Raw genomic sequence first — 72089 nt, 5'->3', positions numbered from 1 at the left:
GAGGAAAACACCTAAAGCAATCTGGGACCCTAGTGCACAGGGGCCCCAGGAAAAGGCAGGGCAGCCCCCCCCAAGTTGCCGCAATCACTGAGAGCTCAAAAGCAGCCACCCGGGAGCCACTTCAGCCGCAGGACTACAGGTAAGACCAACTTTTCTGCTCCAAGTGACCTGCCTGGTGGACTCAGAACACACACCCCAGAATAATTGAAGACCAGTATACATGAAAAACTAAAAGCAGAACACTCTGTTCCCATAACTGGCAGAAAGAAAACAGGAAAACAGGTCTACAACACTCCTGACACATAGGCCTATAGGATGGTCTAACCGCTGTCAGAAATAACAGAACAAGGTAACACCAGAGACAACCTGATGGCCAGAAGCAAGCACAGGAACCCAAGTAACAGAAACCAAGACTACATGGCATCATCAGAGCTCAATTCTCCCACCAAAGGAAACACTGAATATCCAAACACACCAGAAAAGCAAGATCTTGATTTAAAATCACATTTGATCATGATAATGGAGGACTTCAAGAAAGACATAAAGAACTCCCGTAGAGAAATGTAGGAAAACATAAATAAACAAGTAAAAGCCTATAGATTGGAATCACAAAAATCCCTGAAAGAATTCCAGGAAAACACAATTAAACAGGTGAATGAAATAAAAATGGAAATAGAAGCAATAAAGTAGGCACAAAGGGAGACAACCCTGGATATAGAAAACCAAAGGAAGAGACAAGGAGCCACAGATACAAGCATCACCATCAGAATACAAGAGATAGAAGAGAGAATCTCAGGAGCAGAAGATTCCATAGAAATCATCGACACAACTATCAAAGATAATGTAAAATGGAAAAAGCTACTGGTTCAAAATATACAGGAAATCCAGGACTCAATGAGAAGATCAAACCGAAGGATAATAGATATAGAAGAGAGTGAAGACTCCCAGCTCAAAGGACCAGTAAATATCTTCAACAAAATCATAGAAGAAAACTTCCCTAACCTAAAAAAAGAGGTGCCCATAAGCATACAAGAAGCCTACAGAACTCAAAATAGATTGGCCCAGAAAAGAAACTCCTCCCGTCACATAATAGCCAAAACACCAAATGCACAAAACAAAGAAAGATTATTAAAATCAGTAAGGGAAAAATGGTCGAACAACATATAAAGGCAGACCTATCAGAATCACACCAGACTTCTCACTAGAGACTATGAAAGCCAGAAGATCCTGGACAGATGTCATATAGACCCTAAGAGAACACAAATGCCAGCCCAGGTTACTGTATCCAGCAAAACTCTCAATTAACATAGATGGAGAAACCAAGATATTCCATGACAAAACCAAATTTACACAATATCTTTCTACAAACCCAGCCCTACAATGGATAATGAATGGTAAAGCCCAACATAAGGAGGCAAGCTACACCCTAGAAAAAGCAAGAAACTAATCATCTTGGCAACAAAACAAAGAGAAGAAAAGCACATAAACATAATCTCACATCCAAATACGAATACAACTGGAAGCAACAATCGCTTTTCCTTAATATCTCTCAACATCAATGGACTGAACTCTCCAAAAGACACAGATTAACAAAGTGGATACACAATGAGAACCCTGCATTCTGTTGCCTATAAGAAAAACACCTCAGAGACAAAGACAGATACTACCTCAGAGTGAAAGGCTGGAAAATAACTTTCCAAGAAAATGTTGTGAGGAAGAAGCTGGAGTAACCATTCTAATATCGATTACTATCGATTTTCAACCAAAAGACATCCAAAAAGATAAGGAAGTATACTTCATATTCATCAAAGGAAAAATCCACCAACATGAACTCTCAAACCTATATATCTATGCTCCAAACACAAGGGCACCTACATACATAAAAGAAATGTTACTGAAGCTCAAAGCACACATTGCACCTCACACAATAATAGTAGGAGATTTCAACACCCCACTCTCATCAATGGACAGATCTTGGAAACTGAAATTAAGCAGAGACATAGACAGAATATGAGAAGTCATGAACCAAATGGACTTAACTGATATTTATGTAATATTCTATCGTAAAACAAAAGGATATACATTCTTTTCACCACCTCATGGTACTTTCTCCAAAATTGATCATATAGTTGGGCACGAAACAGGCCTCAATAGATATGGAAAGATAGAAAAAATCCCATGCATGCTATCAGACCACCACGGGCTAAAGCTGGTCTTCAATAACAGTAAGGGAAGAACGCCCACATATACATGGAAGTTGAACAATGCTCTATTCAATGATAACCTGGTCAAGGAAGAAATAAAGAAAGAAATTAAAGACTGCTTAGAATTTGATGAAAATGAAGGTACAACATAACCGAAACTATGGGACACAATGAAAGCTGTGCTAAGAGGAAAACTCATAGATCTGAGTGCCTGCAGAAAGAAATAGGAGAGAGCATATGTCACCAGCTTGACAGCACACCTAAAAGCTCTAGAACAATAAGAAGCAAATACACCCAGGAGGAGTAGAAGGCAGGAAATAATCAAACTCAGAGCTGAAATCAACCAAGTAGAAACAAAAGGACCATAGAAAGAATCAACAGAAACAAAAGTTGGTTCTTTGAGAAAATCAACAAGATCGATAAACCCTTAGCCAGACTAATGAGAGGACACAGCGAGTGTGTCCAAATTAACAAAATCAGAAATGAAAAGGGAAACATAACTACAGATTCAGAGGAAATTCAAAAAATCATCAGATCTTACTATAAAAACCTATATTCAACAAAACTTGAAAATCTGCAGTAAATGGACAATTTCCTAGACAGATACCAGGTACCAAAGTTAAATCAGGAACAGATAAACCAGTTAAACAACCCCATAACTCCTAAGGAAATAGAATCAGTCATTAAAGGTCTCCCAACCAAAAAGAGCCCAGGTCCAGACGGGTTTAGTGCAGAATTCTATCAGACCTTCATAGAAGACCTCATACCAATACTATCCAAACTATTTCACAAAATTGAAACAGATGGAGCACTACCGAATTCCTTCTATGAAGCCACAATTACTCTTATACCTAAACCACACAAAGACCCAACAAAGAAAGAGAACTTCAGAGCAATTTCCCTTATTAATATTGATGCAAAGATACTCAATAAAATTCTTGCAAACCGAAACCAAGAGCACATCAAAACAATCATCCATCATGATCAAGTAGGCTTCATCCCAGGCATGCAGGGATGATTTAATATACAGAAAACCATCAACGTAATCTACTATATGAACAAGCAAAGAGATAAAAACCACATGATCATTTCTTTAGACGCTGAGAAAGCATTTGACAAAATTCAACACCCCTTCATAATAAAAGTCATGGAAAGAATAGGAATTCAAGGCCCAAACCTAAACCTAGTAAAAGCCATATTCAGAAAAACAGTAGCTAACATTAAACTAAATGGAGAGAAACTTGAATCAATCCCACTAAAATCAGGCACTAGACAAGGCTGCCCCTTCTCTTCCTACTTATTCGATATAGTTCTGGAAGTTGTAGCCAGAACAATCAGACAACAAAAAGAGATCAAAGGGATATCACTATTTGCAGATGCTATGATAGTATATTTAAGTGATCCCAATAGTTCCACCAGAGAACTACTAAACCTGATAAACATCTTCAGCAAAGTGGCTGGGTATAAAATTAACTCAAATACATCCATACCCTTCCTCTACACAAAAGAGAAACAAGCCGAGAAAGAAATTAGGGAAATGCCACCCTTCATCATAGTCCCAAATAATATAAAATAACTCGGTGTGACTTTAACCAAGCAAGGGAAAGATCTGTATGATAAGAACTTCAAGCCTCTGAAGAAAGAAATTGAAGATCTCAGAACATGGAAATATCTCCCATGCTCATGGATTGGCAGGATTAAAATAGTAAAAATGGCCATTTTGCCAAAAGCAGTCTACAGATTCAATGCAATCCCCATCAAAATACCAATCCAATTCTTCAGAGAGTTAGACAGAAAAATTTGCAAATTCATCTGGAATAACAAAAAACCCAGGATAGCTACAACTATCCTCAACAATAAAACTTCCTGGGGAAGTTTTAGGACTTCCAGGGGAAATTACTATTCCTGAATTCAAGCAGTACTACAGAGCAATAGCGATAAAAACTGCATGGTATTGGTACAGAGACAGACAGATAGACCAGTGGAATAGAATTGAAGACCCAGAAATGAAACCACACATCTATGGTCACTTCATTTTTCACAAAGGATTCAAAACCACCGAATGGAAAAAAGATAGCATTTTCAGCAAATGGTGCTGGTCTAACTGGAGGTCAGCATGTAGAAGAATGCAGAACAATCCATGGTTATCACCCTGTATAAAGCTTAAGTCCAAGTGGACCAAGGACCTCCACATCAAATCAGATACACTCAAACTAATAGAAGTAAAAGTGGGGAAGAATCTTGAACACATTGGCACTGGAGAAAATTTCCTGAACAAAACACCAATGACTTATGCTCTAAGATCAAGAATCGACAAATGGGATCTCATAAAACTGCAAAGCTTCTGCAAGGCAAAGGACACTGTTGTTAGGATAAAATGGCCACCAACAGACTGGGAAAAGATCTTTACCAATCCTACAACTGATAGAGGCCTTATGTCCAAAATATACAAAGAACTCAAGAAGTTAGACCACAGGGAGACAAATAACCCTATTAAAAAATGGGGTTCAGAGCTAAACAAAGAATTCACAGCTGAGGAATGCCGAATGGCTGAGAAACACCTAAAGAAATGTTCAACATCTTTAGCCATAAGGGAAAGGCAAATCAAAAGAACTCTGAGATTTCAGCTCACACCAGTGAGAATGGCTAAGATCTAAAACTCCGGCGACAGCACATACTGGCGAGGATGTGGAGAAAGAGGAACACTCCTCCATTGTTGGTAGAGTTGCAGACTGGTACAACCATTCTGGAAATCAGACTGGGGTTCCTCAGAGATTGGACATTGAACTACCTGAGGAGCCAGCTATACCTCTCTTAGTCATATACCCAAAAGATGCCCCAACATATAACAAAGAGACATGTTCCACTATGATCATAGCAGCCTTATTTATAATAGACAGAAGCTGGAAAGAACCCAGATGCCCTTCAACAGTGGACTGGACACAGAATATGTGTTACATCTACACAATGGAATATTACTCAGCTATCAAAAACAATGACTTTATGAAATTCATAGGCAAATGGATGGAACTGGAAAATATCATCCTGAGTGAGGTAACCCAATCACAGAAAAACACACATGTCATGCACTCATTGATAAGTGACTATTAGCCCAAATTCTTGAATTATCCTAGGTGCACAGAATACACGAAACTCAAGAAGGACAACCAAAATGCGAATGCTTCACTTCTTCTTTAAAAGGGGAGCAAGAAACCCTTGGGAGGGAATAGGCAGGCAAAGTTTAGAACAGAGGCAGAAGGAACACCCATTCAGTGCCTGCCCTACATGTGTTCCATACATATACAGACACCCAATTAGATAAGATGGATAAGCAAAGAAGTGCAGGCCAACAGGAACCGGATGTAGATCTTTCCTGAGAGACACAGCCAGAATACCGCAAATACTTAGGCGAATGCCAGCCGCAAACCACTGAACTGAGAACGGGACCCCTGTTGAAGGAATCTTAGAAAGGACTGAAAGAGCTTGAAGGGGCTCGAGACCCCATACGAACAATAATGCCATCCAATCAGAGCTTCTAGGAACTAAGCCTACCCAAAGACTATACATGGACTGTCCCTGTGCTCCAACCTCATAGGTAGTCATGAATAGCCTAGTAGAGCACCAAGGAACGGGAAACTCTTGGTCCTGCCAAGACTGAACCCCCAGTGAACGTGATTGTTGGGGCGAGGGCGGTGATGGGGGGGAGTATGGGGAGGGGAATACCCATAGGGAAGGGAATAGGGAGGGGTTAGGGGGATGTTGTCCTGGAAACTGGGAAAGGGATTAACAATGGAAATGTAAATGAGAAATACCCAATCTAATAAAGATGGAGAAAAAAAAAAGAAAAACTAAGACATCTACATGACACATTATTCTAAAAATAAATGAATGAATAACCACTTAAAAAATATATATCCAATAAAGAAAGAAAAAATATATGAGCCTATGAGGAACATTCTCATTTAAATTACCACAGCCTGCTAGAAAAGAACTCAGGTAAATATTGGTTTCTGCAATCCTTTAAAATTGTGAAATGATGTATAAGAATATGCAGGAAATCAAAAGGTGAACTTCCCTTAGCTTTGAGACTTTATAGCCTGCCCCCCCCCATGACATATTTGCTCCAGCAAGGTTCTGATACAGCACTATCTAGTGGGCAGCAAATATTCAAATATTCAAGTGCCTGTTGTGCACATTCTCACTCACCAGGACACACCCTTCGGACAACCACAGTGAGGAGTTCCTTTGAATGATTTTCTAAGTTCCAAATAATCTCCAATACAAAGCAGTAATATGATGGGCCAAGAACAAAACAGTGAATAAAATTGTAGACAAGCTTAAAGCATGACAGAGTGTAGACTGAGTTGAAAGGTAATGAAAAATGACCTGTGGAGTTTGTAGGACAAAGAAAGGAAGTGTGATCACAGTATCACGGCATGAAGAGCATATCTTGAAGAAAGGCAAGTCAGTAGGAGCTAAGTGGAGTAGAAGGAGGACAAATTGTGGTCAGTATGTATCATTTAAACTAAAAATCATTTTATGTAAGAAAAAATTGGGCTTCTTTGTATAAAAAAGTAGTGTGACATGACTTATATTTGCAGGTGACCAGATAGTTTAACCCAATTGGCAATCAGTATAGTTTCTACAAGTGACTCAAGCCAGTCTTCTGAGTTGACATTCTGATAATCATTGTCTTAACTGAAGAAAACCAGCATTAACCACCAGGGAAGCATTGTGTCAATAAAAGTAAACCCTTAACCACAGATATGTTTGATAACTAAGACTTTTAAAAGATTGTAAAATTCAGAATTACAATTTAAACTAAATGAATTCATGTTTTTTCAGGTATATCTTTTTCAGAGGAACTTAACAGAATAAAAAAATTAAGCATAAGGGCCATTATTCCCTATGCCTAGAGGAAGCTAATGTCGAGTTGCAAATTAATGCATCATGATAGGGTGACTATGCAAAAACATGTTTTCTAGAAATGGTTTATCCATTTTACTCACAGAATTATACAGCTGTGATCATCAGCACAAGACATGCATAATACTATGCCCAACAATCTTTCATCACTGATGGGAGCGTTCATGAGCGTCTTCCTCTCTCTGTGCTGTTAATGGCATCTGGGGGGGATGGTGCCATGTAAACATGTAAGTTACCATTGCTCCAGTGAATGACTTCCTACCCATGCATAGACAAGAAAATCTAAACTCCATGAGTCATGCACAAAAAGGGGATGTGAATATAGTAGAGGGGCGTAATGAACAGAATTATTTCAAGGGAAAGATGATGAGATAAGAGAGAGGGGACTAGAAATGAAAATCACTAAAATGTATCATTCAGAAATGTATCAAAATGCCAACTTTTTAAAAATTGCATTTTCTTTGTATGTAGAGAATCTAGGTTATCTTGGGTTATGGCACACATGGAGGTCAAAGAACTAACTCCAAGAGTTGGTTGTCTCCTTGTGCAGTGTGGGTCTTTGGACTAAATTCAAGAGTCAAGCTTGGCATCAAGGGTGTTTGTTGGCTGAGCCATCTCCTTGGCCCAGTTTAAGAAAAGAAACAATTGAAAGAGAAATAATGAAAGGAAGAAACTATCAACTTTTAAAATGAGAGAATTTGCATGTTCACTTTCTGTTGGGCCTAACAAATTTTATAGGACATACTATTTATAAATTTGTAAAATTAGGAACTAAGCCCTACCTACACCTTAGCATTACATATACTTATTTTGCAAAGGCATTACTACAATGGTTAAGGAATACATTGAACAAATGTAGCCTGGCCTTGATTATTTGCTATTAATTAAGAACATAGGCTATGCTATGGATAGCATATTTGCTTAACATACTTGGTTTTCAGTCTATGTAATAATAGGAAGATGTGGAGAAACATGCTCTGAGATCCACTATTCACCCACAGAATAGTCGTCTTTTTTTCTGTCTAGAAAGCTCCCTCCACATATTCATTGTTTCATGACTTGAATCAAGAGTACTTCCTCTCTAAGACATGTATTTTTATTAATACACAAACTTTGTCATATTTTCTAAAAAGAACCATCAATTGCAAATATATCTATGTAAACTATTACATATTTCTAAGGTACCTTGTGTTTAGTGTATTGATAAAATATGAAGAGATATTTGTCCAGTTCTGAGATATTATTTTCTTATTACATGATAATACAGTATATATTCTACTTTCAAATCTGGTGAGTAAAGTACTTGCCACTACACCTTATATTTAGCTTAAAATATTTAACTTAAAAATTATTCATGAATAATAATCAATGTAAAATGACTGAAGTTCACAACATCGCTATTTAAAATGTTATGTTTGACTTTATTAAGCATTCCTCAGCTTATTTATATTTTTGCAAGATTAAAAATGTAAGTAATTTTATATGCTCTTAGATGTACTTGAAAAGATTTTTCTTGCACATTTTGAATTAAAAAGATGAGAAACTTCTCATGTAAATCTAATCAGAAAAAATATAGAATGAAGAGGACAGAATTCAATGACAAAATTGTTTCTCATTTTAATGTCCTTTATCTAGCACTTGGAAAGATAGGAGAATGCCCTTATTTGATAGCAATGATTAAATGAGAAATTAGAAGGGGGATTAAAAGAGACAATAATTAATTTGGTACAGTTAGGATAAAGACTTAGACAATGACCTTTATGACTCATAATGCAATTGGTAATAATTTTTACCTTAGTAGTGTACAGATTAAATGAGCAACTTTATCACAGGTAAATTAAAATCAGATAATAAATGAATAGGGAAGGAAATGTACATATATATATATATATATATATATATATATATATATATATATATATACTGTATTATGTCTTGTAACACACAAAAAGAGGAATTTCCTTGCCAGAAATTCAAGTTCATTGTGTGTTGCACAGTAAAGAAGCTGGTTTCATAAATTTTCATCTTTAAGGACCATAATGCTATTCACATTTTATCCAAGTCTTAGAGATAATGCATAGGAACTATTTCTCTATACATTATTTACCAGAATATAGATTTTCTTTATTTTGGAATTTGAAAGTGAAAGTTCTATAGCTATAAAATGAGTAAGGCCAACTTGTCCGATAGTTGTCATGACAAAGAGTGAGTCGTAGTGTAATGTACATACATCAATTTCACAAAAAGATGATGATACAGCTGTGAGATGACAAGGGAATTCATCATGGAGAATTGAGTAGATCCTTTTGTGAGAGCTTACTTACATATTGTAAGAAAGGAAGTGTCATTTACTGCTTCACCTCTCTAGGAGCTGTAGGCGAACTGATGAATAAATGTATTCATGCCCTTAATTGAATGTGACCCTCATCGTGGAAGGCTAGAGTAGTGCATTAATATTATTCACAATGGATTTAAACAGATTCAAATGTCTTGCATTTTAAACAGTTTATTCATTCTTATCTGACCATTTATATAACTGCAATATGATTACAGTTGTGCGAATTACTGTAAGAGTGCCTATATTCATCGGTAGTTATCTAAAGAGATAAAAGATATTTTAAAATTATAACTAAATCACTCATTGTAATAAACATGACAGAGAATACTTTCATTCAAAGAAAAGCAAAACACAAAGAAAATATTTTCATGTCTAAGGCAAGGCCAGTCCTCCTGCCTTAAAGTTTGCTGTTGAGGTTTCTGCCTCAAGAATTAAGATGCTTGACAACTCTGAAGAGATGAATTGTGGGTACAAAGAAAGGGCTAAAATCCTCAGAATTAAATGATCTCAGACTGTTCGGTATGTCTTAAAATCAGCTACATTATGAGAATCTAAATTTGCATCAATGTGCTGGACTGCATTGTTCTTCTACCCTGAGTTATTTGCTTCCTGAGAAAGGTGTGAGAAAATGTGGGGGAAATAATTACAGAAATGATAAATGGTCAATTAAATAATATCAAGACTTAGAGCTCGATTCAAAGTTTATAAACTTTCAGTTTAAATATAGTAGTTCAGAAACCATATAGGAACCTACCACAGGGACAATTATTTGCTGAGAGACAATTACTGACCATACTGATAAGTTTTCATATGTAAAAATCCAAGTTTAACCTATCATTAAATGCATTCACTTTCAAACTGTAAAACATTGCCAAGTTCTTTTATCAACAATTTACTTGAAAGAATGATCAAGATAACCATTTTAGTTTTTAGTCATTTTAACTATTGTGTGACTATCAATACTCATGTCTCTTACTTTCTGCCATGAATAAGCAACTCTGTATATGATGGGTTAATAATGCTGTGGTGGTGTAGTTTACAAAGTTATCTGATAAAAGCCTATTTGGAACATGGTCTATTTTTTCCTAAAAGTAGAAACAACTTAAAAGTTCTAAGCTTTATGTTAGGCACCATTTGCTTTTTAAGTTCTAATAGCCTAAAATATTCCACTAAGAAAGTCTAGATTCTATATGTAGACACAGATGTTTGCACTGCTGTCCATATACATGCTGAGGCAAACCAGAGTTTTTTTCTTTAGTCACAGTCTACCACATTTTCTGACACAGGTTATCTACTGAAACTGGGGGTCGGTGATAGGCTATACTGTAGCCAGCAATCACCAGAATTTGTCGGTCCCTGGCTCCCAATACAGGGATTATAAGCTTGTACCACTATTTTTACATAGGTGCTGAGACTCCAGTTCCCTAGTTTTCGTGACAAGCATGAAACTGAACTATCTCTCCAACCTATATGTGATATGTATTACATATATATTGAAGTATAAAGAATACTAAAACTGAGGTCATATTTACAGTTTAAAAGCACATTGTGGAGACCCGGTGAGAGAGAGACGCAACCGCCTGGTCAGGTGGGCACTCCTGAGGCTGCAGAGCGGAAGAGACCACCAACACTGCTCACCCCTGCCCACATCCCTGGCCCAAGAGGAAACTGTATAAGGCCTCTGGGCTCCCGTGGGGGAGGGCCCAGGAGCGGCAGGACACCTGCCTGAGACACCACCAGAACCTGAAAGAAACAGACCGGATAAACAGTTCTCTACACCCAAATCCCATGGGAGGGAGAGCTAAACCTTCAGAGAGGCAGACAAGCCTGGGAAACCAGAAGAGACTGCTCCCTGCACACACATCTCGGACGCCAGAGGAAAAAGCCAAAGACCATCTGGAACCCTGGTGCACTGAAGCTCCCGGAAGGGGCGGCACAGGTCTTCCTGGTTGCTGCCGCTGCAGAGAGCCCCTGGGCAGCACCCCACGAGCGAACTTGAGCCTCGGGACCACAGGTCAGACCAAATTTTCTGCTGCAAGAAAGCTGCCTGGTGAACTCAAGACACAGGCCCACAGGAACAGCTGAAGACCTGTAGAGAGGAAAAACTACACGCCCGAAAGCAGAACACTCTGTCCCCATAACTGACTGAAAGAGAGGAAAACAGGTCTACAGCACTCCTGACACAGGCTTATAGGACAGTCTAGCCACTGTCAGAAATAGCAGAACAAAGTAACACTAGAGATAATCTGATGGTGAGAGGCAAGCGCAGGAACCCAAGCAACAGAAACCAAGACTACATGCCATCATCGGAGCCCAATTCTCCCACCAAAACAAACATGGAATATCCAAACACACCAGAAAAGCAAGATCTAGTTTCAAAATCATATTTGATCATGATGCTGGAGGACTTCAAGAAAGACATGAACACACTTAGGGAAACACAGGAAAACATTAATAAACAAGTAGAAGCCTACAGAGAGGAATCGCAAAAATCCCTGAAAGAATTCCAGGAAAACACAATCAAACAGTTGAAGGAATAAAAAATGGAAATAGAAGCAATCAAGAAAGAACACATGGAAAACACCCCGGATATAGAAAACCAAAATAAGAGACAAGGAGCTGTAGATACAAGCTTCACCAACAGAATACAAGAGATGGAAGAGAGAATCTCAGGAGCAGAAGATTCCATAGAAATCATTGACTCAACTGTCAAAGATAATGTAAAGCGGAAAAAGCTACTGGTCCAAAACATACAGGAAATCCAGGACTCAACGAGAAGATCAAACCTAAGGATAATAGGTATAGAAGAGAGTGAAGACTCCCAGCTCAAAGGACCAGTAAATATCTTCAACAAAATCATAGAAGAAAACTTCCCTAACCTAAAAAAAGAGATACCCATAGACATACAAGAAGCCTACAGAACTCCAAATAGATTGGACCAGAAAAGAAACACCTCCCGTCACATAATTGTCAAAACACCAAACGCACAAAATAAAGAAAGAATATTAAAAGCAGTAAGGGAAAAAGGTCAAGTAACATATAAAGGCAGACCTATCAGAATCACACCAGACTTCTCGCCAGAAACTATGAAGGCCAGAAGATCCTGGACTGATGTCATACAGACCCTAAGAGAACACAAATGCCAGCCCAAGTTACTGTATCCAGCAAAACTCTCAATTAACATTGATGGAGAAACCAAGATATTCCATGACAAAACCAAATTTACACAATATCTTTCTACAAATCCAGCACTACAAAGGATAATAAATGGTAAAGCCCAACATAAGGAGGCAAGCTATACCCTAGAAGAAGCAAGAAACTAATCGTCTTGGCAACAAAACAAAGAGAATGAAAGCACACAAACATAACCTCACATCCAAATATGAATATAAAGGGAAACAATAATCACTATTCCTTAATATCTCTCAATATCAATGGCCTCAACTCCCCAATAAAAAGACATAGATTAACAAACTGGATACGCAACGAGGACCCTGCATTCTGCTGCCTACAGGAAACACACCTCAGAGACAAAGACAGACACTACCTCAGAGTGAAAGGCTGGAAAACAACTTTCCAAGCAAATGGTCAGAAGCAAGCTGGAGTAGCCATTCAAATATCAAATAAAATCAATTTCCAACTAAAAGTCATCAAAAAAGATAAGGAAAGACACTTCATATTCATCAAAGGAAAAATCCACCAAGATGAACTCTCAATCCTAAATATCTATGCCCCAAATACAAGGGCACCTACATACGTAAAAGAAACCTTACTAAAGCTCAAAACACACATTGCACCTCACACAATAATAGTGGGAGATTTCAACACCCCACTCTCATCAATGGACAGATCATGGAAACAGAAATTAAACAGTGATGTCGACAGACTAAGAGAAGTCATGAGCCAAATGGACTTAACGGATATTTATAGAACATTCTATCCTAAAGCAAAAGGATACACCTTCTTCTCAGCTCCTCATGGTACTTTCTCCAAAATTGACCATATACTTGGTCAAAAAATGGGCCTCAACAGGTACAGAAAGATAGAAATAATCCCATGCGTGCTATCGGACCACCACGGCCTAAAACTGGTCTTCAATAACAATAAGGGAAGAATGCCCACATATACGTGGAAATTGAACAATGCTCTACTCAATGATAACCTGGTCAAGGAAGAAATAAAGAAAGAAATTAAAAACTTTTTAGAATTTAATGAAAATGAAGATACAACATACTCAAACTTATGGGACAAAATGAAAGCTGTGCTAAGAGGAAAACTCATAGCGCTGAGTGCCTACAGAAAGAAACAGGAAAGAGCATATGTCAGCATCTTGACAGCACACCTAAAAGCTCTAGAACAAAAAGAAGCAAATACACCCAGGAGGAGTAGAAGGTAGGAAATAATCAAACTCAGAGCTGAAATCAACCAAGTAGAAACAAAAAGGACCATAGAAAGAATCAACAGAAGCAAATGTTGGTTCTTTGAGAAAATCAACAAGATAGATAAACCCTTAGCCAGACTAACGAGAGGACACAGAGAGTGCGTCCAAATTAACAAAATCAGAAATGAAAAGGGAGACATAACTACAGATTCAGAGGAAATTCAAAAAATCATCAGATCTTACTATAAAAACCTATATTCAACAAAATTTGAAAATCTTCAGGAAATGGACAATTTCCTAGACAGATACCAGGTATCGAAGTTAAATCAGGAACAGATTAACCAGTTAAACAACCCCATAACTCCTAAAGAAATAGAAGCAGTCATTAAAGGTCTCCCAACCAAAAAGAGCCCAGGTCCAACGGGTTTAGTGCAGAATTCTATCAAACCTTCATAGAAGACCTCATACCAATATTATCCAAACTATTCCACAAAATTAAAACAGATGGAGCCCTACCGAATTCCTTCTACGAAGCCACAATTACTCTTATACCTAAACCACACAAAGACACAACAAAGAAAGAGAACTTCAGACCAATTTCCCTTATGAATATCGACGCAAAAATACTGAATAAAATTCTGGCAAACCGAATTCAAGAGCACATCAAAACAATCATCCACCATGATCAAGTAGGCTTCATCCCAGGCATGCAGGGATGGTTTAATATACGGAAAACCATCAACGTGATCCATTATATAAACAAACTGAAAGAACAGAACCACATGATCATTTCATTAGATGCTGAGAAAGCATTTGACAAAATTCAACACCCCTTCATGATAAAAGTCCTGGAAAGAATAGGAATTCAAGGCCCATACCTAAACATAGTAAAAGCCATATACAGCAAACCAGTTGCTAACATTAAACTAAATGGAGAGAAACTTGAAGCAATCCCACTAAAATCAGGTACTAGACAAGGCTGCCCACTCTCTCCCTACTTATTCAATATAGTTCTTGAAGTTCTAGCCAGAGCAATCAGACAACAAAAGGAGATCAAAGGGATACAGATCGGAAAAGAAGAGGTCAAAATATCACTATTTGCAGATGACATGATAGTATATTTAAGTGATCCCAAAAGTTCCACCAGAGAACTACTAAAGCTGATAAATAACTTCAGCAAAGTGGCTGGGTATAAAATTAACTCAAATAAATCAGTTGCCTTCCTCTATACAAAAGAGAAACCAGCCGAGAAAGAAATTAGGGAAACGACACCCTTCATAATAGACCCAAATAATATAAAGTACCTCGGTGTGACTTTAACCAAGCAAGTAAAAGCCAGTACAATAAGAACTTCAAGACACTGAGGAAAGAAAATGAAGAAGACCTCAGAAGATGGAAAGATCTCCCATGCTCATGGATTGGCAGGATTAATATAGCAAAAATGGCCATTTTACCAAAAGCAATCTACAGATTCAATGCAATCCCCATCAAAATACCAATCCAATTCGTCAAAGAGTTAGACAGAACAATTTGCAAATTCATCTGGAATAACAAAAAACCCAGGATAGCTAAAGCTATCCTCAACAATAAAAGGACTTCAGGGGGAATCACTATCCCTGAACTCAAGCAGTATTACAGAGCAATAGTGATAAAAACTGCATTGTATTGGTACAGAGACAGACAGATAGACCAATGGAATAGAATTGAAGACCCAGAAATGAACCCACACACCTATGGTCACTTGATTTTTGACAAAGGAGCCAAAACCATCCAATGGAAAAAAGATAGCATTTTCAGCAAATGGTGCTGGTTCAACTGGAGGGTAACATGTAGAAGAATGCAGATCGATCCATGCTTATCACCCTGTACAAAGCTTAAGTCCAAGTGGATCAAGGACCTCCACATCAAACCAGACACACTCAAACTAATGGAAGAAAAACTAGGGAAACATCTGGAACACATGGGCACTGGAAAAAATTTCCTGAACAAAACACCAATGGCTTATGCTCTAAGATCAAGAATCGACAAATGGGATCTCATAAAACTGCAAAGCTTCTGTAAGGCAAAGGACACTGTGGTTAGGACAAAACGGCAACCAACAGATTGGGAAAAGATCTTTACCAATCCCACAACAGATAGAGGCCTTATATCCAAAATATACAAAGAACTCAAGAAGTTAGACCGCAGGGAAACAAATAACCCTATTAAAAATGGGGTTCAGAGCTAAACAAAGAATTCACAGCTGAGGAATGCCGAATGGCTGAGAAACACCTAAAGAAATGTTCAACATCTTTAGTCATAAGGGAAATGCAAATCAAAACAACCCTGAGATTTCACCTCACACCAGTGCGATTGGCTAAGATCAAAAACTCAGGTGACAGCAGATGCTGGCGAGGATGTGGAGAAAGAGGAACACTCCTCCATTGTTGGTGGGATTGCAGACTGGTAAAACCATTCTGGAAATCAGTCTGGAGGTTCCTCAGAAAATTGGACATTGAACTGCCTGAGGATCCAGCTATACCTCTCTTGGGCATATACCCAAAAGATGCCTCAACATATAAAAGAGACACGTGCTCCACTATGTTCATCGCAGCCTTATTTATAATAGCCAGAAAATGGAAAGAACCCAGATGCCCTTCAACAGAGGAATGGATACAGAAAATGTGGTACATCTACACAATGGAATATTACTCAGCTATCAAAAACAACGAGTTTATGAAATTCGTAGGCAAATGGTTGGAACTGGAAAATATCATCCTGAGTGAGCTAACCCAATCACAGAAAGACATACATGGTATGCACTCATTGATAAGTGGCTATTAGCCCAAATGCTTGAATTACCCTAGATCCCTAGAACAAACGAAACTCAAGACGGATGATCAAAATGTGAATGCTTCACTCCTTCTTTAAATGAGGAAAAAGAATACCCTTGGCAGGGAAGGGAGAGGCAAAGATTAAAACAGAGACTTAAGGAACACCCATTCAGAGCCTGCCCCACATGTGGCCCATACATATACAGCCACCCAATTAAACAAGATGGATGAAGCAAAGAAGTGCAGACCGACAGGAGCCGGATGTAGATCGCTCCTGAGAGACACAGCCAGAATACAGCAAATACAGAGGCGAATGCCAGCAGCAAACCACTGAACTGAGAATAGGTCCCCTATTGAAGGAATCAGAGAAAGAACTGGAAGAGCTTGAAGGGGCTCGAGACCCCAAAAGTACAACAATGCCAAGCAACCAGAGCTTTCAGGGACTAAGCCACTACCTAAAGACTATACATGGACTGACCCTGGACTCTGACCCCATAGGTAGCAATGAATATCCTAGTAAGAGCACCAGTGGAAGGGGAAGCCCTGGGTCCTGCTAAGACTGAACCCCCAGTGAACTAGTCTATGGGGAAGGGCGGCAATGGGGGGAGGGTTGGGAGGGGAACACCCATAAGGAAGGGGAGGGGGGAGGGGGATGTTTGCCCGGAAACCGGGAAAGGGAATATTACTCGAAATGTATATAAGAAATACTCAAGTTAATAAAAAAAAATAAAAGCACATTGTGTTTTTATGTGACTACTAAGGTGATTAGGAGTTCTTCTCTGGGTTACTCTTCAAGGAATCACGTGTCTAGATTCTCAGAAATTGGTCCTTAAGGGGAGATCTGTCAGTGGAATGAGAACATTGTTGGAGAATTATATGAATTTTATTCTTTCCTCTTCTGAGTAGATGCCAAGACAGTCACAAAAACACTGCTAAGTACATAGCTTTAGGGAAGGCACACTGTCAGGAGAATGAAGTCAAGACAAAGAGCGGAGAGATTTGCATTAAGACATCAAGCAAAGCAAGCATTTGCAGTATTTGCACATCTAAGTTTTGCAGGTTGTTCTCGTTGTTTAATATGATATGAAGCCCAAGGTAATTTGAAGCTTTAATTCTTCACTCCAGAAGAAGAGAAGAATATGCTTGCAAATAACCCTCTGTTTCAAATAACTAGAATTTTTTGTTTTATGTTCTAAAAGCAGTCACCTATAGAATCAAAACAAATTTAATAGAGCCTATGTATGCATCTCATAACCATAACCATATTTTATCTGACTTTAATAACCAATGTTTTATGATATATCATATTAATATTTTTGCCACCTTCATTTGAGACATGTTGATCTGCAACTATAATCTTAGTTTGCAGTGCAAAGGTGGAGGATTATGAGCGTGATAGCAGTCTAAGCTATCTATTAGAGTCTCAAATGCAGAGAGCCATAAAAGGCCAGAGAAGAAATAAGTGACGGCTCTGTGCTTGGTTCTGTCTATTCTAAGACCAAATGAAAGGGCAGAATGAATGTAGAAGCCAGAGGCCTGTGAATGCTGCCTTCTGGATATAGGTTGGCTTTGTGATCATGAGCACACAACAGATGCATGTGTCCACACAAATCCTGGATACACACATAAAGCAAATTCACAGGGACTAGGGTGGAACTAATTGGGAAGAAAGGCGTTAGGAAGAGAGGGCAAAAGGTAAGTGGATCCTGGTAGGTAAATGTGATCACAAGATATTCATTATATATACATGAAATTATCAAATAAATATTTCTCTACTTCTTCTTCGATAACCTTAAATTTTCCAGGTCAAATGAATAAGTTTTTGAAGGAAAATGTTTTTTTTAATGATTTATCTTTGGCCTTTCCAATTACCAATGTGAATTATCTCATTACCGTATAAATTTCCATTGCTACATCTGTATAGTCTTTTATAATTCCTACACGTCACCTTGAAGCCCATTGATTTTTCAGTCTGTCTAGTTGTGTCTTTGTCAGCATCTCATGCAACTATAATCACACAAACTATAGCCTTTCTAGAGTTGTGCCTACCACTGCAGGAAGCATTGAAAACTCATCTATATTTTTCTCTGGCTAGATATGTCTTACGACTGTATAGTATTCCACCACAGTATCATCTAGTTATGTACACATTAACTACTTATGTATTAATATATATTTATTATATATTTATGTATATGCATCATTTATTAAGCTAAAGTCACATGCACATATATTAATCAGTGCTATATATAGTTATATATTTATTTTATTAGTATTATTTTTACATGTTTACTAGTAAAATATGTGTTGATTACCTTAGTTTGGGTCTATCATAACTTTTTTACATAACTTTCTTTTTTAAGCTTTTTTTTGTTTATTTGTGTATTTTTTTATTTGGGGGGCAGTTGCAAGGATGACTGGCAGATGTGAGGGGATGGGGAGAAGAGTGGGCTTACATAACTTTCATATTCTATTCATCTGTTTTTTGTGTGTTAGTGAATTTCAAATGACTTGGTAAGTATCTAGTCTTATCTCTGTTTGCTTGTAGCATGCAAGGAAAGGCTAGATCAGGCCTGGATAAAATTGGTTCAATGTCTTTCAGAGTGAGTGTATTATTAGAATTTTAAATATATGCATAGGTACAGAGACTATCATCTTGAGGTATTGTAATTTGTTTTTGTTTCCCTAATGATAAAAGTTGTGCATTTCATTTGTATGTTTATATGCTGTGACAATGAGCCATTTCTCCAAAACTTTACTTTTTAATCATTTACTTCCTTATTTTTGAGTTTCAAGGATTCTTTGTTTATTTCACATGAAAATTCCTTCACAGATTTTATTTTCTCTTGTAAGTATTTAATCTTTTCATTTGTTCAACAAAAGTTTGCCTCGGCATAAGTTTTCAATTTTAATAGAGCCTAAAGTCCATTTTTAATTTCAGGGAAACTCTCAATGTTTTATCTAGGAACCCATCCCCATGCTCAGAGCTATGTAGATCATCTCATAAGTTTTTTTAGATGCTACATAGCTTTTTCTTTTCTTTTCTTGGATAGTTTCTTTATATACATTTCAAATGTTATCTCCTTTCCAGGTTTCCCCTCCAGAAACCCCCATCCCATCCCCCTCTCCCTGTTTCTATGAGGGTGCTCCCCCACTCACCCAACCACTCCCTCTGGGCTCCCCTCCCTGGCATTCCCCTACAGTGGGACATTGAGCCTTCACAGGACCAAAGGCCTCTCTCCTCCCATTGATGCCCATCAAGGTCATCTTCTGCTACATATGTGGCTGGAGCCATGGGTTCCTCCGTGTGTACTCTTTGGTTGGTGGTTCAGTCCCTGGGAGCTCTGGGGTTCAGGTTAGTTGATATTGTTGTTCTACCTATGGGGTTGCAAACCCCTTCAACTACCTCAGTCCTTTCTCTAACTTCTCCCATGGGGACCCCATCCTCAGTTCAATGGCTGGCTCTGAGAGTCTGAGCATTTGCCTCTTTCTTTGTGTGCCTCTGGCTGAGCTATTTCAGACTCCTGTCAGCATGAACTTCTTGGCATCTGCAATAGTGTTGGTGTTTGGTGACTCTATATGGGATGGATTCCCAAGTGGGACAGTCTCTGGATGGCCTTTCCTTCACTCTCTGCTCCACACTTTGTCTCTATATTTCCTCCTGTATCTATTTTGTCCCACCTTCTAAGAAGGACTGAAGCATCCACTCTTTGGTCTTTTTTCTTCTTGATAGCTTTTATATCTGAATACACACAATGGATTGTGTTTAATATGTAAGGTCTTTTTAGATTCTGTAAACAGCATGTAATAATACATAGCTAGCAACTCATCGATTCACAATGAAACTTCGAAAAGTAATTGAGATAAGAAATGAACCGAATCTAACACTATCAAACCCTGGTTATAAGATCCTATCAAAGTTCTTTCCATGGCTAGGCATGGACAGAATATGCTGAAAGATGAAGTCTGAATTTACACATGTGGATTTTATGTCATTTCTTCACTTAGTGAATCTTATAGAAGTTTAAAAAGTAAAACAATTAGGTTCAACATAAATGTATCAGTTTTGAATATATTTACTGTATCTGTTAAACTATACAAAATATACAACAGTATTTACAGAGAATTCAAAAGGTACACAGTTAAAGACACTCCTATGACATTAGGAAACTGCTCTTATAGGCACTAAGAGTCTCTGCAGAAGGAAATTAACTGACAGAATTAGCAGAAAGATACACAAGAGTTAAGAACACTTGCTGAATAATCAGGAGGACCAGAGTTTGAGTTTCAGACTATGTAACTAATCAGATACCCTAAAATTGCCAGCAGCTCCAGGTCTGAGGGATCTGATATGTTTTGATGTCCTCTTCATGTACATCTGCATGCATGCCGGAGTATGGTTGATGTATCTGGTATCACCAATTGTCTCACTCTTAGTAGCTGCAGTTGTCATGTGCACATAGCTTCATATCATGGTGTGTTCATATTATCATCATTTAATTTATATGCTACCCTAGATTCTTAGTGTTTTCCATCCTATATTTTTATTATTTAAGATGTTTTATGAGAATATTTCAGTTAATGACTCTGCATGGGATCATTTAAATGGATGCATGGATAGGCATCTTATACACATTTGTCATACTTTCTTCATAATAGTAAATTGTCAGAGACAGCAAAACCCCCTTTAGAAAGGAAAATTCACAAATTTGGAAGCACTGCTGAGAAAGACAGGGAGCTTCATCTTGTTCAAGTTCATTTAGACAACAGCATGTTGGCAGTAAACTGCTGTGAATGCTTATTGAAAATGCAAGGATGAAAGGAACTTGATATTAAGCCACAACTCAATATAAAGATTACAATGGCTCAGACAGGAAGAAGCGGCATGGGCACGAAGTCAGTTAATTCTAGTTTAGTCAGTATTTGTTAAAATAGTCTGACTTTTTTTGACAATAGAAAACTCAATATTACATTGGTGTTATCTCTTGGGACTCTTATTAGATCAGCGAAATGTTTGTTCAAATAATATGCAATATCTGAGAAAATACACTTTTGATAAAAAAATGTGACCACTCATTTTTGAATGTACACATGTAATGGGAAAGAATTTGAAGCAAAAAAGCAGCAGATGCAGTGGGAAGAGACTGTGAAACTGTCCTGAGTATTCACTCATAAGCGATTCAATTCAGTAAGCTTTAGAATGTGACAGCATATTAAAAAAAATAACCTGATATTGCTTTACAAGTACACATCTAAGTGGAGACTTACCTTAATGTTCATGTCTAAGGAAGCAATGATATTCTTTAAACATAACTAAGTGACTCTTCTTTTAAGAAAGAAATATTATTCATTAAAAAATAACAACCTTGTGTTTCAACTGCCCATCCTTTAGAGATTTCTGGAATGGATCTATTCATTTGCTTCTATTCCTTTATTTTGATGCCAATCACATGCCACATAAAGACAGAGACACTGTGAAAAATAAAACCAACACAGAAACTATACCAACTATACGAATGGTATTTCTCCACTGTATGTGTTCTACATCATTGTATGTTGTTCATGCATCTGTATAGCATCCTTCTGAAAGACCCCTGAAGCGGGGAGACCCTCACTCAAGCCTCGGGATGATGTGACCCCCCCAAGAACTCACCTGAGACCGTCCTTGCTGTAATAAACATGAGGTTTATTGATAGGAACCAGTGCACTGGGGTCGAGACTTATATCCCACGCAGGGACAGTGGAGTTCGACCCCGAAAGGCTGGGAGAAGAGGTATTTAAAGGGAGAAACCACAACCCGAGGAGGCAGGGATGGCGTCATTGGAAAGTGTCGAGAATACTAATGAAAAATCACAAGGAGGAGCTTCCTGTTTCTCAAGATTATTCTCTAAGATTTTAATCTAACTTTATGGTCAGCTAGTACAGGTAGAGGGCAGGGTCTGGAATTTGAGGCATTTGGGGCTTTTTTAAACTTCTGACTTCTTAGCTGCATTTTTTATTCTTTCACTTCCACCAAGTTCATGCTCACCTTGAGATGGGTTCTGTTTTATAGCATTTGTATAGTATCCTTCAACCAGGTTCATGCACTTGTGATATATATCATCCTAAGAGCATGAATATATATATGTATACATATATAATATTACATATACACTATGTAATAATTATTTATTACAGTTAGTATGCCTGAATAACTTGGGCTCATCTCTTTTCTAGCTCAATGTCCAGTAACCTCATTAGCAAGTAGAAATCTATAGTGGAAGAAAGTCCCCTTACCCTGGATCTCTGAAGATTCAACACATTGATTTATCTCCCCTTAAAAGAACACCAACACCTACCATGAACTTTTCTTTGATTATCTTTATGATTATTTTCCAATACTGACAGAAAAATGATTTTGCATTTCCAGGTCAACTGGATATATCAGGTAAAGACCATATATTAATGCTGAATTGGGATCACTTGTTTTTATTGGAAGACGATATATTTTAGAAGAGATTACCACTGTATACACCATTCTTTCAGCAAGACTTTCACAAACAATGGAAGATTTTTATGTCTACCAGAAATAATGGAATCTAAGGGACCCATCCGTGTTGTGTGTTTGTCCCCTCAACTTCGGAAATTATAATGTTAGATAATCATAGGGTCCATCCTGAGATTCACAGTCAAATATGCTCTGTGTGTGAAAACGGTTGGATCCCTGCGAATCTCCACACTTTGTATTTTGTGTATTAAGCTGTCAGGGACTATCTAAATCACTTCCTTTTCTGTCAGTCTGTCTTTGGACAATATCCTTTGAGACACCAACAGCATTCAGCAGTGAGCCCCATCCCGAAAAGTCTCAAAATGATATGCAAATCCTGCAATTCACCATGCTCTGTGTAGTACGAGTTTAATTCTTCCTCCTAGGCCTCAATCTGCTGAAACATTACTCTGATATACAGTACAAAAGCAGTAACAAAGATGTTCATATCAGTCCATTGTGCGATGGTGGCAGGCAGAGAAATCAGTGAAGGCATGGGGACAATAGCGGGAGTTTAAACAGGCTGCTGAAATTTGCTAAGACTCAGACAAAGGGCCCATGCTGAAAGGGAGCTGCCGTGGTATTCCGCCGGCCTCATTATGTGGCTGAAACAATCCTCACTCACAGAGTGGATTTGCATCTGTAATAGAGTTCAGGCTCTGTTTGTGAAAGGCTTTCCCTAGGCCTGACCCCGTGTCTCAGGAGCACATTGATACCCTGCACCTTGTCTGTGCCTTGTCCCACACTACAGAGAGCAGTATCATGGGAAAATGCATTCACTTAAAAGAACGCCAAGGAAGGCAAGAGGAAGGGAAAAAAATTAAAGGCTTGAGGCAGTTTTGGTGGTACTTAGCAGTGAAAATTACTTTGGCAAATAATAGAACCTACTGCTGATAATTACTGCTAACAAGCTTCGCCCAGCCCAAATGTGACACTTGGGTTGATGTGAGAAAAGCTGATATAGGCCAAGCTTATTAAGCCTGAATGAAAGGGACCTTTGCCTATGAAAATACAGCAACTTGGGGGCTTTGCAAATCGTGTAATCTAGTGTTACCAATTATTCACTAAAACAGAAAAATGGTGCTGCAATATTTAAAATCCGCCTTACATTTTATTCAGCTTGCTTCGCTAATCCCAAGCAACTGTAATCACGAACATCTTTGGTTTCCTAAACATGCACTCTTGGTGCCAAACAAAATATTGTGGCGACTTGGTCTACTCCATGCTAAGAACCACGGGGAGACTTTTTCTTACTTGATAGCCTACATATAACTTGCAAACATTTTCTTCTCGTGGAAGACTTTCATTTAGCAAGCAAATATCTGTTATATAAAACCATGGGTTATTCCGGTTTTCTCTTCCGTTACTTATTCACGCTTATAATTTTAAAGAAAATGTCCTGTGGTTTGATACAATAGTATCAGTTTCATCAATTTTAATATTTTGGAGTACCATGAGAAGGAGGCCATATACAATTTTGGTCTAAGTTGACTAACATGTGGACCTGCCTTAGTCTTTGACTGATGTGCCATGCGCCATATTTATCATGAAAAAGATATTGTACTTTAACAGAATAAAACCTATTGACTCCAGAGAAGCTCCCACCCTAGTCACTTTATCTTAAAAACCCATTGATTCCAGTTTGTGTCACCTGACTGTTTCTAGCTAGAGGACATGCCATGAAATGTGGCTGATATACCAAGCATGACTCCATGGAAGAAAACTGACTTTCCCTCTCTCAATAGCAAGCAAATGCCAAAGCCTCCTCATCTGCGGTTGGGATTTCCTTTCTCCCCTTTTCCTTACCATTAGGATTTTGTCTGGCTTGATCTCATACAAGTTTTGTCCATGTTGCAAATTGTGAATATTCTTAATTTCTTAATAATGATTTCACTTCTTAAAAACACCATTAGTTCTTGCTTAACTGCATTATTTTTATACGTTCCAAAATTTGATTTTCTATAACATAGTTACATTGGACACAAGTTAGCACATGTTATCCAACTCTAACAGCTTAATAAAATTCTATAGACATAATTCCTATTTTCACACTTTGATTTTGTGAAAAATAATCTTTAAAAATGTACTTAATATTTTGCAAACATAGTAAAGCCAAAAATTCACATAATTTTCTATTAGTTCATATTGAAATGTACATGTTTAGCTTTAATACTCTGGCTTTCTGATCAGAGGGTTTTAAATATACAATTCCACTTGTAGATGAAAATATTTATTGATCATATTTGAAGAATTAGGATTATAAAGAAGTATAACAATTTGCTTTGCAATCGAGATAGAAGAGGTAAAGTCTGAAAGCTCCATGCATAGATCCCAGAATATTTCCTTTCCTTGGATCAAGACTACATCATGTAGGAGTTAATTAGCCAGGGAATTAAAGATGTATATAATAAAATTAAGATTAACTCTGGATATAAAAAAAATCACTCATAATTTACTACATAAGCTTAGGTTGTTAGCTACATGTTGATGCAAAGACTTGTTTCCTTTACTAAGATATTTGTTTAATTTAAGATATTTTATAACTTCATTTTAAATTATTCTATATACTGAGTACTTCTTGGCCTTTTCCCTCATGGTAGTGGACAAAATTGATCAAATAATTTCTTATTTTCATGAAATACAGTAAACACAGAATTAGTTTTAAAGACTGTACCCTACTGAGAGCAAATATAAGTGTAAAACCTTTAAAAGCAAAATAAGATTGTGGAAATAAAAATAAGTATGTGTACTTCCAATGTGGTATTTATCAGGAAATATAAAACGAATATGCAAAAAAGGGAAAGAAGAAATGAGAGAGAGACAGAAGTCGTAAGCTTAATGGTCACAGAGGTGAATGCTGGCTGGTGGATCCACGGGCCAGGAGGGCTGAGAGCTGTGGAGGAGAAGATACAAGACCATAGGCAGTGCAAAGTAGTGTCTCACCAGTTCTAGATCCTATTTCATGGTACATTCTTAGATCACTACAGTAGAATGCACACAGAAAGCCCATTGTCATTGTAGTGATGCTTTTCTGCAGCTCTACTGATGCCAAGTAAAGGTTGAATGGGTGTACAGTATACAATTTGATTTCTCTGATATTCATATACATTATAAAATATTAGAAGAATGAAAAGCAATTAAGAGATTAACACTCATATTGCTTTGCATATTTATGTATATTTGTATATGTATCGTATATATTATTACCTGGCAGTGGTTCATAGCAATTTACTATGTCAAGGGGAAAACTTCTGTTGAAGATAGAGTTTTGGAAAAGTAGCCTTTTCAGTCCTTTAATAATACATTAAATGGAAAAAGACATGCAGACTTAATAGTAGAATATACCAACTACTTTTAAGACATATGGAAAGATGTGATGGCTTACTATATCCCTTAGTCCATGTGCAATTATATTGAAATGAAATGTATGTCAGAGCAGTAAGGGAAATCAGTTTATGAATGATATGTAGACACTAAACCATGGACTTATTTTGCATACTGCATTTCTAAGTTTTTATTTATAAAATTTTGTGTTATATATTACTTGTACAACTATTTTATATGTATATTATATAATGTTTTACATAAAATTTGAAAGCTGAGATGTAATCATCAAATGAGATTGATCAATAAAAGTATGTATATACTAAAGTCTTTAATAGCACAGACTGAATAAAATAATCTTCATTTTTTGATTCTACACACTACGTTATCTCTGTGGACAATTTTGAAAGCAGTGCTTAAGTCTTTCATTACTATTCCTCTCTGTACTGTAAGTCCTCCCTTTTGTATCTCTGACAGTTACTGCTATTCCTCTTTTCTCTGAGCATTGATGCAATCTCTCAATGTGCTCTTTGATTGTCTGTGCCACCTTAAGGGACACTTGGTCTAAATTCATGCTCAATATCCTGAGGATTTCTCTGTTGTCTTCAGAAATATGGGCAGTCCTGAGATAAGCTATTAGAAATCAAAACGAAGATCAGTTCCCAACTCATTCCTATTTCATTGCCTGTACAAAGCAGTGTTTCTGCAAAAGAGGGTGCTGTTCTATGACTTATACCATGATTATGGACCACAAATGATCTTCATGATATTAATGTGCCTTCTCTTCTTGGTCTCCCTACTCACCAAATTAAAAATATATGATTTCTATTCTGACATCTGTCCTGATCTCACTTTCTGTAGCATTAACATCCTTATTCAACATGTCTGATTTTTATTAACATATAAGTATCATTAATTCCCAAGAATACCTAATTAATTTAGTTCATATATTAACACTAAATTATTAATTAATTAATTGGATGCACACAGAGAAAAAGTATATCTGTATTAATATTTGCAATAGAAAGACACTTATAAATATATTTTTAGGTATTTATAAATGTATTTATAAATGTATTAGTACATCAAAAATACTGTTTTCCCCCTAATAACAACAATAAATATGTCTTTAAATAAAATGACCATTTTTAATAATAGATACAAATTATCATATCATATTGACCAATTTGTATCCATGGTGATATTTTTAAAAATAAAAAATGGAACATTTATTTTGCTCAGATTAAAAAGCAGATGAAAGTTGCTATATACTATAGATAATGTGTTCAACTTTACTTATGTGCTTTTGACTTCAAAATGGTATTTCTAAGCAGATACATTATGGGCTATGACATGTTCCACACTAATTACACAGATTGTACAATATGTAGTAAGGAGTAGTCTTTATATTAAAACTAAATTGATGGCATTATAGCAATCCATAAGGACTAGTTTGCTTGAAGCTTTTCAAAGGCGAGCTACTCCAGTCCTGTGGAAAGTGAAATATATTTTAATGTTTCTTTAATGTAACTTTTATTTCTGGGAACCCCACTCAAAAAGTACCATTTTAAAGCTTTTATTCAGGATGCTGCACATAAAGAAACATGGTCAAAATTAGTACAAGACTAGAAATTTTACTTTTTATATTTAAGTAATTTCTGAGATGTTTTACAATGAAGTTCCAGGGTCGTATTTTATGCTTTCACACCCTGTAACACCCATTCAGAGAAGAATATTGTCTAAATGATTCATTTTACTTGTTACAGTCTAAACTACAGTGTGTATTAAATTTCCCTTAACAATAAATATACTAAACTTAACCACCAGGGCTGAGTATGTTTTTGACAAGAGAAAAGTGAACAGAAAAGTGTAAATTTGCCTATATTACATATTTTATTTTCAAGCTTTCTTTTTCTGTGTAATAAGTATAACAGAAATTTTAAAGTTCATGTTGAAGTTTAACCATCCAAATTTACTCCAGAAGGTTATCTCTACACCTTTAATGCTTTGAATACTCCATTGGATGTTAGAATAAAAATAGCACCAATAACAATGAATGGTTTTCATAATTTGTTAAAATTTCAACTAAGTTATCTCGGCACCTTATCAAAGAAAATGAAACAATAACTAATAACCTCAGAGAACTCACATTCTCTATCTACAGCAGAAAAATAGAAAAGGCAATTGTTATTTAACTTCATCTAAAGATTTGGGATCTTGACAGATTTCATGGATGAGGAAAATAGGCCCCGGGTTTGCTTAACCTGAACAATTAAGGTATCTTTTGTGGGGTTGTTACAAATGTCTGTCTTACTGTGTAAAAAGAAGCCTCTCTGTAGAAAAAGATTTGATTTTGAACCCTAGTTTTAGTGTTCAAATGCTCATAGCATCCACCAACTTTCCTTATTTTACTGTTATGAACCATAAGAGGGTATCACATTCCTCTTCGCTTTCCAAGCATTCAAGGTATCAAAGAGATGCTACTATATCTGTCCCAAAATAGTGCAACATTACAATCAAACCTATGTTAGCTTGGTGTGGAGGAAGTCATCATGGCCCCATTCATATTTTTAAGTCTCTCTTATCTCCTCTGTTCTCACAGGACACAACCAAAAGTGTGCATTTAGTTTTTGTTATAGCAAAGATAAAAGGTGAGATACATTTCTGAACTTGAATTTTTCAGCTCATAATAGTATTCTCCCTCCTTGGTGTTTCTTTCATTTTACCAACTGGGTGACTTGTTGAAGGGAATGAAGAGAGAAGGCTCCATACAGGGGAAGCCACCGATATCATTGGCAAGTGAAGCTCACGACAAATGAGATATTGTACAGGCAAACACAAAATGAGCTTTCACGCAGGGCTCTGTCAGCGTCATTCAGCTTTGCCTGAATGGATAACCCTCTCATGATTTATCTCCCATTCATCAAGGCAATGCCTCGCATCTTTTCAGTTGTGATGGATAAAACCTTACTAAATTGACTACTGCCTGCTGAGCATTGTGAAGCTTGAGAACTGAACAGGAAGGGGGTGCAACCATATTTCATTCATCTACTAAGTCAGCCATGCTCAGTAGAACTAAGGACTCAGAATCACAAAGATCCCGTTTCAAGTGCCCTGCAGATGTGGACCACAGAGTGGTCAAGAATCTATGTAGTTTTGTGGACTTGAGAGCAAAGTGGAAATGCAGGTTGGTAAGAGCTGACTGATGCACAAAGTAGAAATTGAGAACAATTGGTTATGAAGAAGCCACCACCCTTTATATATTGTTCTAGAAAATGAATACGTAGCTCATTGACTTTAAATGTACTTATTGTAGAATAAAAATAGTTATATCAAATGCATGTTACAATTCTAACCTGCATTGCAGCAGTAAAATTAATTGACAAGTTTGTCAGCTTCCAAAAGACTATCCAATAACCAAACAATAAAGTATCCTACATAAAATATACTAAAGAACCTTTAAGTCTTTAGAAATTTGATAACATAAATAACTCATAAGTCTAATTAGTTTATTCCCATAGAAATTAATGTAGCTACTTAAAAAATAGGAACAAAGAAGTCATATGTTTCCACAAAAGAAGAATCACATAATCTGTTTGTAAATTTTTGTAACTTTAGAATTAATTAAACTCCAATTACAATGCATTAATGTTTAAGTTTGTGTTTTATGGGAAACACGGACTGAGAGTATGAGTCTTTGGCCAAAACCTATCTAGTTTTATAGAAAGGGACACTATGAAAGAAAGAAAGGGATGTAAGGAGGTCAGGAAGCACATGGAAACTATGTGTTATCCTTGTTGGTATGTTGTGAGATTTTTCTGGCTGAAATATACTTCTAGTTACATTTGCTTTGAATTTTCACTTAAGAAATAGAATGCACTTTTGTGGAGAGAGCAAAGTAAATAAAAATGACTGCCTACAATATCTTAAAGCATAGAGAACATTTTACAACTGGTCATTGGAAAAGGAATGTCTATATAAAGACATATGTGCTCATGTACACACACACACACACACACACACACACACACACACACACACCATCACCACCACCACTACACCGCTAACTTAAATAAGTTGAGCAAATCCGTCTTTGTGATTCATTTTCTACAATTTGGTGACATAATTTTCAAGGATAATTTTTTCTAGTAAAGAACAAACAATTCATTATGTAAAAAAACTTGTGTCATATTTTTAAATAATGAAATAATTAGGTAGAAGAACATTAACACCATAATGCTAGAAATTATCATGCTTCTCTATATCCCATCATTAAAAGAGATAGTGAATAACTTTGATCTCATTATAAGAACATTATAGTTATGATGGCATTTTGACTACCAATATTTTTGAATAGTAGAAAATACTTCACTTATCTCAGTGTATACGGTGTTGCTTTTTTCCTTTGAAAGGATAGCTACTGATACCCAATAACACCTGCAGAGCAATAGAGCTTGAGTGAGTTTTATATAGCATTTTCTCCAAAAATATTTACAGAAGTTCTTTTCTTTTGTTCTTAAAATATTTATTTTGTAGTTGACACATCTTGACTACATGTTTGTCTGTACATCACATATGTGCCTTTTTGACAGAAAAGGGGATTAGATTCATTGTAATTGGGATCAGGGGTAGCTTTGGGAATGATGGTAATCAAACCCTGGTCCTTTGAAAGAGCAGCCAGTGCTCATCTTTCCAGACTCATGCACAGAGTGTTTTATATGTCCCAGGTTTATTTATTTTTAGGGAGTTTGGGTGCATCATTGAATTATATTTATTTCTATATCAGTCTTTATGTATATCAGTCTATCTATCTATCTATCTATCTATCTATCTATCTATCATCTATCTATCTATCTTTTCTCGTCTATTATCCCATTTTTGAATTAGAAACTAAACTATAATACATGTGAAAAATCATGATTATTATCATCAATGTTTGAAAAGACCCAGCATTTCAATAAGGCTTCATAACTAGCTGGTGCATCTTTTCTTTAACATGGCGTCAGAACGGTCTAGTTAAGGTATACATTATTTGTTGGCCACAGACATTAAAGAATCAAAAAGATTGACTACATAGTGCCTCTAAGTTGCCAAAGCTAATAGTTTCAGAGTATTGATCATTATTTGATTTCCATTATTCATTTCATTCTGTTTTGTACAAGATGAAAGTAAAAGATCTACTCTCACTCTTATACAACTTTTGCAGAACCATTTGATGACGATGCTGTGCTTTCTCTAATGATTACTTTCAAAATATCTTCTAGTGTCTCCTTCAGGTTCTTTTTCAATGTCTTAACAGTATTCTTTATAGAAGTCTTTCACTGACTTGGTTAGATTAATTCTTAGGTATTTTATTATGTATTTATTTTAGTATAGGTCTATTGCAAATATCATTAATTCCCTAATATTTTTCTTTAGGAAGTTGTATTTTCCTAAACTACTGATTCAGTAGTAGGGAAACTATTAATTTTTTTTGTTTATCAAATATGTATCCTACTACTTTTCCAAAAGTATGTGTATCAGCTTTAAGAATTGTTTTTTTAGAAGTCTTTAAATTATCTTATTTGTAAATAATCTCATATATAAGTAGGGATTCTTTGGTTTATTTTCATAATTGTATCCCTATTTTTCAGGTATTCTATTGCTCCAGTTTAGATTATAATGAATTTAGTGAATAGGAATTGAAAGGTTACCATTCGTGTTTCATTCCTGACCTTATTAAAATTTGAATTTTAATCCATTTGGTATGTTGTTGGCTCTTTGTTTTACATATGTAGATTTCATAATGTCAATAGCTCCCAAACATGCAAGGCTCCAGCCCTAACATCATTGTTACATTTCTGAGTTCATGTAGCCATGTTCTCCTTTTAAGCTACACTGAATAAAGAAAAGGGCATTAGTATTATTCCTGACTAGTATAAACAATCTTCATTATCTTATGGTAGATTGCCTAATGCAAAAAAGTTTTTTTTAAAAAAAAGGTATGTACTTTGGCTAACATCTCAAGCACAATCAATATACTCATTCAATGGCTATTCTACATGTGTCAGTTGAGTAAATAAATGGTTAAAGAAAAATAAATATTTAAGATAATTTTTGTTACTCATCAAATACCTGTAAAAACATTGATTTTTAGTACAAATTAATTTTTCTGTCTTCAAAGCTTCAGAGAATACAATCTTAAGGTCCTAAATCCACTCAAGTGCTTTTTGTAAAGTAAATTATATTGAAATAAACAAAATTCATATTTGCATTAATAATAATTAGCACACTGTTTATTAAATTATAATGAATTGCGTTGGTTTTCATAATCCTGGGTATGGAATTCTGACAGCCAACTTCTCATTGAGTATTACTCTTCATTCCTCAGGAGGGTAAATATCTATTTTAGAGTTAATAAAAGTCTTTTGCATATGCTCTAAGACCACAAAATCAAGTGCTAACATTCAGATGCTAAAGATTGCAAAGTACATACAATCTCTACTAGGGTTGGGAACAGATAAAATTTGTCTACAGTCACTGTGGTTTAATCTTATGTCCATAGTTCTTCTCAAAAGTAATTAGTAATTTCCTTTTGTATGAAAAATAAAATAATTAAGTATTGAGGACAGTTCATCTCTCTGACCAAATCTTCAGATATCAAAGAACTGACAAGAAAGGCTAGAAAATGGAAGGTGGAGAATCTGGCCTTCTTGCACTGTCATGGGACTTCAGTTTGAATCTCAGTTACGTGATCAGCCACGCATGTGAACAAAAGAGACATTCTCCGAAGAGAGGAAGGGTTTCTGATGGAAATCACAGAGGAAAAAAAGATAATAGTTTGAGAAATAAAGCAAGAAAGTGGCTGTGAGAGCCTTGTGGGTTTTGCTAAACGGGTTGAGGCCCCCACACTCTTTGCAGCAGTTCTTTCTTTCTTAATCTCCACCCTTCCTTTTCAGAGTGCATTAGTCCCTACCCTAGAATCTCTTATAAAAGAAACTTTTATATATTATAGATGCCTGTGGGAAAGAAGAGTCCTCAGGGAGGCTTTACTTTTAAACACATGTTGGAGGCATTTCTGGGGAGCTAAAAAGTTTTAAGGGGAAAATGTACTTGAATAATTATTTGGCTGAAATTCTATGGGGATGTTGGGTTCTTTCTTCGTATATGATACTATACTGCATTTCCACAAGAACTGATAGTCCAGGTGTCCTTCCAGCTACAGAGCAAAGCATCTCAGTGAAAAGCCCTGCGCAAGCACAGTGCTAGGTTGTTATTTTGCCTCCAGTTACTGAAGGAATTGGGAAAGTATCCTTACTAGAAAAAACGTCAAAAACTAGAAGATGCAACACCATTAAATGGAAATAAAAACCTATTCAATTTAAATTCTTTTTTTTTTTTTTTTATTAACTTGAGTATTTCTTATATACATTTCGAGTGTTATTCCCTTTCCCGGTTTCCGGGCAAACATCCCCCTCCCCCCTCCCCTTCCTTATGGGTGTTCCCCTCCCAACCCTCCCACCATTGCCGCCCTCCCCCCATAGACTAGTTCACTGGGGGTTCAGTCTTAGCAGGACCCAGGGCTTCCCCTTCCACTGGTGCTCTTACTAGGATATTCATTGCTACCTATGGGGTCAGAGTCCAGGGTCAGTCCATGTATAGTCTTTAGGTAGTGGCTTAGTCCCTGGAAGCTCTGGTTGCTTGGCATTGTTGTACTTTTGGGGTCTCGAGCCCCTTCAAGCTCTTCCAGTTCTTTCTCTGATTCCTTCAATAGGGGACCTATTCTCAGTTCAGTGGTTTGCTGCTGGCATTCGCCTCTGTATTTGCTGTATTCTGGCTGTGTCTCTCAGGAGCGATCTACATCCGGCTCCTGTCGGTCTGCACTTCTTTGCTTCATCCATCTAGTCCAATTGGGTGGCTGTATATGTATGGGCCAAATGTGGGACAGGCTCTGAATGGGTGTTCCTTCAGTCTCTGTTTTAATCTTTGCCTCTCCCTTCCCTGCCAAGGGTATTCTTTTTCCTCATTTAAAGAAGGAGTGAAGCATTCACATTTTGATCATCCGTCTTGAGTTTCGTTTGTTCTAGGGATCTAGGGTAATTCAAGCATTTGGGCTAATAGCCACTTATCAATGAGTGCATACCATGTATGTCTTTCTGTGATTGGGTTAGTTCACTCAGGATGATATTTTCCAGTTCCAACCATTTGCCTACGAATTTCATAAACTCGTTGTTTTTGATAGCTGAGTAGTATTCCATTGTGTAGATGTACCACATTTTCTGTATCCATTCCTCTGTTGAAGGGCATCTGGGTTCTTTCCATTTTCTGGCTATTATAAATAAGGCTGCGATGAACATAGTGGAGCACGTGTTTCTTTTATATGTTGAGGCATCTTTTGGGTATATGCCCAAGAGAGGTATAGCTGGATCCTCAGGCAGTTCAATGTCCAATTTTCTGAGGAACCTCCAGACTGATTTCCAGAATGGTTTTACCAGTCTGCAATCCCACCAACAATGGAGGAGTGTTCCTCTTTCTCCACAACCTCGCCAGCATCTGCTGTCACCTGAGTTTTTGATCTTAGCCAATCGCACTGGTGTGAGGTGAAATCTCAGGGTTGTTTTGATTTGCATTTCCCTTATGACTAAAGATGTTGAACATTTCTTTAGGTGTTTCTCAGCCATTCGGCATTCCTCAGCTGTGAATTCTTTGTTTAGCTCTGAACCCCATTTTTTAATAGGGTTATTTGTTTCCCTGCGGTCTAACTTCTTGAGTTCTTTGTATATTTTGGATATAAGGCCTCTATCTGTTGTAGGGTTGGTAAAGATCTTTTCCCAATCTGTTGGTTGCCGTTTTGTCCTAACCACAGTGTCCTTTGCCTTACAGAAGCTTTGCAGTTTTATGAGATCCCATTTGTCAATTCTTGATCTTAGAGCATAAGCCATTGGTGTTTTGTTCAGGAAATTTTTTCCAGTGCCCATGTGTTCCAGATGCTTCCCTAGTTTTTCTTCTATTAGTTTGAGTGTGTCTGGTTTGATGTGGAGGTCCTTGATCCACTTCGACTTAAGCTTTGTACAGGATGATAAGCATGGATCGATCTGCATTCTTCTACATGTTGCCCTCCAGTTGAACCAGCACCATTTGCTGAAAATGCTATCTTTTTTCCATTGGATGGTTTTGGCTCCTTTGTCAAAAATCAAGTGACCATAGGTGTGTGGGTTCATTTCTGGGTCTTCAATTCTATTCCATTGGTCTATCTGTCTGTCTCTGTACCAATACCATGCAGTTTTTATCACTATTGCTCTGTAATACTGCTTGAGTTCAGGGATAGTGATTCCCCCTGAAGTCCTTTTATTGTTGAGGATAGCTTTAGCTATCCTGGGTTTTTTGTTATTCCAGATGAATTTGCAAATTGTTCTGTCTAACTCTTTGAAGAATTGGATTGGTATTTTGATGGGGATTGCATTGAATCTGTAGATCGCTTTTGGTAAAATGGCCATTTTTACTATATTAATCCTGCCAATCCATGAGCATGGGAGATCTTTCCATCTTCTGAGGTCTTCTTCAATTTCTTTCTTCAGTGTCTTGAAGTTCTTATTGTACAGATCTTTTACTTGCTTGGTTAAAGTCACACCGAGGTACTTTATATTATTTGGGTCTATTATGAAGGGTGTCGTTTCCCTAATTTCTTTCTCGGCTTGTTTCTCTTTTGTATAGAGGAAGGCAACTGATTTATTTGAGTTAATTTTATACCCAGCCACTTTGCTGAAGTTGTTTATCAGCTTTAGTAGTTCTCTGGTGGAACTTTTGGGATCACTTAAATATACTATCATATCATCTGCAAATAGTGATATTTTGACCTCTTCTTTTCCGATCTGTATCCCTTTGATCTCCTTTTGTTGTCTGATTGCTCTGGCTAGAACTTCAAGAACTATATTGAATAAGTAGGGAGAGAGTGGGCAGCCTTGTCTAGTCCCTGATTTTAGTGGGATTGCTTCAAGTTTCTCTCCATTTAGTTTAATGTTAGCAACTGGTTTGCTGTATATGGCTTTTACTATGTTTAGGTATGGGCCTTGAATTCCTATTCTTTCCAGGACTTTTATCATGAAGGGGTGTTGAATTTTGTCAAATGCTTTCTCAGCATCTAATGAAATGATCATGTGGTTCTGTTCTTTCAGTTTGTTTATATAATGGATCACGTTGATGGTTTTCCGTATATTAAACCATCCCTGCATGCCTGGGATGAAGCCTACTTGATCGTGGTGGATGATTGTTTTGATGTGCTCTTGAATTCGGTTTGCCAGAATTTTATTGAGTATTTTTGCGTCGATATTCATAAGGGAAATTGGTCTGAAGTTCTCTTTCTTTGTTGTGTCTTTGTGTGGTTTAGGTATAAGAGTAATTGTAGATTCGTAGAAGGAATTCGGTAGGGCTCCATCTGTTTCAATTTTGTGGAATAGTTTGGATAATATTGGTATGAGGTCTTCTATGAAGGTTTGATAGAATTCTGCACTAAACCCATCTGGACCTGGGCTCTTTTTGGTTGGGAGACCTTTAATGACTGCTTCTATTTCCTTAGGAGTTATGGGGTTGTTTAACTGGTTTATCTGTTCCTGATTTAACTTTGATACCTGGTATCTGTCTAGGAAATAGTCCATTTCCTGAAGATTTTCAAATTTTGTTGAATATAGGTTTTTATAGTAAGATCTGATGATTTTTTGAATTTCCTCTGAATCTGTAGTTATGTCTCCCTTTTCATTTCTGATTTTGTTAATTTGGACGCACTCTCTGTGTCCTCTCGTTAGTCTGGCTAAGGGTTTATCTATCTTGTTGATTTTCTCAAAGAACCAACTTTTGGTCCTGTTGATTCTTTCTATGGTCCTTTTTGTTTCTACTTGGTTGATTTCAGCTCTGAGTTTGATTATTTCCTGCCTTCTACTCCTCCTGGGTGTATTTGCTTCTTTTTGTTCTAGAGCTTTTAGGTGTGCTGTCAAGCTGCTGACATATGCTCTTTCCTGTTTCTTTCTGCAGGCACTCAGCGCTATGAGTTTTCCTCTTAGCACAGCTTTCATTGTGTCCCATAAGTTTGAGTATGTTGTATCTTCATTTTCATTAAATTCTAAAAAGTTTTTAATTTCTTTCTTTATTTCTTCCTTGACCAGGTTATCATTGAGTAGAGCATTGTTCAATTTCCACGTATATGTGGGCATTCTTCCCTTATTGTTATTGAAGACCAGTTTTAGGCCGTGGTGGTCCGATAGCACGCATGGGATTATTTCTATCTTTCTGTACCTGTTGAGGCCCGTTTTTTGACCAATTATATGGTCAATTTTGGAGAAAGTACCATGAGGAGCTGAGAAGAAGGTATATCCTTTTGCTTTAGGATAGAATGTTCTATAAATATCCGTTAAGTCCATTTGGCTCATGACTTCTCTTAGTCTGTCGACATCACTGTTTAATTTCTGTTTCCATGATCTGTCCATTGATGAGAGTGGGGTGTTGAAATCTCCCACTATTATTGTGTGAGGTGCAATGTGTGTTTTGAGCTTTAGTAAGGTTTCTTTTACGTATGTAGGTGCCCTTGTATTTGGGGCATAGATATTTAGGATTGAGACTTCATCTTGGTGGATTTTTCCTTTGATGAATATGAAGTGTCCTTCCTTATCTTTTTTGATGACTTTTAGTTGGAAATTGATTTTATTTGATATTAGAATGGCTACTCCAGCTTGCTTCTTCTGACCATTTGCTTGGAAAGTTGTTTTCCAGCCTTTCACTCTGAGGTAGTGTCTGTCTTTGTCTCTGAGGTGTGTTTCCTGTAGGCAGCAGAATGCAGGTTCCTCGTTGCGTATCCAGTTTGTTAATCTATGTCTTTTTATTGGGGAGTTGAGGCCATTGATATTGAGAGATATTAAGGAATAGTGATTATTGCTTCCCGTTATATTCATATTTGGATGTGAGGTTATGTTTGTGTGCTTTCATTCTCTTTGTTTTGTTGCCAAGACGATTAGTTTCTTGCTTCTTCTAGGGTATAGCTTGCCTCCTTATGTTGGGCTTTACCATTTATTATCCTTTGTAGTGCTGGATTTGTAGAAAGATATTGTGTAAATTTGGTTTTGTCATGGAATATCTTGGTTTCTCCATCAATGTTAATTGAGAGTTTTGCTGGATACAGTAACCTGGGCTGGCATTTGTGTTCTCTTAGGGTCTGTATGACATCAGTCCAGGATCTTCTGGCCTTCATAGTTTCTGGCGAGAAGTCTGGTGTGATTCTGATAGGTCTCCCTTTATATGTTATTTGACCTTTTTCCCTTACTGCTTTTAATATTCTTTCTTTATTTTGTGCGTTTGGTGTTTTGACAATTATGTGACGGGAGGTGTTTCTTTTCTGGTCCAATCTATTTGGAGTTCTGTAGGCTTCTTGTATGCCTATGGGTATCTCTTTTTTTAGGTTAGGGAAGTTTTCTTCTATGATTTTGTTGAAGATATTTACTGGTCCTTTGAGCTGGGAGTCTTCACTCTCTTCTATACCTATTATCCTTAGGTTTGATCTTCTCATTGAGTCCTGGATTTCCTGTATGTTTTGGACCAGTAGCTTTTTCCGCTTTACATTATCTTTGACAGTTGAGTCAATGATTTCTATGGAATCTTCTGCTCCTGAGATTCTCTCTTCCATCTCTTGTATTCTGTTGGTGAAGCTTGTATCTACAGCTCCTTGTCTCTTCTTTTGGTTTTCTATATCCAGGGTTGTTTCCATGTGTTCTTTCTTGATTGCTTCTATTTCCATTTTTAATTCCTTCATCTGTTTGATTGTGTTTTCCTGGAATTCTTTCAGGGATTTTTGCCATTCCTCTCTGTAGGCCTCTACTTGTTTATTAATGATTTCCTGTGTTTCCCTAAGTGTGTTCATGTCTTTCTTGAAGTCCTCCAGCATCATGATCAAATATGATTTTGAAACTAGATCTTGCTTTTCTGGTGTGTTTGGATATTCCATGTTTGTTTTGGCGGGAGAATTGGGCTCCGATGATGGCATGCAGTCTTGGTTTCTGTTGCTTGGGTTCCTGCGCTTGCCTCTCGCCATCAGATTATCTCTAGTGTTACTTTGTTCTGCTATTTCTGACAGTGGCTAGACTGACCTATAAGCCTGTGTGTCAGGAGTGCTGTAGACCTGTTTTCCTCTCTTTCAGTCAGTTATGGGGACAGTGTGTTCTGCTTTCCGGCGTGTAGTTTTTCCTCTCTACAGGTCTTCAGCTGTTCTTGTGGGCCTGTGTCTTGAGTTCACCAGGCAGCTTTCTTGCAGCAGAAAATTTTGTCTTACCTGTGGTCCCGAGGCTCAGGTTCGCTCGTGGGGTGCTGCCCAGGGGCTCTCTGCAGCGGCAGCAACCAGGAAGACCTGTGCCGCCCCTTCCGGGAGCTTCAGTGCACCAGGGTTCCAGATGGTCTTTGGCTTTTTCCTCTGGCGTCCGAGATGTGTGTGCAGGGAGCAGTCTCTTCTGGTTTCCCAGGCTTGTCTGCCTCTCTGAAGGTTTAGCTCTCCCTCCCACGGGATTTGGGTGCAGAGAACTGTTTATCCGGTCTGTTTCTTTCAGGTTCCGGCCGTGTCTCAGGCGCAGAAGTCCTGCCGCTCCTGGGCCCTCCCCCACGGGAGCCCAGAGGCCTTATACAGTTTCCTCTTGGGCCAGGGATGTGGGCAGGGGTGAGCAGTGTTGGTGGTCTCTTCCGCTCTGCAGCCTCAGGAGTGCCCACCTGACCAGGCGGTTGGGTCTCTCTCTCACCGGGTCTGGGAGCAGAGAGCTGCTGCGGGCCGGGATCCGCGGGTGTGGGACTTCCGGTAAACACAGACCGTGCCTCCTAGAGAAATTCTGCTTCCGTGTCCCAAGCTCACCAGGCAGCTTTCTTGCAGCAGAAAATTTGGTCTTACCTGTGGTCCCGAGGCTCAGGTTCGCTCGTGGGGTGCTGCCCAGGGGCTCTCTGCAGCGGCAGCAACCAGGGAGACCTGTGCCGCCCCTTCCGGGAGCTTCAGTGCACCAGGGTTCCAGATGGTCTTTGGCTTTTTCCTCTGGCGTCCGAGATGTGTGTGCAGGGAGCAGTCTCTTCTGGTTTCCCAGGCTTGTCTGCCTCTCTGAAGGTTTAGCTCTCCCTCCCACGGGATTTGGGTGCAGAGAACTGTTTATCCGGTCTGTTTCTTTCAGGTTCCGGCGGTGTCTCAGGCGCAGAAGTCCTGCCGCTCCTCAATTTAAATTCTTATGTAAAAGTTTTATGGAGAGCTGCAAAAAAGTAAAATAACTTGGCCTACTCAGAGGAATTTTGTGCTAAAACTTGGAAAACATAATTAACTATGTAGAACATAGTCAATTACTATTTTAAATATTATATAGTAATTATATATAGAATCTTATATACTATAGCATTGTATATAATATATATAATAGTAATTGACTATATATAATTTCTATTTATTTATTTATTTATTTATTTATTTATTTTTATACTCTAGATTTTATTCCCCTCCCAGTCTACACTCTGGATATTCCACAGCCCCTTCCTCCTCCCCAACTGCATGAGGACGTCCCCACCGCACCCATCACACACGACCTCTAAACTCCCTGGGTCCTCAAGTCCCTTGAGGGTTAGGTGCATCCTCTCTGACTGAACCCCGACCCAGTAGACCTCCACTTTATATGTGTTGGGAGCTTCATATTAGCTGGTATACGCTGCCTGGTTGTTGATCTAGTCTCTAAATATATTCTCAGTTAACCCCCCAGTGAACTAGATTGTTGGGGGGAAGGCGGCAATGGGGGGAGGATGGGGAGGTGAACACCCATAAAAAAGAGGAGGGGGAGGGATTAGGGGGATGTTTGCCCGGAAACCGGGAAAGGGAATAACACTCGAAATGTAAATAAGAAATACTCAAGTTAATAAAATAATAAAACAAACAAACAAACAAAAAACCAAATACATTTGGTATTGAAGGACTGATTTCATTTATTTGTATCATGAACTAAATGCCAGCCAGTATAAAGTGGAGCTGGGTACCTAAGTATAATATTATGGCTAATGTTTGTACATCTTTGAAGTTGAAGTTCTCACATTCAAAAGAAACACATTGCTCAACAGCATGACTCTCACAACTTACAGAACCCCATTGAAAATGCGAGATATTAGAGACAGAACAACTGAAATGTATTGAAGTCAACAAGTAGTTTAAGATTATTAATAGTTCTGCTAGAAACATATAGGCAAATTTTAATGTTTAATTCAAAATGTACTACATCCTATGTGTTAAATACTGCAGTTGAGAACAGAAAGTAAAAGGGAAAGGAAAAGTTTTTATAGTTGAATGCATAAATTTACCCAAAACAGTTATCTGTGTGCATGTGTTTTGCTTCAAGAAGTACTCAATATACATCGCATGATGGCAAACAATTAACTTTTCCTTTCAGAAATGATAAATGTACAGTAGCAACTACACTTTTTGTAAAACAGACATTAGAGTTTAACTAGCCCCTGGAAAAAATGCTAAAAGTATAGTAGTTTCCAGCTCCATCTAAAAATTTTAACTATTCTAACACAAGAAGACGAAGTTGTATTGGTTTCACCTTCCCACTCATTCTATTTTAGCCTATAAATTTTAGCAAAGCTTTTCTCAAAAAAAATCTGCTGCCATAAGTATAAGGAATATTATTAATGCTTGCAAATCCAGGCAAAATTGTCATCTAATAAAAGCCATTTTCACCATCTTCTCTAATAAATTTGCTTTTAACAGAAAAATGTTTCAAGTAATTTTTATGTTTTGTAAACAAACCAGAACAAATTTTGTGTTCTGGGATAAAAGGAAAATTTAGTAAACATCCTTGCTGAAAGATGCTTTTGTTAAAAAATGACCAAATCTCCTTCCGGTCTCCATCTGTGTCCCAGAGTTAACCCTGTGGCACAGTTCTCCATACCCAAATCCCATGCCGAGAGAACTGATCTCCAAGGAGTGTTGTCACTACTAAGTTCACAAGTGAAACCAACACTTTGGCTCCAATAATTGGCCAAAGAGGGACTGACCAGGAGACCACATTGTTCAGGAACCAAGGGAAAATCAGGGACAGGATATTTCCAGTCTCCACCTGTGCCATATGGAGCTAAGTCTGTGGCACAGCTCTCCATACCCAAAACATGCTCAGAGAGAACTGGTCTTCCGGGAGTATTGACAAACCTATGATCAGAGGTTCACAGGCTCACAGGAGGAAAAGGGCTCCCATCCTGTCACAGACAGCAAGACCAGCTAACTCTAGAGATAAACAGATGGCAAGAGGCAAGCACAAAACCCTAAGCAACAGAAACAAAGGTAACTTGGCATCGTCAGAACCCAGTTCTCCCATCACAGCAAGTTCTGGATACCCCAAAAGAATGGAAAAACAAAGTTCGGATTTAAAATCATATCTCATGATAATGAGAGAGGAAATTAAGAAGGACATAAATAACTCACTTAAGGCAATATAGGAGAACACATGTAGACAGGTAGAAGCCCTTAAAGAGGAAACACAAAAATCCCTTAAAGAGTTATAGAAAAATACAACCAAATAGGTGAAGGAAATAAACAAAAACATTCAGGATCTAAAAATGGAAATAGAAATAAAGGAATCACAAAGAAAGACATCCCTAGAGATAGAAAACCTACGAAAGAGATCAGGAGTCATAGATGCAAGCAAAACCAACAGAATACAAGAGATAGAAGAGAGAATCTCAGGGCAGAAGATACCATAGAAAACATGGACACAATAGTCAAAAAAATTCCAAATTGCAAAATGCTCCTAACCCCAGTCATCCAGGAAATCCAGGACACAATGAGAAGCTCAAACCCAAGGATACTATGTAAAGAAGAGAGAAAAGATTCCCAACTTAAAGGGCCAGTAATACATTTAACAAAATTATAGACATAAACTTCCCTAACTAAAGAAAAGGATGCCAATAAACATAAAAGAAACCTACAAAATTTCAAACAGACTGGACTGGAAAAGAAATTTCTCCTCTCACATAATAATCAAAACAACAAATGCACAAAACAAAGAAAGAATATTAAAAGCAGAAAGGCAAAAATGTCAAGAAACATAAAGGCAGACCTATCAGAATTACACCAGACATTTTACCAGAGATTGTGAAAGCCAGAAGATCCAGGACAGATGTCATACAGACCCTAAGAGCACACAAATGGTAGCCCAGACTACTATGCTCTGCAAAACTCTTAATTAACATAGAGAGAGAAACCAAGAAATTCAATATAAAAACAAATTTACATAATATCTTTCCACAAATCCAGTTCTACAAAGGAAAATAGATGAAAAACTTCAACACAATGTGGGAAACCACACCATAGAGAAAGCAAGAAAATAATCTTTTTGCAATGAACCCAAAAGAAGAGAGACACACAAACATAATTCTACCTCTAACAACAAAATAAGAGGAAACAACACTCATTTTGCCTTAATATCTCTTATCATCAATGAGCTCAATTCCCCAATATAAAGACAAGGACTAACATAGATACATAAAGAATAAAGAGAACCCAGAAATTTGTTGTATACAGGAAATGCAAATCATTGACAAAGACAGACATTACCTCAGAGGAAAAGGCTGAAAAAAAATTCCAAGCAAATGGTCCCAAGAAACAAGCTGGAGTAGACATTCTAATATTGAGTAAACTGAAGTTTAGACCAAAAATTATCAAAAGGATGGAGAAGAAAATTTCATACAACTCTCAATTTTGAACTTCTATGCTCCAAATACAAGGGGACCCACATTCATAAAAGAAAGGTTACTAAAGTTAAAAGTACACATTATACCTCACACAATAGTAGTGGGAGACTTCAACAATGCACTCTCAGCAATGGACAAGTCATAGAAACAGAAACTAAACAGATACATAGTGAAACATAGAGAAATTATGCACCAAATGGTTTTAACAGCTATCTATAGAACACTTAAGTCTAAAACAAAATAATACACCTTCTTCTCAGCACTCCATGGTACATTCTCCAAAAGTGACCATATAATCTGTCACAAAACAGGCCTCAACACATATAAGAAGATTGAAATAATCCCATGCATCCTATGAGATCACAACACACAGAGGCTGGTCTTCAATAACAACAAAAATAACAGAAAGCTCACATAATCTTGGGAGCCAAACAATGTTATACTCAATGATAACTCCGTCAGGGAAGAAATAAAGAAATTAAAGTCTTTTTAGAATTTAATAAAAGTGAAGGCACAATGTACCAAAACTTATGACACATAATGAAAGCAATGCTAAGAGGAAATCTCATACCTCTGAGTGCCTCTAAAAAGAAATCAGAAACAGCTTACACTAGCAGCTTGACAGCACACATGAAAACTCTAGAAAATAATGCAATTACATATGAGAGGAGTAGCTGGCAGGGAATAATAAAACTTAGTGCTAAAATCAACCCAGTAGAAACAAAAAGAACTATACAAAGGAATAACAAAACCAGGAGCTAGTTCTTTGAGAAAATCAACAAGAGAGATAAACCCTTAGCGAGACTAACCAGAGGGCACAGAGGCAGTATTCAAATTAATAAAATCAGAAATGAAAAGGGAAATATGACAAAAGAAACCAAGAAAATTCAAAAGGTTATCAAACCTTCCTATAAAAGCCTATACTAAACAAAACTGGAAAATTTGGATGTAAGGTACAATTTTCTACAGAGATACTATGAATCAAAGTTAAATCAGGATTAGGTAAACCATATAAACTGTCCCATAAAGAAATAGAAACAGTCATTAAAAGGGGAGGGGGGAGGATGTTTGCCCGGAAACCGGGAAAGGGAATAACACTCGAAATGTATATAAGAAATACTCAAGTTAATAAAAAAAAAGACAGTAAAAAAAAAGTTTTCCAAACAAAAAAAGCCCAGGACCAGATAGGTTTATTGCAGAATTCTATCAGACAGTCAAAAAAGACTTAATACCAATACTCTTCAAACTATTCCACAAAGTAGAAACAGAGGGAACACTACCCCATTCCTTCTATGAAGCCACAGTTATGCTTATGTTTAAACTTCATGAAGACCCTACAAAGAAAGAGAATTTCAGAACCATTTCCATTATGAATATATGGCATACAAATACTCAATAAAATTCTCACAAACCGAATCCAAGAACAAATCAAAATGATCATCCATCATGATCAAGTAGGCTTCAACCCAGGGATGCAAGGATGGTTGAATATATAGAAAGCCATCAATGTAATCCACTATGTAAACAAACTAAAAAAAATCAAAACCCACATTATCATCTCATTAGGTGATGAGAAAGCACTTAACAATATTTAAGACCCCTTCATGTTGAAAGTTTTGGAAAGATCAGGAATTCAAGGCACATAGCTAAAATAGTAAAAGTCATATACAGCAAACCAGTAGCCTATATCAATCTAAATGGAGAGAAACTTGGAGCAATCTCACTAAAATCATGGACTAGACAAGACTGCCCACTCTCTCCCTACCTATTCAATATAGTACTCAAAGTCCTAGCCAGAACATTCAGACAACAAAAGGAGTGCAAAGGGATACAAATTGGAAAGCAAGAAGTCAAAATATCCCTATTTGCAGACAATATGATAGTATACTTAAGTAACCCCCAAGAGTTTCAGCAGAGAACTACTAAGTCTGATAAACAACTTCACCAAAGTGTCTGGGTATAAAATTAACTCAAACAAATCAGTAGCCTTCTTCTACTCAAAAGATAAACAGCCTGAGATAGAAATTAGGGGAAAGAGACCCTTTACAATAGTCACAAATAATATAAAATACCTAGGTGTGACTCTAACTAAGCAAGTGAAAGATCTGTATGACAAGAACTTCAAGTCTCTGAAAAAAGAAATTAAAGAAGATCTCAGAACATGGAAAGACCTCCCAAGCTCATGGTGGTAGAATTAATATAGGAAAAATGGCCATCTACAGATTCAATGTAATCCCCTTCAAAATTCCAACTCAATTCTTTATAGAGTTAGAAAGAGCAATTTGAAAATTCATTTGGGTTAAGAAAAACCCCAGGATAGCAAAGACTATTCTCAACAATAAAAGTTCTGGTGTAGGTGTAAGGGGAAGCCCTGGGTCCTGCTAAGACTGAACCCCCAGTGAATGTGATTGTTGGGGGAAGGGCAGCAATGGGGGGAGGATGGGGAGGGGAACACCCATAAAGAAGGGGAGGAGGAGGAGTTAGGGGGATGTTGGCCCGGAAACCGGGAAAGGGAATAAGACTCGAAATGTAAATAAGAAATACTCAAATTAATAAAAAAAAAAGTTCTGGTGTAAATCACCATTCCTGTCCTCAAGCAGTATTACAGAGCAGTAGTCATAAAAACTGTATGGTATTGGTACAGAGACAGGCAGATAGATCAGTGGAACAGAACTGAAGACCTAGAAATGAACCCACATACCTATGGTCACTTGGTCCTTGACAAAGGATCTAAAACCATTCAGTGGTAAAAAGATAGCATTTTCAACAAATGGTGCTGGTTCAACTGGTAGTCAGCATTTGGAAGAATGCAAATTGATCCATTCTTATCTCCTTGTACAAATCTCAAGTCCAAGTGAAACCAGGACCTCCACATAAAATCAGAGACACTGATTAATAGAAGAGAATGTGGGAAGAACCTTGAACATATGGGCACAGGGAAAATTTTCGTGAACAGAACACCAATGGCTTATGCCCTAAAATCAGCAATGCACTAATGGGACCTCATAAAATTGCAAAGCTTCTATGATGCAAAGACACTGTCAATAGGACAAAACATGAACCAACAAATTGGTAAAAGATCTTTACCAACCCTATATCTGATAGAGGGCTTATATTCAATATATACAAAGAACTCAAGAATTTAGATTCCAGAGAACCAAATAACCATATTAAAAATGGTGTACAAAGATAAACAAAGAAATCTCAACTGAGGAATATCAAAAAGCCAAGAAGCATTTAGGGAAAGGTTCAACATCCTAAATCATCAGGTAATTGCACGTTGCAACAGTCCTGATATTCTACCTCACACGAATCAGAATCAAAAACTCAGGTGACTGCAGATGCTGGCAAGGATGTGGAGAAAGAGGAGCACTCTTCCATTGTTGGTGGGATTGTAAGTTGGAGCAACCACTCTGGAAATCAGTCTGTCAGTTCCTCAAAATTTGGACATAACACTACCTAAGGACCCAGCTATACCACTCCTGGGCGTATACCCAAAATATGCTCCAACATATAACAAGGACATATACTCCACTATATTTATAGGTGCCTTTTTATATAATACTCAGAAGGTGGAAAGAACCAGATGTCTTTCAACAGAGGAATGGATACAGAAATTGTGGTACATTTACACAGTAGAGTACTACTCAGCTATTAAAAACAGTGTCCTCATGAAATTCTTAAGAAAATAGATGTAACTAGAAAATACCATCCTGGGTAAGGTAGCTCAGTCACAAAAGTCTACAAATGTTATGCACTTTTGATAAGTGGTATTAGCCTAAACCCTTGGAATACCCAATATACAGTTCATAGACCACATTTAGCTCAAGAAGGAAGACCAAAGTGTGGATACTTCTGTCCTTCTTATAAGGGTGAAGAAAATATTCACATAAGGAAATATTGAGACCAAGTTCAGGGCAGAGACTGAAGGAAAGGCCATCAGAGACTGCCCCACCTGTGTATCCATCCCATATACAGACACCAAACACAGACAATATTGCTGATGCCAAGAAGTGTTTGCTGACTGTAGCCTAATACAACCGTCTCTTGAGAGGCTCTGCCAAAGACTGATTCAGAGGTGGATGCTTGTAGTCAACCATTAGACCGAGCACATGTTTCCCAATGGAAGAATTAGAGAAAGGACTGAGAGACCTGAAGCAACTCCATATTTAGAACAACAATCTCAACCAAACAGACCCCTCAGAGCTCAAAGGGACTAAACCATCAACGAGTAACCAGGGAGTGACCCATGGCTCCAGTTACGTATATAGCAGACGATGGCCTTGTTGGGCTTAAATGGGAGAAGAGGCCCTTGATCCTGTGAAGGTTCTATGTCCCAGTGTAAAAGAATTCCAGGGTGGGGGAGGTGGGAGTGCATATGGGTACCCTCATAGAAGCAGGTGAGGGAGGGTGGGATAAGGGGTTTCTGGAAAGGAAACTGGAAAGTGGATAACATTTGAAATGTAAATAAATAAAATATGCAATAAAAAGAAAAGGACAGTTATTTTAATAAACAAAGTAGAAAAATTTTTTGTTTGTTTGTTTGTTTGTTTGTTTTATTATTATTAACTTGAGTATTTCTTATATACATTTCGAGTGTAATTCCCTTTCCCGGTTTACGGGCAAGCATCCCCCTCCCCCCTCCCCTTCCTTATGGGTGTTCCCCTCCCAACCCTCCCCCCATTGCCGCCCTCCCCCCCACAGTCTAGTTCACTGGGGGTTCAGTCTTAGCAGGACCCAGGGCTTCCCCTTCCACTGGTGCTCTTACTAGGATATTCATTGCTACCTATGGGGTCAGAGTCCAGGGTCAGTCCATGTATAGTCTTTAGGTAGTGGCTTAGTCCCTGGAAGCCCTGGTTGCTTGGCATTGTTGTACATATGGGGTCTCCTAATTCACCACAATGAAATTGGACTCTTTTGCAACACTAACAATGCATCCAACCTAAATATAACATTTAAAACTATAAATCTTTAGATGAAACTATAAGGAAAAGCTTCATGTGCCTGGCCTCACAGATAGGTAGATTTTGAGAAACAATGAAATGATAAATTTAAAAAGTGGCCTTCATGAAAATTAAACTTTGTTTTCCCAAAGTTATGATTTACCATATAAGGAAGCAAGCTATAAGATGAGAGAACAAATTCACAAATTACATATTTATATAAGAGAATAATATCCGGAGAAGAGAAAGAATTCCTGAAACTGAAGAAAAATAAAACTGATTCCAAATTGGGCTTAAGGACTGTAAGAGTCATTTGTCTATGAAAGACACATAAATGGTCACAAATTGGATGCAAACATGTTCAGCATCACTATCAGGGAAATGAAAATCAAGGCTGTGATGAAGTAGTAGATCATATTCCTTGTGACACTATAAAAGTCACAAAGTAACAGATGTTGACAGATGAGTGGGGAACAACTGAGATCCTTGTCCATTGTTAGGAGAATAAAAAATTGTAGGCAAACTATGAAAAAAAAAGAATGAAATTAACAAACAACTTTTAAAAATAAAATTACCATATGATACTGTATTCCATTTCTCAGAATATATGTCATGTAATAAAAGGAACTTAAAGAGATATTTATGCATTCACATTCATAGGAACATGATTTACAAAACTTAAAACATGAAAATAACACAAATTCCAAATATTTCTGAGAATAAGTAAAATGTATTATCTACATTGTTCTACTCCCTTTGCTTGTGATATATACATTGACTGAAAAAGAAGAAGGAGAGAAGAAGTATTTGGGTTAAACTTTCAGACCTTAGTCTGTCACTAAGTGTAGACCAGCCAGGAATTAAAGCAGAAACTCAAAGAAGAAACCATGGAAGAATTATATCATGGAGTGACTATGCCTGCTGGTTGATTCTCTGACTTGCTCACAGGCTCATAATTAGCTTCTTCAAACAACCCAGTGCCACCTGCCTAGGTATGATACTGCCCCCAGTGGGCTGGGCTATCCTACAGTTATCAGTAATGACAATCTACCCCAGGACTTTCGCACAGGTCAATCTGATCTGAACAATTTCTCAAGTGAGGTGTCTCCTTTCAGATTACTGTAGGCTGTGTCAAAATGGCATTACGGTTAACAGTGACAAGTTTATAGGATTCTAACACTCTGTATTAGAAAGGAAAGATGTATTTAACATATTTGTCTGAGAATGAATGTAAGTCTATCAGGCCAAGTGAAGTGAGTGAGTTGTAGAACAGACATTTTCTGCTTGACTTCATTACATTGAGTGTCAAAAGTGTTCCAGTGCTCAGAGGCAGGTGTAGAGTGGTGATTGCTGGGGACTGATTTAAAGAGAAAAAGGGGAAATCATTTAATTCCGAACTTCATTTGTAAAATGAGGCAAGAACTCCAGAGGCAGCTGTTGGTGACATCAATATAGCACTAGTAATATACTTAAACAAGTGAACTGCATGCTTACAATGTCTATGATGGAAGCTTTGATATATGCATGTATCATATATGATAAATACATATGTATGTACATATATTTATAAATATGCATAGACAAGTCTGCCCACTCTCTCCCTACTTATTCAATATAGTTCTTGAAGCTCTAGCCAGAGCAATCAGACAACAAAAGGATATCAAGGGGATACAGATCGGAAAAGAAGAAGTCAAAATAGCACTATTTGCAGATGATATGATAGTATATTTAAGTGATCCCAAAAGTTTCACCAGAGAACTACTAAAGCTGATAAACAAATTCAGCAAAGTGGCTGGGTATAAAATTAACTCAAACAAATCAGTAGCCTTCTTCTATTCAAAAGATAAACAGCCTGAGATAGAAATTAGGGGAAACAGACCCTTCACAATAGTCACAAATAATATAAAGTACCTCGATGTGACTTTATCCAAGCAAGTAAATGATCTGTACAATAAGAACTTCAAGCCTCTGAAGAAAGAAATCGAAGAAGATCTCAGAAGATGGAAAGATCTCCCATGCTCCTGGATTGGCAGGATTAATATAGTAAAAATTGCCAATTTACCAAAAGCGATCTACAGTTTCAATGCAATCCCCATCAAAATACCAATCTGATTCTTCAGAGAGTTAGACAGCACAATTTGGAAATTCATCTGGAATAAAAAAACTAATAGCTAAAACTATCCTCAAAAATAAAAGGACTTCTGGGGGAATCACTATCCCTGAACTCCAGCAGTATTACAGAGCAATAGTGATAAAAACTGCATGGTATTTGTACAGAGACAGACAGATAGACAAGTGGAATAGAATTGAAGACCCAGAAATGAACCCACACACCTATGGTCACTTGATTTTTGACAACAGAGCCAAAACCGTCCAATGGAAAAAAGGTAGCATTTTCAGCAAATGGTGCTGGTTCAACTGGAGGTCAACATGTAGAAGAATGCAGATAGATCCATGCTTATCACCCTGTTCAAAGCTTAAGTCCAAGTGGATTAAGGACCTCCACATCAAACCAGATACACTAAAACTAATAAAAGAAAAAGTGGGGAAGAATCTCGAACACATGGGCACTTGAGAAAATTTCCTGAACAAAACACCAATGGCTTATGCTCTAAGATCAAGAATCGACAAATGGGATCTCATAAAACTGCAAAGCTTCTGTAAGGCAAAGGACACTGTGGTTAGGACAAAACGGCAACCAAGAGATTGGGAAAAGATCTTTACCAATCCTACAACAGATAGAGGCCTTATATCCAAAATATACAAAGAACTCAAGAAGTTAGACCGCAGGGAAACAAATAACCCTATTAAAAATGGGGTTCAGAGCTAAACAAAGAATTCACAGCTGAGGAATATCGAATGGCTGAGAAACACCTAAAGAAATGTTCAACATCTTTAGTCATAAGGGAAATGCAAATCAAAACAAACCTGAGATTTCACCTCACACCAGTGAGAATGGCTAAGATCAAAAACTCAGGGGACAGCAAATGCTGGCAAGGATGTGGAGAAAGAGGAACACTCCTCCATTGTTGGTGGGATTGCAGACTGGTACAACCATTCTGGAAATCAGTCTGGAGGTTCCTCAGAAAATTGGACATTGAACTGCCTGAGGATCCAGCTATACCTCTCTTGGGCATATACCCAAAAGATGCCCCAACATATAAAAAAGACACGTGCTCCACTATGTTCATAGCAGCCTTCTTTATAATAGCCAGAAGCTGGAAAGAACCCAGATGCCCTTCAACAGAGGAATGGATACAGAAAATGTGGTACATCTACACAATGGAATATTACTCAGCTATCAAAAACAACGAGTTTATGAAATTCGTAGGCAAATGGTTGGAACTGGAAAATATCATCCTGAGTGAGCTAACCCAATCACAGAAAAACACACATGGTATGCACTCATTGATAAGTGGCTATTTGCCCAAATGCTTGAATTACCCTAGATGCCTAGAACAAATGAAACTCAAGACGGATGATCAAAATGTGAATGCTTCACTCCTTCTTTAAAAGGGGAACAAGAATACCCTTGGCAGGGAATAGAGAGGCAAAGATTAAAACAGAGACAGAAGGAACACCCATTCAGAGCCTGCCCCACATGTGGCCCATACATATGCGGCCACCCAATTGGACAAGATGGATGAAGCAAAGAAGTGCAGACCGACAGGAGCCGGATGTAGATCTCTCCTGAGAGACACAGCCAGAATACAGCAAATACAGAGGCGAATGCCAGCAGCAGAGCACTGAACTGAGAACAGGACCCCCGTTGAAGGAATCAGAGAAAGAACTGGAAAGCTTGAAGGGGGTCGAGACCCCATATGAACAACAAGGCCAAGCAACCAGAGCTTCCAGGGACTAAGCCACTTCCTAAAGACTATACGTGGACTGACCCTGGACTCTGACCTCATAGGTAGCAGTGAATATTCTAGTAAGATCACCAGTGTAAGGGGAAGCCCTGGGTCCTGCTAAGAGTGAACCCCCAGTGAACGTGATTGTTGGGGGGAGAGCGGCAATGGGGGGAGGATGGGGAGGGGAACACCCATAAAGAAAGGGAGGGGGAGGTATTAGGGGGATGTTGGCCCGTAAACCAGGAAAGGGAATAACACTCGAAATGTAAATAAGAAATATTCAAGGTAATAAAAAAAATAAAATAAAATTTGGGAAAAAAGAAAGAAATGAACAAGTCACCTTTCTTAGGGTTCATGGCATGTTGGATGCAACCTTGTAAGGTTTTGTACACGTAATTTTTTAAGTATAAGAAATTCAAGATTAAATACTAGTGAGAAATAACTGAACTTTCATTTTTTGTGTTTCTTCCTGAAGCTATAATATTTGCTTAACCATGCCTCACCCCTGAACAGAATGTTCTCAGCAATGTCAAGGTTCTTTGTTGAAGAAATCCTGCAACATACTTTTATTGAATCTTTGATTATGATCCTAATGGTAAGACAATAAATACTAATGTGTATTTTGAGCCTTTGGTATTAAGAGGATTATGGACTGATTGAATAAATAATTTCCCTCTTGAACAGAAATGAAGAAACAACTAGAAATCTTACTAATCCTTTTATAATTTGAATAAACCAGGTGGTCACTTTTATACTTAGGATCAATCAATTTCAAATGGTTTTCCTTAGTATACACCATTTATTGGTTTTCTCTGGCTCTTAAACATTATAACATTTAGGAATATAATGAATACCTACAAACATGGATATGTATAATATGCATTTGTATATGTGTTTAATATTGTTAAATATTGGTGGGGAGGAAGTCAGTGAAGAGAAGGAAGACAAAGTGAAAGGAAAGATTTTACTGTTGAATGCATACCCATTCTATCCTACACACAGATTTCTTTTTTTTTTTTTTTTTTTTTTTTTTTTTTTTTTTTTGAGCTGGGGACCGAACCCAGGGCCTTGCGCTTCCTAGGTAAGCGCTCTACCACTGAGCTAAATCCCCAGCCCCAACACACAGATTTCTATGTCTCTCTCTGTGTGTGTGTGTGTGTGTGTGTGTGATTTTCTTCATGAGACAGTCAATATACATTGCTTAATTGCTAATTGATATATATGTGTATATTGTGTGTGTTTATCAATTTTTAAATCATGGGAAATTATTGAGACAAGAGTTTCTAAATAAAGGCTTTATATCTGATAAGTTAGTTCCTTGAGCAGGAATTTTATTGGCTTCAAATCAGCTTGCATAGATTCTCTTTTATTAGGACTTGTCCTTTCACAATGTGATTAGCACAGTCTCACAATTTCATTTATCTCCTGATTAACAAGTATTGTTGCAACTAAGAAGCAATATCTTTAGAAATCATAATGCTTATTTTTTATTGAAAATAGATTCTTCTCTTACATAATATAGCCTGACCTTAGTTTTCCTTCTCTTCACTTCTACCGGTTCCTCCAATCCTACCTCCCCTTTCTGCTATTTCTTCTTCTCCTCTGTTTCTCTTCTGAAAGAAACAGGTCTCCAAGACACAAAAACCAATGTGACACAACAAGACACATTAAGACAAGGAAACACTCCTCATATTTAATCTGAATGAAACCTGATCTTGAGAGTCATTTCCTCCTATTGGGTTACCTCATCCAAATTCAGTAATTATTCTGCTTATAATCAGATAGGCATTTATGGCATTAAATAAATTTTTAGAGTAAGAGGAAAACGCAATAGTTAACAATGAGAATTCTCTGTTGACCTGATGCAGTATAGGTAAACTATAAGAGCAAAATCTTTGATCATGATCACAATAAAGGCATGAGTGTTGATTTAGCTTTGTCTTTCATTATTTTTCTTTTCTTTATTATTTTTATTAGTGAAAAACACACAACTTTAATACACATTTGTATGTTTTAATTATCTACAAATGTATGTTACTATTTTAGTCTAACAGCAAATGGCTGTTAGCTAATTCTTTCAAAAAAGCAAATTATATAAAAAGCAAAACAAAAATATCAAATCAACAAAATTTAATGATATTTTAAGTAATTAGATTTGATTATAAGTGCTAAAGCATATGAACAGAAACAGCTTCTTTCCAAGGGCAAATAAATGTTCTAAAATATTTTTAGCATATTCCCCACAAGGTTAAGAAGACAGCATTTTCTATCATCAATCATTTTTGTTGCTAATAATGAGCCATTTCTAACCATAAAACATAGATCAGATTTGCTGCCCTCTCATTCAAAGGCTTTGGGTCTCCACTGTCACTGATTATGGTACCACCATGCTGAAAGGAGAGGTATTCGAAGGAAAAAAAAACAAAAAACCAAGGATCCATTAATCATGAATCATTATGTTTTGTCAGTTGGCAAAGAAATACTTTGCTCATTTATCCTTTGAATGAAATTAGTTCTGGCTCAGACCTTGTAGAAGGAAATTCTAAATTTTCTTGGCATCTTCTAGCAGTTTGTGTATTTGCCATAAAATGGCAGATGGGGCTTATTAACGGCAGATGAGTCTGGTTTGCAAGGGCTTTCTCCTCCCCTTTTTCTATTTGATAATTTTAGTATTGGATGAATAAGAATCATGCATTATTGCTATATGTTTATCTGTAGATATATATTTAAACTTGTTTCTGATAGAGAAATTTGGCGGTGTTTCTACTGCCAAATACTAAGTTCTTTCTTCTCTCTAGTGTGAAGGGTTATGTTTCCTCAAGTGTGTGAATTTAGCAGAATAATAATATAGTATTAATATAATGATGGAATGAATTGGTTCAACAATATATGCAAATGCTACTTATAAACAAATACTTGATATACAGATATTAAGAATAAGGCATAAAGATGATTTTTTAGCAGGCACCTGAGGAAGATTTGAAAAATCGGATCCTTTCATAATTAATTTCCTCATTAGTTTTGCAGCACTGATTCAGTCATTTTCCCTATGGAAATGTAGAAATGTTTTACTGTTAAACATTCAAATCTAATTATGTACTGAAACAATGAAATAAGTAATAGGTATTAACAGATCAACAGATGACTTACAATTTATTAAACTCTGTGACAAGTTGGTTGAAGTTTAAACAAACATATGTTCTTTTGACCATAATATGTGGACTAGAAATATGAGAGCAGAGAAATATTATTTAAACTATTTGCCTAACTTTTCCAGAGCAGAGATTAATACTGGAGAGAACTAACATATAAAAATGTTTTTTGTAATCTTTAAAGATCTACAGATTTTAGGGATGGTTTTTAGCCTAACAACAGAAGATGTAAGGCTTAACATTTTGTGAAGCAAATGCTTACTTTGAATGTCTATGTTAGATATGGAAGAATTGGTGAAATTTTTATTTCAGGAATATAAAGCAAAGTTGTAATGTGTGATAACAAAGGATTAAAATACATTATTACTCGTACCTTGTGCATTTGTAAAAATTCAAACAAAGGAAAAAGGAAACAATAAAATCACTGTTTATTCATTTTTATATTTTCTTGTTTTTAGAATCCAGGTCTGACTGGTTCCAAACTCTGTAACATGGTTTGCCTCACATTCACAATCCTTCTGCCTCTACTTTTCCAAGTGCTGGGAATATAAACACTTACCACTCTGCTTGGATATCAATGTAATAACTCCAAGTAAAAAAGAAATTGTTGCCTTCTGGTTGATGCCCTCATGGAGAGCTGAAACCTAGTCCCAAGGAGTGACTTCAGGCCTGAGACCAGAGGTAAGACCAACTTTTCTGCTCCAAGTGACCTGCCTGTTGGATTCAGGACACAGAAAGGCAAAATTCTAATGGCACCAGACACTTCCACTTTCCACATCCCTGGCCCAAGAGGAAACTGTATAGGGCCTCCGGGAACAAGAAGATAGGAGCACTCAACTCTGTGCTCTAGATACTACCTGGATATGAAGGGACCTGGTCAAACAGCTCCATGCACCCAAATCCCGTGAGAGGGAGAGCTAGACCATCAAAGGAGCAGACCTGCCTGGGAAGCCAGAGGAGACTACTCTCTGCCCACATTTTTTACTCTAGAAGAAAACGCCTAGCACCATCTGGGCACCCTTTTTACAGGGACCTAGGAGAAGGCAGGGCAGGCCCTTCTAGTTGCTGCCCTCATGGAGACCTGGAACCCAGCCCTGAGGAGATAAGACCAACTTTTCAGCTCCAAGTTACCTGCCGGATGTACTAAGGACACATGCCCACAGGAACAGCTGACAACCATTAGACAGGAATGACTACAGGCATGAAAGCAGAACACTCTGCTCCCATAACTGGCTGAAAGAAAACAGGAAAACAGGTCTACAGCACTGCTGACACACAGGCCTATGTGACAGTCTAGCCACTGTCAGAAATAGGAGAACAAGGTAAAACCAGAGACAACCTGATGGCAAGAGGCAAGCACAGGAACCCAAGCAACAGAAACCAAGACTACATGGCATCATCAGAGCCCAATTCTCCCAAAAAAACAAACACTGAATATCCAAACATACCAGAAAAGCAAACTCTAGATTTAAAATCACATTTGATCATGATGCTGGAGGACTTCAAGAGAGACATAAAGAACTCCCTTAGAGAAGCACAGGAAAGCACAAGTAAACAAGCAGAAGCCTACAGAGAAGAAACACAAAAATCCCTGAAAGAATTACAGGAAAACACAATCAAACAGGTGAAGGAATTAAAAATGGAAACAGAAGCAATAAAGAAAGAACACATGGAAACCACCCTGGATATAAAAAACCAAAGGAAAGGACAAGGAGATGCAGATACAAGTATCACCAACAGAATACAAGAGATAGAAGAGAGAATCTCAGAAGCAGAAGATTCCATAGAAATCACCGAAACAACTGTCAATGATAATGTAAAATGAAAAAAACTACTGGCCCAAAACATACAGGAATTCCAGGACTCAATGAGAAGATCAAACCTAAGGATAATAGTTGTAGAAGAGAGTGAAGATTCTCAGCTCAAAGGACCAGTAAATATCTTCAACAAAATCATAGAAAAAAATTCCATAACCTAAAGAAAGAGATGCCCATAAACATACGAGAAGCCTACAGAACTCCAAATAGATTGGAACAGAAAAGAAACTCCTCCCATCACATAATAGTCAAAACACCAAATGCACAAAATAAAGAATATTAAAAGCAGTAAGGGAAAAAAGTAAGGTAACATATAAAGGCAGACCTATCAGAATCACACCAGACTTCTCACCAGAGACTATGAAAGCCAGAAGATCCTGGACAGATGTCATACAGACTGTAAGAGAACACAAATGCCAGCCCAGGTTACTGTATCCTGAAAAACTCTCAATTAACATAGATGGAGAAACCAAGATATTCCATGACAAAACCAAATTTACATAGTCTTTCTACAAATCCAGCCCTACAAAGGAAAATAAATGGTAAAGCCCAACATAAGGAGGCAAGCTACACACTAGAAAAACCAAGAACTAATCATCTTGGCAACAAAACAAAGAGAAGAAAAGTACATAAACATAAACTCACATCCAAATATGAATATAACAGGAAGCGATAATAACTATTCCATAATATCTCTCAACATCAATGGTCTGAACTCCCAAATAAAAAGACATAGATTAACAAACTGGATATGCAACGAGGACCCTGCATTCTGCTGCCTACAGGAAACACACTTCAGAGAAAAAGAGTGAAAGGCTGGAAAACAACTTTCCAAGCAAATGGTTGGAAGAAGCAAGCTGGAATAGCCATTCTAATATTGAATAAAATTGTCTTTCAACTAAAAGTCATCAAAAAAGATAAGGAAGGATACTACATATTCATTAAAGGAAAAATCCACCAAGATGAACTCTCTATTCTAAATATCTATGCTCTAAAACAAGGGCACTTGTATGCATAAAGAAAAAATATTAAAGCTCAAAGCACACATTGCAACTCACACAATAATAGTAGGAGAATTCAACACCCCACTCTCATCACTGAACAGATCATGGAAACAGTAATTAAACAAAGATATAGACAGAATAAGAGAAGTTATGAACCAAATGGCCTTAACAGATATTTATAGAGCATTCTATTCTAATACAAAAGGATATACCTTCTTCTTACCACCTCATGGTGTTTTCTCCAAAATTGACCATATAATCAGTAATAAAACAGGCTTCAACAGATAAACATAAAAATAATCCCATGCTTCCTATCAGACCACCACCAGAAAAAGCTGGTCTTTAATGAAAGAACACCCACATGTACATAGAAGTTGAACTATGATCTACTCAGTGATAACCTGGTCAAGGAAGAAATAAAGAAATAAATTAAAGATGTCTAAGATTAAACCCTTAGCCAGACTTTCTCAAGGACACAGAAAGTGTGTCCAAATTAACAAAATCAGAAATGAAAATGGAGACATAACTACAGAATCAGAGGAAATTCAAAAAATCATCAGATCCTACTACAAAAGGCTATATTCAACAAAACCTGAAATCTGGAGGAAATGGACCATTTCCTAGACAGATACCAGGTACCAAAGTTAAAACAGGAACAGATAAACCAGTTAAACAACCCCATAACTCCGAAAGAAATAGAAGCAGTCATTAAAAGTCTCCCAAACAAAAAGAGCCCATGTTCAGATAGGTTTAGTACAGAATTCTATCAGACCTTCATAGAAGAACTCATACTCATATTATCCAAACTATTTCACAAAATTGAAACAGATTGACAGCTACCGAATTCCTTCTATGAAGTCAAAATTACTCTTATACCTAAACCGCGCAAAGACCCAAAGAAAGAGAACTTCAGACCAATTTCACTTATGAATATGAATGCAAAAGTACTTAATAAAATTCTTGCAAACCGAATCCAAGAGCACATCAAAACAATCATCTACCATGATCAAGTAGGCTTCATCCCAGGGATGCAGGGATTGTTTAATATACAGGAAACCATCAACATAAACCACTATATAAATCAACTGAAAGATAAAAGCCACATGATCATTGCATTAGATGCTGAGAAAGCATTTGACAAAATTCAACACCCCTTCATGATAAAAGTCCTTGAAAGAACAGGAAATCAAGGCCCATACCTAAAGATACTGAAAGACATATACAGGAAAGCAGTAGATAATATCAACTAAATGGAGAGAAAGTTGAAGCAATCCCAGTAAAATCAGGGACTAGACAATTCTGCCCCCTCTCTCCCTACTTATTATATAGTTCTTGATGTCTTAGAGCAATCAGACAACAAAAGGAGATCAAAGGGATACAGATTGGAAAGGAAGAACTCTAAATATCACTATTTGCAGATGATATGATAGTATATTTAAGTGACCCCAAAAGTTCCACCAGCAAACTCCTAAACTTGATAAACACCTTCTGTAAAGTGGCAGGGTATTAATTTAACTCAAATAAATCAGTAGCCTTCCTCTACACAAAAAAGAGACAAGATGAGAAAGAAATTAGGAAATGACACCTTTCATAATAGTCCCAAATAATAAAAAATACCTCGGTGTGACTTTAACCAAGCAAGTGAAAGATCTGAATGATAAGAACTTCAAGCCTCTATCACTATCTATCACTGCAATATCACTATTTGCAGACGATAAAATAGTATATTTAAGTGATCCCAAAAGTTCCACCAGAGAACTACTAAACCTGATAAACACCTTCAGCAAAGTTGCTGGGTATAAAATTAACTCAAACAAATCAGTAGACTTCTTCTACTCAAAGATAAACAGCCTGAGATAGAAATTAGGGGAAACAGACCCTTCACAATAGTCACAAATAATATAAAATACCTCAATGTGACTTCAACCAAGCAAGTAAAAGGTCTGTACAATAAGAATTTCAAGCCTCTGAAAAAAATTGAAGATATCAGAGGATGGAAAGATCTCCCATGTTCATGGATTGGCAGGATTAATATAGTAAAAATGGCCAATTTACCAAGAGTGATCTACAGTTTCAATGCAATCCCCATCAAAATTCCAACCCAATTCTTCAGAGAGTTAGACAGAAATATTTCCAAATTCATCTGGAATAACAAAAAACCCAGGATAGCTAAAACTATTGTCAACAATAAAAGGATGTCTGGGGGAATCACTATCCCTGAACTGAAGCAGTATTACAGAGCAATAGTGATACAAACTGCATGTAACTGGTACAAAGACAGACATAGATGAGTAGAATAGAATTGAAGACCCAGAAATGAACCCACATACCTATGGTCACTTGATTTTTGACAAAAGAGCCAAAACCATCCAATGGAAAAAAAGGTAGCATTTTCACCAAATGGTGCTAGTTCAACTGGAGGTCAACATGTAGAAGAATGCGGATCGATCCATGCTTATCACCCTGTACAAAGCTTACATCCAAGTGGATCAAGGACTTCCACACCAAACCAGATACACTAAAACTAATAGAAGAATAACTTGGGAAGAATCCCAAACACGAGGGCACTTGAGAAAATATTCTGAACAAAACACCAATGCCTTATGTTTTAAGATCAACAATCAACAAATTGGATCTCATAAAACTGCAACGCTTTGCAGTTTTGCAAAGGACACTGTTGTTAGCACAAAATGACAACCAACAGATTGGGAAAAATCTTTACCAATCCTAGAAGTGATAGAGGGCTTATATTCAAAATATACAAAGAACTCACGAAGTTAGACTGCTGGGAGACAAATAACCCTATTTAAAAATTGGGTTCAGAGCTAATCAAAGAATTCACAGCTGTGGAATGCTGAATGACTGAGAAGCACCTAAAGAAATGTTCAACATCTTTAGTCATAAGGGAAATGCAAATCAAAACAACCCTGAGATTCTACCTCACACCAGTCAGAATGGGTAAGATCAAAAACTCAGGTGACAGCAGATGCTGGCGAGGATGTGGAGAAAGAGGAACACTCCTCCATTGTTGGTGGGGTTGCAGACTGGTGCAATCATTCTGGAAATCAGTCTGGAGGTTCCTCAGGAAGTTGGACATTGAACTACCTGAGGTCCCAGTTATACCTCTCTTGGGCATATACCCAAAAGATGCTCCAAGAAATAACAAAGACACCTGCTCCACTATGTTCATAGCAGCCTTATTTATAATAGCCAGAAGCTGGAAAGAACCCAGATGCCCTTCAACAGAGGAATGGATACAGAAAATGTGGTACATCTATAAAATGGAATACTCCACTATCAAAAACAATGACTTTATGAAATTTATAACCAAATGGTTGGAACTGAAAAATATCATCCTAAGTAAGGTAACCCAATCACAGAAAAACACATATGGTATGCACTCATTGATAAGTGGCTATTAGCACAAATGCTTGAATTACCCTAGATCCACAGAATACATGAAACTCAAGAAGGATGACCAAAATGGGAATGCTTCACTCCTTCTTTAAAAGGGGACCAAGAATACCCTTGGGAGGGAATAGGGAGTCAAAGTTTAAAACAGAGGGTGAGGGAATGTCCATTCAGAGCCTGCCCCACATGTGGCACATTCATATATAGACACCAAACTAGATAAGATGGATGAAGCAAAGAAGTGCAAGCTGACAGGAACCGGATATAGATCTCTCCTGAGTGACACAGCCAGAATATGGCAAATACATAGGCGAATGCCAGCAGCAAACCACTGAACTGATAATAGGACCCCCATTAAAGGAATCAGAGAAAGGACTAATAGAGCTGAAGGTGCTTGAGACCCCATTTGAACAACGATGCCAACAAACCACAGCTTCCAGCGACTAAGCCACTACCCAAAGACTATAGATGTGCTGACCCTGGGCTCCAACTGCATAGGTAGCAATAAATAGCCTAGTATGGGCACCAGTCGAAGGGGAAGCCCTTGGTTCTCCCAAGACTGTACCCCCAATGAACCTGATTGTTTGTTGGGAAAGCGGTTATTGGGGGAGGATGGGGAGGGGAACACCCATATAGAAGGTGAGGGGGAGCGGTTAGGGGGATGGTGGCCTGGAAACATGGAAAGGGAATAACAACTGAAATGTGAGTAAGAAATACTCAATTTATTAAAGATGGAGAAAAGTGAAAAAAAAAAGAAAGAAATTGTGACTGAGGTCTTCGCCCAGGGCTGATCCTGGGATATACTCTCTTTACCAAGGTCTTGCATGTAAAGAGCTGTATTCTCCAAAGTGAAGACTATCCTGGGAGCACATGTGAGACCACCTCTTCTGCTGATATTCCTGGCCCAAGAGGAACCCATCTGGAGCCCTCTGGACACAGGAACTGAGGAGCAGTCTGGGATGGGATCCTTCTGGTTTCTGCCTGTGCCCAGAGCCAACCCTGTAACAAAGCTCTCTGACCCCGGTCCTGCTGGGAGAAAGCTGGCCTCCAGGAGTACTGACACACAGCCTTCCTGGAGGGTCAAGCCACTAAAAGAGACAGCAACATCAGCTAACACCAGAGATGAGCAGACAGTGATAGTCAAGGGCAAGAATCTAAGCAACAGAAACCAAGACCACTTGGCATCATCAGAACCCATTTCCCCCTACCACAGCAAGCCCTGGATACTCCAACACACAGAAAAAGCAAGATTTTCATTTAAAATCACAATTGATGATGATGTTAGAGAATTTTAAGAAGGACACACATAATTTCCTTAAATAAGTACAGGACAACAAAGGTAAAAAATTAAATCCCTTAGAGAGGAAACACAAAAGTCCCTTAAAGAATCACAGAAAACAAAACAAATAGGTGATAAGATTGAAAAAAAAATTCAGGAATCAAAAATGGAAATAGAAACAATAAAGAAATCACAAAGGAAGACAGCCTAGGGAAAAGATCAGGAGTCATAGATGTATGCATCAACAACAGAATATAAGAGATAGAAGAGAGAATCTCAGGGGCATAAGATACCATAGAAAACGTTGACACAACCATCAAAAAATAATGTACAACACAAAAAATTCATAACCCAAAACATCCAGGTAATCAGGACAAAATGAGGAGACCAAACCTAAGGATAATAGGTATAGAAGACAGAAAAGATTCCCAAATTAAGGAGTCGGTAAATATCTTCAACAAAATTATAGAAGAAAACATCCCTAATGTAAAGAAAGAGATGCCCATAGAAATACAAGAAGCCTACAGAACTCCAAATAGATTGGACCAGAAAAGAAACTCCTCATGTCACATAACAGTCAAAACACCAAATGTACAAAACAAAGAAAGAATATTAAAAGCAGTAAGGGAAAATGGTGAGGTAACATATAAAGACAGACCTATCAGAATTACACCAGACTTCTCACCAGTGATTATGAAAGCCAGAACATGCTTTAGAGATGCCATACAGACTCTAAGTGAACACAAATGCCAGCATAGCCTTCTATATCCAGCAAAACTCTCATAGATGAAGAAAGCAAAATATTCCATAACAAAAGCAAATTTACACAATATCTTTCTACAAGTCTATCCCTACATAGAATAATAGACGGAAAACTCCAACAGAAGAAGGGATACTACAACCTGGAAAAAACAAGAAAATAATCTAATTTCAACTAACCCAAAAGAAGACAGTCACACAAAGATAATTCCACATCTAACAACAAAAATAATGGGAGACATCAAACATTGGTCCCTAATATCTCAATATCTATGGACTCAGTTACCCAATAAAAAGGCATAGACTAATGGACTGGATACTTAAAGAGGACCCAGAATTTTGCTGCATATGTAAAACACATTTCAATGACAAAGACAGACAATACCTAAGAGTAAAAAGCTGGAAAACAAATTTCCAAGCAAATGGTGACAAGAAACTAGCTGGAGTAGCCATTCCAATAACCACTAAAATCGACTTTCAACCAAAAGTTATTAAAAATATAAAGAAGTACACTCAATATTCATCAAAGGAAAAATGCAGCAAGATGAACTCTTAATCCTGAATATCTATGCTCCAAATGCAAGGGCACCTACATTCATAAAAGAAATCTTACTTACTAAAAGCTCAAAGCATACATTGCACCTCACAAAATAATAGTGGGAGACTTCAACATCCCACTCTTATCACTGGACATATCATAGAAACAGAAACTAAACAGAGACATAATACAACTAACAGAAGTTATGATACAAATGGATATAACAGTTATCTATAGAAAATTTCATTCTAAAATAAAGGAATATACCTTCTTCTCAACACCTCATGGTACCTTCTCTAATATTTACCATATAATTGGCCATAAAACAGGCCTCAACAGATACAAGAAGATTGAAATAATCCCATACATTCTATCACATCACCACAGACTAAGGCTTATTGGTGTTCAATAACAACAAAAATGATGGAAAGCTCATGTACACTTGGAAGCTGAATAGCACTCTACTCAATGATAACCTGATTAAGGAAGAAATAAAGAAATAAATTAAAGACTTTTTAGAATTTGATAAAAATGAATGCACAACAAACCTAAACTAATGGGAAACAATGAAAGCAGTGCTAAGAGGAAAACTCATAGCTCTGAGTGACTCCAAAAAGATACTGGAGAAAAAGCTCTAAAACAAAAAGAAGCAAATATTCCCAAGAGGAGTAGATTGTAGGAAAAAATCAAAATCAGAGCTCAAATCAACCAAGTAGAAACAAAAGGAACTATACAAAGAATCAAAAAATAATAATTAGGAGCTAGTTCTTTGAGAAAATCAATGAGATAGATAAACCTTTAGCCAGACTAACCAGAGGGAAGGGAGAGGGCATCCAAATCAATAAAATCAGAAATGAAAAGGGAGATATAACAACAGAATCTGAGGAAATTAAAAAAAATCATCAGATCCTACTACAAAAAGCCTATATTCAACACAAGTGGAAAATCAGGAGGCAATGAACAATTTTCTAGAAGGACACCAGGTATCAAAGTTAAATCAGGACAGATAAACCACCTAACCAGTTCCATAAGTCCTAATGAACTTAAATTAAAAGTTTCCCAAACAGAAAAAGTGTTTAGTGCAGAATTCTATTAGACCTTCAAAGAAGACCTAATATCAATACTTTCCAAACTACTCCACAAAATAAAACAGAAGGAACGCTACCTAATTTGATCTATGGAGCCACAATTATACTTATACCTAAACCACACAAAGACCCAACCAAGAAAGAGTACTTCAGACCAATTTCCCTTATGAATATTGATGCAATAATATTCAATACAATTTGGCAAACTGAATCCAAGAATACATCAAAATGATCATCCATCAGGACCAAGTAGGCTTCATCCCAGGGATGCAGGGATGGTTCAGTATATGGGAATCCATCAATGTAATCCACTGTATAAATAAACTCAAATAGATTACCTCATTAGATGCTGAGATAGCATTTGACAAAATTCAACACCCCATCATGTTAAAAGTCTTGAAAAGATCAGGAATTCAAGGCCCATACCTATACATAGTATAAGCAATATACAGCAAGCCAGTAGCCAACATCAAACAAAATGGAGAGAAACTTGAAGCAATCCCACTAAAATCAAGGAATAGATAACGTTGCTCATTCTCTCTCTTCCTATTCACTATGACACTTGAAGTCCTAGCCAGAACAATCTGACAACACAAGGAGGTCAAATGTATACATAATGGAAAGGAAGAACTTAAAACATCACTATTTGCACATGATATGATAATATACTCTAGTGATCCCAAGATTTCCACCAGAGAACTTCTAAACCTGAAAAACAACTTTAGCAAAGTGAGTGGATATAAAATTCACTTAGACAAATCAGTAGCCTTCCTCTACTCAAAGGATAAACAGGCTGAGGAAAGAATGAGGGAAAGGACACCCTTCACATTTTTCACAAATAATATAAAATACCTATGTGTGATTCTAACCAAGGAGGTGAAAGATATGTATGACAAGAATTTCATGTTTCTAAAGAAAGAAACTGAAGAAGATATAAGAAGGTGGAAAGACCTCCTAAGCTCATGGATTGGCTGATTAATATTGTAAAAATGGCCATTTTGCCAAAAGCAATCTAGAGATCCAATGTAATCCCCATAAAAATTCTGACACAATTCTTCATAGAGTTAGAAAGAGCAATTGGCAAATTCATTTGGAATAATGAAAACTCAGGATAGTAAAAACTATTGTCAACAATAAAAGAAATTCTGAAGAAATCACCATCCCTGACCTCAAGCTGTATTCCAAAGCAATAGTGATAAAACTGTATGGTGTTGGTACAGAGAGAGACAGGTAGAACATTGGAATAAAATTAAAGACCCGGAAATGAATACAAACACATATGGTCACTTGATCCTTGACAAAGGAGCTAAAACCATCACATGGAAAAAAGACAGCATTTTCAACAACTGGTGTTAGTTCAACTGGTAGTCAGATGTAGAAGAATGCAAATAGATCCATTCTCATCTCCCTGTACAGAGCTCAAGTCCAAGTGGATCAAGGACCTCTACATAAAACCAGACACATTCAAACTATTATGAGAAAAAGTGGTGAAGAGCCTCAAATACATGGGCATTGGGAAAATCTTTCTGAACAGAACCCCAATGGCTTAAACCCTTAATATCAAGAATTGACATATTGGACTTTATTTCATTACAAAGCTTCTGTAATGCAAAGGATACTGCCATTAGGACAAAATGGCAATCAACAGATTGGGAAAAGATCTTAGCAATCCTACATCTGATAGAGGGCTAATATCTAGTATGTACAAAGAACTTGTCAGTGCCAAATAATCAAATAGCCCTATTAAAAAAGGGTACAGAGCTAAATAAAGAATTCTCACTTGAAAAGTATCCAATGATCATGAAGCACCTAAAGAAATGTTCAACATCCTTAGTCACCAGGAAAATGTAAATCAAAACAACCCTGAGATTCCACCTCACACCAGTCAGAATGACTATTATCAAAAACTCAGGTGACAACAGATGCTGGCGAGGATGTGAGGAAAGAGAAATACTCCTCCATTGTTGGTGAGATTGCAAGATGGTACAACCACTCTGGAAAGGTTCCTCAGAAAGTTGGTTATAGTACTATCTGAGGACCTGGCTATACCACTCCTGGGCATATAACCAAACTATAACAAGGACACATGCTCCACTATGTTCATAGAAACCTTATTTATAATACCCAGAAACTGGAAAGAACCAAGATGTCTCTCAACAGAGGAATGGAAACAGAAAATGTGGTACATTTACACATGGAGTACTACTCAGCTATTAAAAACAATGACTTCATGAAATTCTTTGGCAAATGAATGGAACTAGAAAATATCATCTTGAATGGGGTAACCACATCTCAAGAAAAACCAAACATGATATGGACTCACTTATAATTGGATATTAGCCTAAAAGTTTGGATTACCCAAGATAATCCATTGACCACATGAAGCTCAAGGAGGAGGACGATCAAAGAGCAGATGCTTCACTCCTTTTTAGAAGGGAAAACAAAAATATTCATAGGAGGAGATACAGAGAAAATGTTTAAAGCAGAGATTGAAGGAATGGCTATTCAGAGACTGCCCCACCTGGGGATCCAGCCCATATTCATTCAGCTGCCAACCTAGTCACTATTGGGGTTGCCAAGAGGTGCATGCTGACAGGAGCCTGATATAGTTGTCTCCTGAGACGCTCTGTCAAGGATGACAAATACAGAGGCATACACTCACAGCAAACCTTTGATCTGAGAACGGGGTCCCCATTGGAGAAATTAGAGAAAGAATTAAAGGAGCTGAGGCAGCTTGCAACCCCATAAGAACAACAATACCAATCAACCAGAGCTCCCAGGGACTAAACCACTACACAAAGACTATACATGGACAGACCCATGACTCCAGCTGCATATGTAGAAGATGATGACCTTGTTGGGTGCCAATAGGAGGAGACGCCTTTGGTCATGCCTAGTGTTGGGGAACGTCAGGGCTGAAGGGCAGGAAAGGGTGGGTGAATGTGTGGGGGAACACCCTCATAGAAAAAGGGATAGGGAGGTATGGAATAGGGTGTTTGTGGATGGGAAATCGAGAAATGGCATAACATTTGAAATGTTAATAAATAAAAAATGTAAATAAATAAAAAATTATCCAATAAAAAACACAAAGAAGTAGAAATTGTAATGGAATAAGTATGTAGTTGAAGGACTACCAGAACAAATGTGTGTTTATAGGCTGCTAAAATTTTTCAGCCAGACTTGGTTGTGAGAACTTGAGTTGCATCCATAGAACACCTGCAGGGAGGAGAGATCTGGCTACTGAATCCTTTCTCTGAAGTCCACAGGCATAGTCTTTCATAGGCATGTGAGTATTCAGACTCAGACACGCCAAAGACAGACAGACAGACAGACAGACAGACAGACAGATCCACACACAAATTCAAATACACACACATATTTTCTCACATGCAAGGACACACACATCTATACACACACAAGCACACATATATACATGCATGAACATACTCACATGCAAACACACACACATAAATACACAAATAAAATTAAGTAAAACCATGCTTGCAGCTAAATATACAGTAGCACATTGTTATCATAATGTCCTTTTGGAATAGTAATTACATTTTAAAATGCAGTGTTTCTAGTTTTTCAGCATAGCATCGAACATCTTTTTTATCTATTAAAGACTTCATCATCTTCCCATAACACATTTTACAATAAAGGAAGTTGCTAACCTCAGGTTTGGTAGTTTTGAATGATAAAAAGCAATATAAATATGATTTAATGTCTTAAACTAAGTAAAAGTCTACAGTATTTTCAAGTTCATTTAAATGCTGTTTCCTTCCCATCATGACAGTGAGAAAGCCAATTAACAGTTTAAGCCAACATCAAATGGGTTTAATCAGTCACACTTCTTTTCTGTACATACCAATGTCAGATTGAGAATTGAATTATCCATAGTACCACAAATTACTTGTTTTATGGAAACAACATTACCTTTTTCTAATATCAAGTGAATATATAAGAAGGTTCACCACTATGATAGACATGGCTCCTATGTATGAGAAGATTTTGATTAAATCCCTTATGACAAAGACACAAAAGCATACCACAATCCTTCTATTTCAGTTATTGTTACCATGACATTCATTCCTCCTAATCAATACACAGGTGTGGAAGAGTTCTTTGGTAGTCTTTGTTTTATCACTGCATAAGTAGAAAATGCCAGGACATAGCTATTGGCAGTCTTCACATTTCAATTGTGATGGACTGTGTATCTCCACATATAAATGAAAGGATAATGGAATCTCTAGAAATCTGGTTACTAGCAATGTATGACATTCTTCCTAAGGAGGAATATTGGAAGAGAAATCAAAGTTGTTTAAAAACCTGGAGTTGTAAGTAGATGATGTAACACTATCATGTTGGTATTTGTGACAGTATTTTGCATAGATAGAAAGTTTGTAATTAAGCCTATCTGAAGGTTTACATAAATGTTAATATGTTCCTCTCCATGGTGCAGAATGTGTTTATATGTTTTTCTTTTAGAACCTTCTTTTCTCTTCCTTTATAATCCTGTCACTTCTAATCTGCGTTCTAATATACTTGCCCCTTCTTCGTAAGTTCATAGAGCTCATGAGAACTGGCCAGTAGGAGCATTCATATGAAATGTTGTATATATAGCCCCAGAGAGAACATTACATTTGAGGTCCAGCATGTTTGTCAGAAATAATGTAACAAAATATATCTAATTTTTATATAAGATTGTGCTTTTTACATATACAATTGTTTATTTGTTCTGACCACTTTAAGGGATTCAGATACACCAAGACTTTTACAAAAGTTTTTGCAGCATTAAAAAATTGAAAAAAAACCCACACATATTCGCTTAAAAATTCTTAATTTTGTTTCCAAATTCATGAATTTCTTCATGTCTTACAATCCTGTACAGAGACAGTAAGACCCAGTTCCCAGTCAGTCATGTAATTAAAACAGGAAACAAGTGACAGTCTTCTAGTTATAATGTTTACTGGGTTTGTTGTCTTATAATAGTAGTATGTCATCTCATTATCAGTAGAGGAGCTCCTGTATAAAAAAGAAGTAGAAAGAAGTAAAATGACGAGGAGGAGGAGGACCAGAAGGAAAAGAAATTGTTAAATATCCTATTGGAGGTTGATATCCAAAAGAGAGATTGTAAACTTGTTCTGTTTGTGTTTCTATGAGAAGACCCTACTTCAAAATGGCTTCTAAGAAGTGGGATCCTGAATTAAGGGATAAAAAGAAATTATGATCTAGTGATATTAATTAATATACTGTGTCTCAAAGAAAGAGGACCTTGCTAATGGAAAAAGAACAGAAGCCAGTCATAACAGTGCAGAACTTCAGTCCCAGTTTTCAGAAGCTTGAGGCAGGAGGAGCAGATGAAGGTGGATATCTGTGAGTTCAACCTAATGTTGAATAGTGAATCCATACATACAGAGACCATCTCACGCCCCCCACCCCCCAAAAGGATAGACATACAAAGACAGACAGGAAGAAAAGGAAAGAAGGAAGGAAGGAGGAAAAAGAACAAAAAGGTATTGACAATGAAGTACATGTTACACAAAAATCATTGAATGCAATGCAAAACTACATGCTTACTTTTAGCATTAGTGTTAAATTATTGAAGTTGAAAATGTTATTTTCCTATTAGTGGTCATAATTCAATAGGCAGGAGAATGTTTAATTAGAAGAAGGAATCTCTACCTAGCAGAATTCCATATTTATTTAAGATTTCACAGTGACGCAATAGCTTCTTAACACCATTTAAATCTCCCAATGTTCATACTAAGCAAGTATGCTTGTCCTCTATTATGTGAAACTTACTCTGAATAGAGTCACAAATCTATGTGGCCAGATTCATGTGCACATGAACAAATCAGACCACAGCTACAAGCTCAGGAAACCAAGGTAGAGTTGGTGTGTTTTATTGTTGTTATTGATGTCATGTTGTTTGTTTTGGTTTTTGTTGTTCCTGAAAGAATATATGTCCAAAGTAGGCCAAATATAAAGTAAAAAAAAAAAAACAAAAAAGATCA

This window comes from Rattus norvegicus, chromosome 11 (assembly GCF_021556685.1).
Source record: "Rattus norvegicus strain SHRSP/BbbUtx chromosome 11, alternate assembly SHRSP_T2T, whole genome shotgun sequence".
Taxonomy (NCBI): Eukaryota; Metazoa; Chordata; class Mammalia; order Rodentia; family Muridae; genus Rattus; species Rattus norvegicus.
This window is presented reverse-complemented; position numbering follows the sequence as displayed.